Consider the following 72089-nt stretch of genomic DNA (forward strand, 5'->3'; position numbering starts at 1 on the left):
CTAAAACATTGTTCACATCAAGATTAAGGTCAAATTTGGATTTTCTTAGTTTCTAATTGTTAATTCTTGGTTTCTCTTAGTTGTTCCGAGAACTACCTAACAAACTAGTACATTTCTACTAGCTTGTTACTTAGTCCTTTGAGGCCTTGAGTTCGTGTCATCGTTTGCTTGTGTGCTTTTGTCGTTTGAACACGTTGAAACTTCTTGATTCTAGTCCGACGATAATTCTTTGAGTCTTCAAACAAGAATCCACTCTGGACAAGAGCCTACTCATACTTTAAGGATTCACGAGTTACTAGCCAATCTACAATACTTATGGAACTAAAGTGTGAGGTGATCTAAAGAGAGTGAGGTGATTTAAAGAGTATGAGTAAGGAGAGGGATACACTAACTTATTTGTTAATTTTGTAGGTGATACCTTGACAATGGAGGGAACCGCGTCTCAAACCATAGATTCCAATGATATTGAGACTATGAGGGTCACTCTTGAGGCTATGACCCGAACTGTTAAAAGGTTGAATACGGAAGTTTGAGTCATGAGAGGGGATTTGACCATAATAAAGGGAGATGTGTCAGCTATTAGTGGGAGATTAGAACAAGTGGAGAGTCAAAGGAACTTTTGCACTTCTAATCCTCAACATGTTTCTTCAAATGGACATGATAGAACTTCCTCCGCCACCGTTACTCCCGAAACAAGGCATCAAATGCTAAATCCACCACAAGCTCCACTAAATACCGCAAGCCAAACCACTTCTTTCCCTCCAAACTGTGACTCCACTAGACCTATATATTCCCAAACTCCTCAAGTCCCACAAGAGGGACTTGGACGTCAAGTGCCTCCAATAAATCTGAACCCTCCCTTCCAAGATCCACTAAACCAAAGACTACCACCTCTACAAAATCTAATTCCTCCAAATCAAGTTCCAAATGCCCAACACCATCCCATTCATTTTGAGAAATATGGTAGAGAAGAGTATGAAGGGTATGGAGCCTTTGATGATGCTTACTTGATAGAAAAGGAGATAAGAGCGGGTCGTGTAGATCCAAGGAGATACCGAGGGTATGGAGAAAGGGAAAACCGACACCAAGAGAGAGATATGTAGGCATCAACACCATCAAGTTGATCCTACCAATATTTAAAGGTGAAAGTGACCCCGATTCCTACTTAATTTGGTAATCGGCCTGCAATAAAGTTTTCCAAGTTAATGATATGTCAAAAAAAAAGAAGAGTTGTTATGCTTATTTTGAGGGTTATTCTAACACATGGTGGGAGTACGTCAAGCGGATTGGTAATGAATTAGTTGATGGGCAGCCGCCACTTTGGTTTCGGTTGAGATACCTAATGAGACAATGGTACCTACTTGAGAGTGATCGACATGAGTTGCTTGCTAGATTGTACAACTTACGCCAAGGTAATAAAAGTGTGATGGCATATTATAATGAGTTTCAACAACTCATGTTGAAGCTTGATCATCGTGGGGAAAAAATTAGTTATGACATCATCCGGTTCAAGTGTGGGTTGAACAAAGAGATCTCTACTCATTTGATACTTCACAAGTTTGATACCATTTAAGGTATTTTCCAAGCGGCTCTTGAGATTGAAAGGGAACTTAAAGAGAGGTTATCGTTCAAGGCAAGGGGACAATCAACCTCGGGTTGGCCTAGGAACAAGGAGATGGGTCAATCCTCTTTGGGTTGGCCCAAAAACAAGGACCAACCCGCCACTACAAGGGTGCCCGAGCTCAAAGTAGTCTCAAAATTTTCTTCAAGGCAAGAACCTCACAAGTATCCTAATTCTAAAGGGTTCCAATGTTTCAAGTGCCAAGGTTGGGGACATAAATACAATGAATGTCCAAACCGATGCAATGTGATCCTAAGGAAAGGGAGATTGTATTACTTTGGTGAGGAGGTGGGTCTTAAAAAAGAGGAGAATAAGGTCGAGCCTTAAGATGGAGGGGAAATTAAAAATGGGACATGCTAATGATGATGATGATAGTGAAGATGTTTATCCACAAGAAGGGGAGTATGTGGTTCCAAACTTTGTTGTTAGGCGCGTCATGATTAGTAAGGCAATAGATGACCCTAGTCAAAGGGAAAATCTATTCCATACTAAATGGGAGTGTATGCACTTTGGTGATAGATAGTGGTAGTTATGCAAATATGGTTAGTGTTGCCATGGTGAACTTCTTAAAATTGCCAACTACACCTCATAATAGTCCTTACAAGTTGCAATGGTTGAATGAATGTGGTGAATTAAAGGTCATGAGGCAATGTGTGATACGGTTTAAGGTAGGAACTACCATGATGAAGTGCTTTATGACGTAATACCAATGCAAGTGTATCACTTATTGTTAGGTAGACCTTGGAAATATGGTAGGTCTAACAAACACAATGGGAGGTCCAATTGATATACACTTGAGAATGATGGCCGAAAGGTCACACTTCATCCATTTTTGCCTTCACAAGTGAATGAGTTGCACCAAAGGATGAGGGAATTGAAAGAAAAGGGAAAAAAATCTGAAAATAAAGAAAGAAGGGGAACCCATAGGTGGGACAGTAGGGTGTTCGGGGCTGCCTCAACATCAAATGGAAAAGAAAACATGGTGATATTGGTTAGAAAGAAGGAGCTCTTCATGGATCATGATAAGGACACACCCATGCTTCTTTTGTCACATTATTTTAACACTAACCCCACTAATTCTTCTATTTATCCTTTTATTTCTTGTGTATTACAGAATTATGAAGATGTTTTTCCCAAAGAACTTCCATAAGGGCTGCCCCCGCTTCAGGGAATTGAACACTAAATAGATTATGTCGGGATCCCAATTGCCCAACAAACCATCTTATAGAAGTAACCCAATGGATACTAAGAAATTACAACCCCAAGTTGAAGAACTTCTCAACAAAGGTTACATCAAGGAAAGCATGAGTCCATGCTCAGTTCTGGTGTTACTAGTGCCTAATAAAGATGGGACTTGGAGTATGTGTGTGGCCTGCCGGGCCATCAACAAGATTACAATAAAATATTGTCACCTAATCCCTAGGTTAGATGATATTCTTGATGAATTGAGTGGTTCATGTCTATTTTCCAAGATTGATTTGAGGAGCGGCTATCACCAAATAAGAATGCAACCAATGATGAATGGAAAACTGCATTTAAGACCAAATTTGGTCTCTGGATGGTTATGCTATTCAGTCTAACAAAGTCTAACAAATGCTCTGAGTACTTTCATGAGGCTAATGAATCATGTGATGAAGCCTTTCATCGAAAAGTATGTTGTTGTTTACTTTGATGATGTCTTGTTTTATAGTAAGTCCTTAGATGAGCATGCAAAGCATTTACAATGTGTGTTTGATGTCCTCCAAAAGGAGTAGTTGTATGCTAATCTAGAAAAGTGTTCCTTTGGTGTTAATGAATTTGTATTCCTCGGTTTTGTGGTAAGCTCAAGAGGGGTCGAAGTGGATGAATCCAAGATTGACGCTATCAAAAATTGGCCAACTCCTCAAACCGTAGGTGAAGTGAGAAGTTTCCACGGGTTTTCTAGTTTTTATAGATATTTTGTCAAAGGATTTACCACCATTGCCGCCCCCTTAACTGAAGTGATTAAGAAGGACCGACCTTTCAAATGGGGCGATGAGCAAGCTAAGGCCTTTGCGGACTTGAAAGCCATGTTCATCTCGAACCTATTACTTCAATTGCCTAACTTTGACAAAATGTTAGAGGTTGAGTATGATGCTAGCAAAGTTGGCATAGGCGCGATTTTAATAAAAGAATTGAAGCCTATTGCTTACTTTAGCGAAAAGCTCAAAGGAGCAACTCTAAACTACTCCAGGTATGATTTAGAGTTGTATGACTTGATTAGAGCCTTGGCCACTTGGCAAAACTATTTATGGCCTAAGGAATTCGTGATCCGAATGGACCATGAGTCCTTGAAGCATCTTTGGGCACAAGATAAGCTTAATAAATGACATGCCAAGTGGATTGAGTTTCTTGAAACTTTCCCTTATGTTATTTACTACAAAAGTAAGGACAATGTGGTTGTCGATGCTTTGTCTCAAAAACACGTTCTTGTATCTACTTTGTCCTAAAAATTGATGGGTTTTGAGAGCTTAAAGAAAATGTATCCCGAGGACCCTCACTTTGCTCCTATCTTTAGGGAATGTGAAGATTTGGGTAGGGACAAGTGGGATTCAGCTAGGGGTTCAAATCCCCATGCCAAGTTTGATGGTTACTTATTTAAAGGTAGACAATTGTGTGTACCCTTTAGCTCTTAGAGAGAGTTATTTGTGAGGAAAGCACACAATGGCAGTCTAATGGGTCACTTTGGGGTCGAAAAGACCCTCGGGATATTGGAGGAGCAATTCTATTGGCCAAGAATGCACAAGTATGTGGCTAGGATTTACGGCCAATGTGTAGATTCAAAAGGAGCCAAATCTCGGCTCCTACCTCACGGGTTATACACCCCGCTACCCACCCATTTACCTCCTTGGCTTGATACATCTATGGATTTCGTGTTAGGGTTTGCAAGGACTAAGCGAGGTCGGGATAGTATCTTTGTTGTGGTTGATCGGTTTTCTAAGATGTCACACTTTATTCCATGCTCTAAATATGACGATACACCTAATGTGGCCTCTTTGTTTGTTGATAATTTTGTCAAGTTGCATGGTGTTTCGAGGACCATTATGAGTGATAGGGACTCTGAGTTCCTAAGTCACTCTTGGAAGTCCATGTGGGGTAGGCTTGGTACTAAGTTGTTGTTCTCTACTTCTTGCCACCTATAAACCGATGGCCAAATGGAAATAGTAAATAAGACTTTGGGTGCTATGCTATGTTCCATGGTTAAGGGAAAATTGACTTCTTGGGAGGAATACCTACCATTGATTGAGTTTTCCTATAATTATGTCATCCACTCAAGTCGATAATGACTCCCTTTGGGTATGTATACGGTCTCAACCCCCTTACCCCTTTGGATTTAACTCCTTTGCCAAGTGATCTTATGATTAGCCTAGATGGAAGCAAGTGAGCAGATTCTATAAAAATTTTGCATGAGAAGGTGCGGCTTTGACTTGAGGAGAAAAATCAAGAGATTGAAAAGCGGGCCAACAAAGGAAAAAAGAAACTCATTCTTGAACAGGGAGATTGGGTGTGGGTGCACCTTAAAAAGGATCGGTTTCCATCTCAACGAAAGACCAAATTGATGCCAAGGGGTGATGGTCCATTCCAAGTACTTGAAAGAATTAATGATAATGCCTTCAAGATTGACCTTCCCCCGGAATACCAAGTGCACAACACTTTTAACGTGTGTGATCTTTCTCTAGTGGATGAGGTTGAAGATGACCAAATGCTGAATTTGAGGTTAAATTCTTCTCAAGATGGAGAGGATGATACAGGTGTACCAAGCTATCCAGCAAGTTCACAACCATTCACACGTAGCCAAGCTCGAGAGTTACAAAAACACCAAGCTATGTTCATGGAAATGGCCGTGTGTGAGTTGGTACTTGAAACATCCAATGGTTTAAATATTTTAAGTGTGAAGAGGAGCCTTGAAGTGTAATAAACTTACACTCCAAGGCCACCCCTTGGCAAGGGTAGGATGGTCATTGTTCTCTCACTTTCTGATGTAATATAAATAGATAGTATTAGGGTTATTTGGAGTTAGTTCATTCATGATATTTTAAGAAACAAGACTTGTAATATTTTTGAACTTCTCTCTTTCATTGAGAGGTCCAAAATCGAAACTCACAAGTGGAGTAACACTTGGGTTGTATCTTGGCTAGAAACTTAGATCTTGAGGTTCATGAGTTTCTCTTGGTCCAAGTAAAAGTTTGATGTTAACATTCATTAATCTTAGGGTCCTTACATGTAGTTAGGATTCTTAGATTCTTGAATATTGTATGTCAAACTATCTATCCATCTCTCTTGATATCATTGTATTATTATTGAACTTTGAAAACTAGTGAAGCCGTGTGGGGCTCTTTTCGATTCACTAGCATTGTTGAACTTATTGTTCTTGTTGTCAACTTCTTTCTCTTGTTCTAAAAGAAATCTTAGAGACTAGTGAAGACGTGTGTGGCCTATTTCGATTCACTGTCACCTTGTTGTTCATCTTGTTGTTGTTATGATAACTTGATTCTCTTGATACACATTCACTCTTGTATCATGGCTTAAGCATGGGAATAGTTTTAAACGTAGTAGTAGCATGATTTTGATACTAAGACACTAATTAAGGCTTAAATCAGCGAACAACACTATTCAAAACAACAACGATTTCGTGTAAACATAATGTAAAATTTGAAATTCATGAAAGTTCATGAACATAATTCATAAAATATGTAAAGATCGTGATTCTAAACTTGAAAATGGATTCTTGGACTCCATGGGTGAAAAGGGACCATGGATGAATGAACATCTAACATACCTTAAGGTTTTGATCTTGAAAGAGAATTGACTTTTCTTGAACGATCTTGGATTGGGAATTATAGTTTTTTGGTTTTCTTGCAGAAGGGCTTGAATCTTGTTCTTGGGAGATGATCTTGAGAGGAAATCCTAATTTTCTTGTTCTTGAGAGTGGAGAGGAATATGAATGATGATAAACTGATATTTTATTAGTTAATAGGGTTTAATGCTTGATTTAAGTTGTGGGGGTGGGGTTTGAGGGGATAAAAATACAAAAATACCCGTTTATATTAAAAAAAAAAACCAAAATATCCCCAAAGAAACCAAAGAAAATTGCAGAAATCTTTAGTTGACGACCAAGGTTGACGGCCCGTCACTTAGATGACGGATCATCACCAAAGTCATCACTTTCATACCCTTGACTGTCCTAGGCAGACAACTAGAGTTGATGGGTCGTCACTTAGCTGATGGCTCGTCAGCTTAGTCGTCACCTAAGTGACGGTTTATCAGTGAAGTTGTCACTTGGTTGAAAGATAGATACTTCGAAGTAAAATGAGCATAACTTTCTACTCCGATATCGGATTAAGGTGAAACCAAATACATTGGAAAGAAGATTCAAATATCTTTATTTTGGTATATAGTAGGACACCTGAATCGATATATGCTAAGATATACACTCATTTAAAGTTGACCCTTGTTGGGGCATTTGTCAAAACTCTATCGATAGAAAAGTCCTCAACTCGTCTTTGAGTTAGGAGGATATTATGACCTAAATCGATGCAAAAAGTTGTTCCCACATTATATATTTGATAATAATACATGTATATACATAGAATAAATGGGGTTTAAGTCTGTACGCATAGAAACAATGATTTAAATTCTATCTCAAAAATATGGGTTGTTATAGGGGAGAAGTTAGCAACGATGGGGGTGTGGGAGTGTAGGGTAAATGTTGATTATATGTGGGATAGGGTTGCCAATTTTATTAATTAAATATCTAGAGAGACATTGGGTGTCTCGAGGGGACGGCCTGGCCATCATCAAGCGGACTGGTGGTGAAACGGCGAGGTTAAAAAAAAGGTGGAGACTAAAAAGGTGGCATATGCTAAGTTGGTTGAGAGTAAGGATGAAGATAAGAAACAGGAGAACAGAGAGGAGTACAAGTTAGCTAAGAAGGAAGCTAAGTTAGCGATTATGGCAGCTAAGACAACAACTTTTGAGAGCTTGTATAGGGTTTAGAGGAAAGAGGCGGGGATAAAAGGTTATATGGACTTGCTAAGGCTATGGAGTGGACGATTTGTGACCTTAACCAAGTGAAGTTTATCAAGGGGAGGATGGCGAAGTACTGGTGGTGGACGTTCATATTAAGAGAAGGTGGCAGTTGTATTTCTATAGGCTCTTGAATGACGAGGGGGACAAAGACATTATGTTAGGGGAGCTGGAACACTGTGATAGGTATCATGATTTTGGTTATTATAGATGTATAAGGGTGGATGAGGTTTTCGAGGCTTCTTGGAGGGTGCGTAAGGGTAGGGTGACAAGGCCTGATGAGATCCTAGTGGATTTTTGGAAATATTTGGGTAGGCAAGGTTTAAGGTGGTTGATCGAATTGTTTAATGGCATTTTCAGGACTGCAAAGATACCCGAGGGTTGGAGATGGAATACGATGATCCCTCTATACAAGAACAAGGGTGACATTTAGAGTTGCAACAACTACAAGGGCATTAAGTTGTTGAATCACACTATGAAGATTTAGGAGAGAGTGGTTGAGTGGAGGTTGAGAAAGAGCGTGTCTATTTTAGAGAACCAGTTTGGATTTATGCTCGATCGCTCGATGACCGAAGAAATTCATCCTATGCGGATACTAGTGGAGATACACATGGTGTTCATCGATCTGGAGAAGACATACAACAAAGTTCCTAAGGAGGTGCTTTGGAGATGCTTGGAGGCTAGAGGGTACCGGTGGCGTACATTACAGTGATCAAGAACATATATGATGGAGCGAAGACTCGAGTGAGGATGGTGGGAGGGGTTTCAGAGCATTTTCCTATTTTGGCAGGGTTGCGACAGGGATCGACTCTAAACCTATTTCTTTTTGCCTTAGTGATGGATATTTTGACGCGGCATATTCAAGAAGAGGTTCCAAGGTGTATGCTATTTGCAAATGAAGTAGTTTTGATTGGTGAGTCTGGGGAATGGGGTTATTAATGATAAATTAGAGGTTTGGAGACAAACATTAGAGTCAAAAGGGTTTAGGTTGAGCAGGACCAAGATGAAGTACTTGAAATGTAAGTTCAGCGATGTGACACAGGAGGACGAGGTGGTAGTGAAGTTGGTTCAGGTCGCAGTTGTTTGTAGGAAGGATAGTTATCTTGGGTCTATGATTCAAGGAAATGGATATATTGATGAGGACGTCACGCATCGTATTGGGGCGAGGTGGTTGAAATGGAGGCTAGTCTCAGGAGTTTTGTGTGATAAGAAGGTGCCTCCCAAGCTTAAAAGCAAATTCTATAGAGTGGCAGTCCGTACGGGCATGTTGTATAAAATAGAGTGTTGGCCAGTTAAAAACTCATACCCCCACCCACCATTGTCTTCTTCAACACCTCCATTAAAACTCCATTAATGGAGCTTTTTTTTGAAACTCCATTAATGGAGCTTTTTTTTGAAGCTCCATTAAAGCTCTATTTTTGAAACACCATTAAAGCTCCATTGTCTTCTTCAACACCATTCTACTTGAATCATAAAACTCCATTAATAGAGCTTTAATGGAGTTTTATGATTCTTAATAAAAATAGTTAAATAATTATTTCAAAAAAAAAATTAATGGAGGTGTTAAAGAAGACAATGGTATTGAAGAAGACAATGGGGGGAGGTAGGAGGAGGGATAAGGGGAGATGTTGGGTTGGGGGGAGGGGAGATGCTGGACGGGGGGTGAGGGATGGGGGGAGAGGGGGTGGGGTTGGGTTGGGTGATAAATAAAATAAAAAGGAAATTTTTATTAAAAAATATAAATAAAATACGAAATTAAATGTATTTACTCGTGGCAGCATCCAATTGGTGCGTGCATTCACTCTTTTTTTTGTGACTGGGATTTAGCAAAAAAAATGGTGTATTTGCAATGATTTAAGTAAGATTCGTGGGGTAATAGGTCGAAAGTATAGTTTAGTTGTCTTTTTGAAAAAATCAACCAACATCAGGGGGAACTTTATGTATTTTCTCTTGATTTTATAATCGATCTTTTCTGTGGGGTCTTTTCCTTGGTGCGATTTGAGTTGTTTTGGATATTATGGATAAATTTAACAAGTACGCTGTTGTACTAATTGAATGTGTACAAACACTAGAATAGTTTGAAGCATATAAGTTTTAATCAAAGATTTTTCTAATGTCTGGTTGCAAAATAACTTGGTGAACAAAACGTGGTAAATAAAAAACACAAATCAATTATACTAACTTTGCTCTCTTCGTTAAGATGAAATAGATACAAAATAATACAAAATCTGACTTGCAAACCCAACTGTTAAAATTATTTTACAAAACTATATATTACATAACTTTCCATACAAGTGCAATGCACGTGCCAAAAAACTATAATCTTAAATAACATGTACATGAATATATTTTATTCTAATTAAAATCAAAATTTTCTCCAATATAATTCTTCTCCACAACCCAACATGTATATCCAGCCCAAGTGCCCAACTCACCTATTTTCATCCTGACCCGCTTTTCAACTATCTATTCCACCTAAAAACATTCATTAAAACCTTCAAATTTTCTGAATGCTAATGCTAATGCTAATGCGTTTCAGTTCAATGTTTTTATATTCTTAGCTGTATTTATGTCTTTAGAGACTATTCAGTTACCTGCATTTTACTTATTGAATTTGGATCATCTCTTGATCAAGTTGAATTGAACCTCTTTTCTATTTCGATTCATGAAGTCGAGCGGAAATGCTTGCAAGGGCATAGTGTTTGTGACTATTCTCTTACTATTATTAATTTCAATTTCAATATCAATACTATATTATTTTTTCCCCAACATTAACAATGTCGGTCTAATCATCACTCAATAAAACATTGTTATATTTTCTTTTTTGGTAAGTTATGAAACTTTATACATTTCGCATTGCGCAGCAACTATTTTTTATAAATCGGTTGCTGTAAAGAAACTCAACCGAAAATTCATTCAATTTACTAGACTTGGAGAGAATCAATGCATCATCAATGGATTTTATAAATTCAGTTACATAGCGATTTGATTTAGGAGAGTGGGTGAAAGATAAGTAGTGTGCTGAAGTCCACAAAAGGCGCCACCTTTTAGACAAAACTCCAGTTCGTATAACATCTTTCATCTGGCAAGATGAGAGGATGTGAAGGATGAGAGGGTCTGGTAAGGCGCCAAACCAATCTGGTTTGTTATCCATTTTACGACTGTTTTGCGGAGAAATTTTGACTTTTTGAAAGAGAGTCGCCACTTAATTTTGAAAAGAAATTAAGAAACCTTTAGAGAGTTACTTAAAATGATTCGAAACAGGAAAATCATTTTAAATTAGAGATTCGAGTAAGTGGTTCCTATTAACGTTTTAGGAAGGTGTTAGGCACCTAAAACGTCCGCTAACTTGCGGTTATCCGGACTGTTTGAAACGTCTTTGATTAGCTTCTAAAATTTGATTTGTTGAGAAGTGATTTATTTTAGAAATATTTTGAAAGTTTGCAAAGATTAGTTTCTAGCGAACTCATTAGGGGATTTGACTAGGGTCGTAAAAGGCATGCAAAACAAATAATCAAAAGAAAGGGAAAGGGGGGAGAAGTAATGATTTAGGCTTTGAAGCCCAAACTGTTAAACCTGTCCTAATCTAGTTGGGTTTTCAACCCATTTTCCTCTCACCTGTCCTATTCATATGTTTTCGGGCCCTTTAGCATGAGTTTTCACTTCACCTGTATTAAATACAACTTTGCTTTCGAGACCTAAATGAATGAATAAACAAATAAAATAAGCAATAAATAATAAAAACAACACTAATTAAACAAAACAAAATAGTAAATGAGACTTTTGTCTCTTAGCCGCTTCAAATATGGGACTTTAATCCCTTCTGCTTCTTCTACCTCCTTAATACCCGTATACCACACGATGGATACTTGGAAATTCTTTCGGAACCAACTTGGGGTTTTACGGCCCCCATGGCCCGTGATAGATATGCATAGGCAAGGGAGTCCGTATAGGACTCAATCGTATCCACATGCAAAAGAAAAAGCAAAATAATTAATCTACATCCTACAGTTATCATTTAAATGATTACTAAATTATCGTTATAAAAAAAATGCCAAACCAGTCTACTAAAGGCAACTCCTTATCATGCGTCGTGCATAGAAACCAACAACAATAACCACGAAATCTATGTATCCCAAGCACAGAACGTACGCGATCCATACCACTATCTCAAATAGGGGATGAAGAGGAACGGTTCCTAATGAACCTCAGCCCACAAGAGAATAGGCTAACTTAAGGAATTGTAGCAGCAGGGATATCAAGAGCAGGCTATAATAAGGATAAGCGTACTCAGCCCAATCAGAATTTGCATCATGAAATATAAATCTAGTCCGATCTACTGTAAACAATCCCCTAAACTGACTACCAATAGTAAAACAGGTACACCTCATAAGCATGAATAACAGGAAATACTCTTAGCAATTTACATTGACTCTAATCCACAGACTAAGCAAACTATGACTAAGTAAATGGCTTCAAACAAGTTAGAATTAGTATCGCAGACTAAGCAAACTATGACCAACCCGTACTTATTATAATGCAAGCTAAGCAAACCACCACCACTCAAATGAATTTAAACAGGATGCAATTAACATCATATAACACTCTCAAAGCAAGCTTCTAGACATATAAATCATAAACTTCGTTTTCCTACCGAACCTTAATTCGACACAATCACCTTATTTTAAATTAGGGAAAGCGTCACGTTATGCCAGACAAAGACTTCGCGTTACTTAACATGTTTGAAAATATATCTTTTGACTTGCAAATAAGAAATCGATATATGCGAATATAAGCATTATTTAGACCTTTTACCACAGAACTTTGACACAGAGTCAGCTAGATCGCACACAACCACCTGAAACTGTTCAATTGAGATTAAGTCTTGGGACCTTGACACCAAAACCAGCTATAACAACATATCGTTAGCCTGAAATCATTAAGCAAACCCAAAGTTCGAATCATTATTGTGTAAACATCCTTAACAAAACTCTAGTAACCCGAAATCTATTAAACTTGACCAAAGCACTCAGCTTTACTCCAAAAAGATAGCTACCATGACAACCATCAAACCAAATCTATTCAACAGACTCCAAGCAAGAGATTTGATTATGAAAACAGCTTAACAAAATACTAACAGACCGAAACAAAATCAAAGCATGAATCTTTGTCACGAAACCAACTATTCATCTCAAGCAGTAGAGTCGCACAACAAATTTATCAGTAATAGCAAGAATAAGTGACAAATGTTAAATATAAGGCGAAATCAGCAAATATTGCATACAGGCAATCACGACAAAGGTTATCCAAATATAACGAATGCGACCAAATATTGTCTTCTCTAAAGAGAAGAGAATCCTACGGCTTTTTGGTCCTCTACAGCAGACAACTCAGCCTCATTCATTTTAAACAGATAAACTACTTCTATGAAGAAAAGGGGGATGAAGCAGGAAACAACGAAATTAAAAGGGACGAGCGTGCGTTTACCTCTTTCGGAGCGGCGAAATGGCACAACGAGCTATCAGCACAGTTATGACAGCTGGGAGCTTGATGGTATCGACTCGAAAAGCTCCGATCCATCCCAACCTTCCTCGAAAAGAAGAAGATTTTATTCTTAAACAAAAATATACTAGTTTTTTTTTTGCTCAAAATGGCTTTTTCCACCTTCTGAGAGTTGCTTCAAATTGCTCTACCGTTACCCTTTTATAGGAGAAGGGAGGGGTTGCTTTTCGTGCTCCCACCGATGTGGGATAAAGGAAAATCAGGGACCAATTTGGAATTCTTCGGTGGATATTTTGAATTTTGAATTAAGATCAAGATTCTCAAAAATCCAAATTTCTTTTCAATCCAATCAAAAACGTCCACCTCTGTACTTACATGGTACAAAATTGAAATTGTGAGGTGGGAACAACTGTTTTAAGGACACGTCACTAATTTTTGGTTCTTCTAGAACCCAGACAGCTCAATCATTATAAGCAAAGAAAAGGAGATTGGGATTGACGTAGAGAGAGGGAAATCAAAATTGAGTTTCGCCGAGTTGGGTTGTCGGGCATAGAGCTACTCTTGAAAATTGTTGAACTGTTGAGTTCACCGAACTCGGGTCGCCTGCGTTGGGCTTGGATTTGTCTGTATTGGGTTGTCTATGGTTGACGGGTTGGGTTTGGTTCTAGTTGATGGTAGACGTCGGTATAGGGGCATTGGATTTGGGTTGAGAGGAGTTGTTGTTTGTTGATGTTGCTTTTGATGTTATGGCTAGATTTTCCATGGTTGATGTTACTGTTACAAGGAAGAAAATATATTGGGCCGGTTCAGGAAAATTTGGGCTGAAATTGCTTTGTTGTTGGGCCCGCTTGGTTTATTAATTGGGTTAAATATTGGGTTAAATATTGGGTTATTTAATAACCCTAATAAATCTAATTGGGTTATTAAATAACCCTAATTAAACTAATTGAATTATTAAATAACCCTAATTAAACTTAATTATATTATAATAATCATAATTAAATTTAATTAGATTAAAAATAACTCTAATTAAATTTAATCGAATTAAAATAATCTCAATTAAGAAAACGGTGACTTTTGGCATCAAGATTGAATTACAATTTAAATGACTTCTTTAAATTATAACCAAATTGAATATCTATTGGTCAATTGCATTACAATTGGGCCAATTTGATTTCAATTAAGGTCATATTTAATTCGTTTGCTAAATTGAATCACAATCTGGCACAAATCAAGTAACAAATTAACCTTGAGTTTCTTAATTTGATAAGAATCCAACAAATATTCCTCCAAATAAAATATTTTGAGAGTAAAATATATTTAAAATCAAGATTTTATCCCTTCGGATTAACTTTCAAGTTTAATCAATAAAAATCTAATTTTAATGACCACGTTCATTTAAATAACAAAATGTATAATCGTCGATTAAATGATAAAAGTGAATTGAATAAGTAATTTAAACCAGCATTTATTTGAACAAAATAATTGTTGTGATTTTATTTTAAAATTGAAGAAACTCGAAAATAAATTGGATTGTGGAGGGCAAAAATTAGGTGTCAACAATGACGTTTATCGGTGCCTTAGCATTGATATGAACGAGGAGAATCATAAGCAACTTCCACACTTTCACTTTCAGAAGATTCAGAATGAGACGTGATGAAGGAAACAGGAGCGTAGGGTTTAACAAGTAGAGCGACATTTTCAAGATTACCAGCATCATTATATATAATGGATACACCCTCCATTTTTGGCAACTTCACTCACTTTTGTAAGGATGACAATAAATTCATTAAGGATAAAATAAATATCTTAAAGTAAAATTATTACTAAATATAAAAATGTAAGATAAATCCGATACGTTGCACCAACAGGAGGAACAACAATCACCAGTGAATGTTGCAGCGGCGGCGGCTGGGTACTCACTGTAAGTACCCTACTACCAACTCCAGCAGCAGTAGCAACAACTGGAACAACAATTGTTTAATTTTAAAATCAAACATTACACGTGCGATTAAACTAGTTATTAGAAAATTTTTCACTTAATAAAAATTATAAATATTCCTTATTTACATTCTCGCTCCTTAAATCTTCAGCTATATAACTTCTACCCTAAAAATTAGGATATATTTATTGCCCCCTAAATCATGTCAAGGCTAAAAAAGATTTTTTTTTAAAAAAAAAAGTAAACAAAGCATTTACCTTTTTAAAAGCACAACATAATGGGAGGCAACAAACGTTAATAATGACTATTGTTCACTTTCATGAGCTTTCTTCTGCAAAAACCTCTGATTCCCTTGTTTTCCTCTTTCACCTTCTTCAACTCTTTTGGGCCTCACCATAAACTCATTTTTCCTTTATTTTAGACAAATTCAAATTTACAGCGAAAATATAAATTCTGAGCTTTTTTTGTCTGGTAATATGTACAAAATTAGTTTGTACGAATAGTATGTATGAGAGAGAGCACAACACACCATTTCTCACTCTCTATGTTTGAACATAGAAATTATCGCGCATGATGGAGAACACATCAAAAAAATCGACGGAGAATGTAGCGGCTGGAGGTGGGTAAGTGTGAAGTGCCTTAGAAATATTGTTTGAATTTTGTACCCTTCACTAAAAGTTTTTGTTTTAGACAAAATCATGTCTTTTCTATTGTTCCAATATTTAAGAGTTGAAAATTAATTAAATATTTATAGCAAAATCTTTCCTTATTAAAAGTCATCAGAATTAATGTTAATTAATATTTTTTCATTAGTTTAAGAATTTTAAAACTAAAGTTGATTTTAAGAAGATTTAAAAAAATCTAAAAGTAAATATGAAAGCGTTAGAATAAAAAAAAAAAGTCCCAAATTAAAAGTTTTAAATAAGCAATCAATGATTTTTTAAATATTTAACTTTCAAAATAAGAAAAGATTTTAAATATAAAAAAAATCGTACTACAAATATGGTTCACATCTAAGTGTCTCTTTTAGCCTCTAGCAATAAGGAAAAGAGGTACTGCATGAGAAACGCAAAATGATGGTTAATTAAAAAATCAACCACTACACATGCGAGACTCGTGTGATTAAACTAGTTACTAAAAATTCCTTCACTTAATAAAAATTATAAATACCCTTTATTTACATTCCCTCTCCTCAAATCTCCCAATATATAGTTTCTACCCTAAAAATTAGGATATATGTATTGCCCCCTAAATCATGTCAATTTTTTTTAAAAATAAAATATGAAACAAACATTTACCTTTTTAAAAACACAACACAACGGTAGGCAACAAATGTTAATAATAACGATCGTTCACTATCCACAAGGTTTATTCTGCAAAATCTCTGACATCCTTATTTTTCCATTCACCTTCTTCAACCTCTTTGGGCCCACCATAAATCACTTTTTTCTTTTTTTTAAGATAAATTCAAATTTACATCGAGAATTTATAAATCCAAATTTATAGAACACAACGAAACTCCATGAACTTCGTTAATACATTTCGTCGAACAAAAGTGAATCTAACACGTCTAGATGAAAAGGTGTTGTTTCAAAAAGAAAAGTTGTTAAATTCACAACGAGAGACATCTTATTAAAGGTTTAAAATTTTTCGTATCTGAGCATCTTATTAACTAAATGCCTTTTTTTGGGGATATTTAGATGTTAATTAGAAGATCTGCAAAGTAAATTTTTCCTTAAATGTGGTAATTATCGTTGTTTTTCATAATTACAACAAATTAATTATTTCTTAAGATGTTACATCAATCGTGTATCTCTTTTAATATTATGTATCTGAAAAATTAAAATTTTACTAAATCTTGAAAAAAGTTGGGATAGCGTGTAGTTATCGGTAAATTCGTAGGAATTTATGTAAAATAAAACTAAAATTACATAGACTTTTTCTTTTTTTGTACTTTTTAAGCTTAAAGTTAAATGTTTAAAAGCACTTTTTATTTTTATCAAATATCTTCAAAAAAAATTAAAAAATACTTAAAAGCCAAAAGTATTTTAAAAAAGTTTAATTCAAACACTCTCTAAACATCAATTAATAGAGATAATATGATAGGTCACTTTACCAACAATTATTAAGACAATTATTTTCTTAATAATTGTGACAAATTAAAACATAACAAACAAATTCAAAGCAAAAGAGTAAAATACATTACAAATTAACTTTTTTTAATCTGAACATGTTTTTATTCTAATTAAAATTTTCTACAAAATTATTCTTCATTCCAACCCAACATATATTATATGTACACACACCCAACCCAACTCACCCATTTTCACCCGACCCGTCTTCATTGTCATCTTTTCCACCTTAAAACTTCCATTAAACCTCTTTCTATCAAAACTTTCAAATTCTAATGCCTTTCGTTTCAACATTTTATCATATTAGCTGTTATTTTGCCTTTATAGACTATTCGGTCACCAACATTTACGTTATTGTATTTGAATCGTCTCTTTATCGCAGTTGAATTAAACCTGTTTTTGGGTTCAATTCATGATTTTAGCTGTTGAGAAGTTGTCGTTTTCGATCAGCACAAAAAAATGGATGTGGCTGAGGCATTTTTTACTTAAATGATTTCACCGGCTGCCGCTTACAAAGAAACGAGGTTCCATCCGTTATTGAGGATGGTGGATCTCACTCCCCCATTTATTCGCTAATATGTACAAATGTAGTTTGTTACAAATAGTAAGAGTGCACAATAGAATTGGACTACTCTTCTCCATTTCTCACTCTGTGGTTGGGAACATAAAAAGTAGCGCCTACGCAACAATGGAGAATGATTTGAAACGATCGGCTGTGAATGTCGATAATGCACAGGAGGGAGGGGGTTACCCATGCAGGGTCCCTCCCACCATCTCCAACAGAAGCAGCAGGAGGAACAATAATCGGTGGTGAGCATTGCGGTGGTGGGGAACCCAATGTAGGTACCCTATTATCATCTCTTTCAGCAGCAGTCGGTGGTCAATGTTGTGGGGGCGGCGGCGGCAGCTGGGTACCCACTGCAATTACCCTACTACCAACTCCAGCAGCAACAACAGCAACAACTGAAACAACAATCGGTGGGGAGTGTAGAGGCGGCGACAGAAGCTGGGTACCCACTGGAGGTACCCTACAACCAGCTCCTTCAGCAGCAGCAACAGGAACAGCGGTTGGCAGAGAATGCAGTTGCGGCGGCAGCAACGGCTGGGTACCCATTGCAGGTACCCTACTACCAGCTCCTTCAGCAGCAACAACAGGAACAATGGTTGGAAGAGAATGCAGCTGGCGGCGGTGGTGTCTGGGTAACCAATGCAGGTACAAAATAATACCAATATGACTTGTAAATCCAATTGTTAAAGGTAAATGTTACAGGACTGGCATACACATGCAATGTACTTGCCAAAAAACTATTATCTTAAATAATATATACATAAATATATTTTATTCTAATTAAAATCAAAATTTTATCCAATATGATTTTCTACACAACTAACATGTATCTAGCCCAATTCACTTATTTTCATCCCGACATGTTTTTCGGCCATCTTCTCCATAGAAATTATCGTCCTTCGTCTAAAGCATAATGGAAAGTAAATCATAACAATGGGCGGAGAATGCAACGGCAACAGCTAGGTACCCAATGCAGGTACCTTACTACCATCTTCAACAACAGCAACTGGAACAACAAACGGCGGAGAATTCAACAGCGACGGGATACCCGTTGTAGGCACCTTACTGCCAACTCCTCCAGCAGCTAAAGGAATGGAAACAGGAGAATAATATTGAATATGGTATATTAGTAAAGCTAGTATTAGTTACGTTGGCATTATTTCCTATACGTTGTTTAGTTTGATGTACTAGAAATGATGTCTTGTAAAGTTTTTATAGTATTTTTTTACAAAAATACCATCTGCAGTTCTGCACTCTAGTTTTGTAAACCAAAATGTAAGATAAAATAAATATGAAATAATACCAATCTTACTTGTAAATCCATTTGTTAAAATTAAATATTGCATGACTTGCATACACGTTCGATGCACGTGTCGAAAAACTATACTTTTAAATAACATATACATGAATATATTTTATTCTTTTAAAATCAAAATTTTCTCCAATATGATTCTTCTACACAACTCAACATATTATCTTAACCCAAATCACCTATTTTATCCCGACCAGTTTTTCGGTCATATTCTCCTTAAAAATTATTTTCCTTCCTCTAAAGCATAATACAGAACAAATTGCAACAATGGGTGGAGAATGCAGCGGCAACATTTGAGTACCAATGCAGGTACCATACTACCAACTCCTTCAGCAGCAGCAAAAGGAACAGGAAGAACAACGGCAGTTGGAGGTGTTTTGGGCCTTCCAATTCAAGGCGATTAAGGATAGTGATTATATAACTAAGGAGTCGTTTGGTAGAGTGAATTAGAATAATGTTGAATATAGTGTATTAGTAATGCATGTATTAGTAAAGCTGGTATGAGTTATGTTGACATTATTTCCTGTACGTTGTTTAGTTTGATGTATTAGATATGATATGTCTTGTATAGTTTTTATTGTATTTGTTTACAAAAATACCTTCCACACTCTAGTTTTGTAAAACGAAATGTAAGATAAAATATGTACCAAATAATACCAATCTGACTTGTAAGTCCAATTGTTAAAAATTATTATTACATGACTGGCATACACGTGAGATGCACGTGCTGAAAAACTCTACTTTTAAATAACATATACATGAATATATTTTATTCTAATTAAAATCAAAATTTTCTCCAATATGATTCTTCTACACAACTTAACATGTTATCTAGCTCAAATCACCTATTTCACCCCAACCCACTTTTCGTCCATCTTCTCCTTAGAAATTATCGTCCTTCGTCTAAAGCATAACGGAGAACAAATCGCAACAATGGACGGAGAATGCAGCGGCGGCAGTTGAGTACCCAATGCAGGTACCTTACTACCATCTTCAACCGCAACAATAGGAACAACAATTAGAGGAGAATGCAACAGCGACTAGATACCTGATGTAGGTACCTTACTACCAACTCCTTCAGCAACGGCAAAAGGAACAGGAAGAACAACGACAGTTGGAGGCGTTTTGGGCCTTCCAGCTCAAGGCGATTAAGGATAGTGATTATTTAACTAAGGGGTTGTTTGGTAGAGTGAATAAGAATAATGTTGAATATGGTGTATTAGTAATGCATGCATTAGTAAAGCTGGTATGAGTTATGTTGGCATTATTTTCTATACGTTGTTTGGTTTAATTTATTAGATATGATATGCCTTGTATAGCTTTTATAGTATTTGTTTGCAAAAATACCTTCCATAGTCTAGTTTTGTAAAACAAAATGTAAGATAAAACATGTATCAAATAATACCAATCTGACTTGTAAATTCAATTATTAAAAATTAATATTACATGACTGGCATACACGTGCATGCGAAAAAACTATAATCTTAAATAACATATATATAAATATATTTTATTCTAATTAAACTCAAAATTTTCTCCAATGTGATTCTTCTACTCAACTCAACATGTTATCTAGCCAAATCACCTATTTTCATCCAAGAATTCAATTAGCAACAATTAATCTATAAACTCCTGAATATCTTTTTTAAAATTATATTCTCCAAATAATAAAAAGTTGGAAAGTTGAATTATGGTTAAAAATTAATCATGGTAAAGGTTTAACCTATACTTTCCCCTCTCCCCGCAGCTATAAAAGGCCAAACCTGAAAAGATTACTTTTCATTCAGGAAAAGAAAGCCTTTTTTCTTATTTTTGTTATAATCACCTTCATTAATTATTCACGGATTTCGTTATAAAATATTTAATTTCATTAGAAAAACTGAAATCAAATCTAATCATGATTAATAAAATATAACACTAAAATTATCATTATAATTAGGTTTTACTCTGAATAAATCGAACCTCGAGTCAATCTTAAAGAAGAAGAAGTTATCATTCAACACGATCTCACAAAATCTTTTCTCTCCACCTTTAATTGCAAAGAAATGATTATGTAAATTTTAATGTAATTGTCCTTATTAATTAAGTAATTATCCTTGAGTTCTATTATTAAAAAAATAATTTCTTCAAAAAATTAATTGTTGAACAAATCTAATCACAATTATTCTTTTCTTTCTGCCTTCAATTACATCAAAAAAATTTAGCAGATTTTAGTGTGATTGCCTTCGTTAATTAATTATCCACAAGTTTCATTATATAAAAAAAAAAAAAAAATCTTCCAAAAAAACTAAAGAACAAATCTAATCCCAAGTAACAAAACAAAAAACACAAAATTATCATTTAATTGAATTTTATCCCGATAAAACTGAACATCAAATCAATCTCAATAAAAAAGAAGATATCATTTTACACAATCTCATAAAAACCTCTTTTTGTTGCCTTCAATTACATTAAAAATTTTAATTATAGATTTTATTATGATTGTCGTCATTAATTATCCACGGAGAGTCATTATAAAAAGTTTAGTTTCTTCAGAATACATTGAAGATCAAATTTAATCACGACTAATAATAACACGAGAGCTGTCATTTTAATTAGGTTTATCCAGAAAAAGAATAAACATCATATCATTTTGAAAAAAAGGAAAATACATCATCCAACATAGTCGTGTGAATTTTTTTCTTTATCTGCCTTCAATTAAATCAAAAAATGACTTATAAAATTAATTACACAAGCAAATTTATCAAGTTTCATGTAAATATCTCATTTTCATCACTATTGGTTCCATGTTTTTAAAACGGTTAACACAGTCACGTGATTTATTTATTTTTACCTTTAATTACATCAAAAAATGACTTATAGAATTTATTATATTCACACTCGTCTATAATCAAAATATTCCATTATCAAAAAATTGACGCAATATATACATGTAATATGTATACATCAAAATTAATATAATCATAATATATATAAAAAAAAAATTCTAACTTCATCACGTGAAAACACGGAGGGCTCACTCTTCACGTGAATGTCACGTTTATGGTGCTACATTTTAAATCAAACAATGAGAATTTTATTTTTTTTGTTGAGTTGTCAGTTCGAAAATTGAATGAAAAAACAGTATAAAAAGAGAGAAAGGTTACGCACAGAAGGCCACAGAAAAAAAACAAGTCACTAAAATGGCATATTTGCCTCAGTTTCTTTCCCTCGACATCCGCGATGGAGGTTTCGGTGAAGGCGGTTGTGGAGGCATCGGTGGTGAAGGCATTGGCGAAGAAGATGTCGACAATAGAGGTTTCAGTGAAGACTGTAGCGAAAGAGCAACATCGTCATCTTCTGGTGTTGGTGCCCTAGCAAATAAGGATCAGAAGATAGAATCAGCTGAACAGCTAGTGCTTGATCTCAACAATCTTGAATTTCGTAAAAGTGTTCTTTTAGAGCTTTCAGAGGTTTATTCTCACTTTCATAGGTGTATTTTCATATTTTGATTCTATTGTTGCATCGTTTTATTTTTTTTTATCGAATGTGATCTAGATTAATAGAATGTGATTTTGCAAAATGTAATTTAAATTTTACCGATTTACTCCGAAAAAACTAGACATTGATTTATTCTCGAAAATTTTAAAAAGTCACTAAATACAATCTCACAAAATCTTCCTTTTTTATTTTTAATTACATTGGAGGATGACTTGTTTTTATTATGATCGCCTTTATTAATTTTTCATGACGACTACCTCCTCCTCCTCCCCCACCACCTTTGTCAATGCCATCAAAGTCTTTGATACCGATGTCGACTAAGAGAGATTGAAGTAAATTTGTCATTTTTAAGGACCCAGTCGAATGTTTTTTTTTCTTTTTTTCCCTTTTGCTTTCTATGTACTGTTTTTCTCTCCTTTTATACATAGTTTTTATTTCTGAATCGAACAAAATAAAGACCCGCAGTTTGTTTGACTTAGCTTATTTTTCTCCAAAAGTGCTTATTTCTTCTAAAAATGTGTTTATTTTAAAAAGTTAATGTGTTTTGTCAATTTTTGGGGAGAAAATAAGTGATTTTAGGAAGTAGCAGAAACTGTTTTTTATAAGCTAAAAAGGTAGTTTCTTTCTAAAAACACTTATTTGAAAAAAAAAAAATTGAATAAAATACACCTAAAAAAACTTTTAAAAAAATTTGATCGAATATTAATTGCTGTTCAGGCATGTTTTTAAAATTTATTTGTCAAACACAAACTGCTTCTCAAGAAAAACACTTTTTCAATAAGTACTTTTCAAAGTAAGCTAATTTTAAAAGTCTAACCAAACATAGTACGGATTTTACTATTTGATTTTAAACTATGACACTAATTAAAGAAAATGTGACACTCACGTGAAGCTTGAGAAATTTGTTTATGCCATTTGTGTTTCACCATTTTCATCATTAATGGTGCAACACACACATCAAAATTAGTATTATCTCATCATAAATATAAATAATAAATTTTTTAACTTCACCACATAAAAACACAAATGGCATAAGCGAAACTTATCAAGCTTTACGTAAATGTTATATTTTTATCATTGATGGTGCAACACACGTACACCAAAATTAGTGTTGTATAATATAATTATAACTAATAAAATTTTTAACTAAACCACGTAAGAACACAAATGACTTGAGCAAAGTTATCAAACTTCATGTGAATATCACATTTTCAACACTGTGTGGACGCAACACACGTACATCAAAACTAGTATAATATAATTATAATTATAAATAACAGAAAGATACTCAGGTGATTTTTTTCATCCGTCTTCACCTTAATAAATAGAGTTACCAATATATATTACTGGTAAGAGGTGACAGGTATCTTTTGAATTTAATCGAGCTGCATGAAAGCTAGCACATACACCAGTTGACATGTATCTCATGAATTTAATTGAGGTGCGCACAAATTTTCACAGACACCACTTGACATGTATCTCAAGAATTTAATCGATGTATACGGAAGTTGACGCAGAAACACAACTTATTAAAAATTGCAAAAACAACATAAATCCCGACAATTTGAAGCTTAATTAGAGAAAATCTCGTTATTTTGTATAATTCTTGAAAATTTCAATTTTAGATCCGTCGAGATACATAATTAGCTCCTGATACATCCAACGAAGATACTTTTTTTTCTCTGTAAAGATACATAATTAACGCTCGATATATTTTTTTCGATTTTGGGTCTGTCGAGATATATAATTAACTTCCAATATATTCAACGAAAATACATTACTAGTGTATTTTTGTAATTACTTTTTGAGGATGAAAATTTGTATAAATATGATAAATTAAGACGTATGTTTATGTTATTTTTTCTTAAAAGAAAAAATAAAAAAAAATTAATTTGACCACATAAAAATACAAATTAGCTTAACAATAAATCAAAAGAATACAAATTAGCTTAACAAATATTATAACACTACACTTGAATGTCACGTTCATATTGCTACTATATATACGTTTTAATTAATTTAAATAAATCAAACGGTTGGCAATTTTGTCATTTTGTTGCGTTGGCATTCGGAAACTGAATGAAAAAAATACTAGTATGAAAAGAGACAAACTCAGTACATAGAAAGCAAAAGAAAAAAAAAAAAGAGAGGTGAAAATGACAAATTTACCCTCGTCTCTCTCACTCGGCGTCGGCGGCGGAGGCATAGGCGGCGTAGGCAATGGTGGCGGAGGTATCTTAGGCTGTGGCGGAGGTATCGGAGGCGATGTCGGAGGAGGAGGAGGAGGATTGTCGTCGTCTAGTGGTGGTGCCGGAGCTCCGGCGAATAAGGAAAGGAAGCTGCAATCGGCGGAGCAGCTAGTGCTTGATCTAAGATATCCTTAACACCGTGAAAATGCTCTTTTAGAGCTTTCTAAGGTTTAGTATTTTTTCTCCTCAATTTCAGAGGTTTATTTTCGTGTTTTTGTTTTGTGCTGTTTGTATCGTTTTATGCTTTTTATAGACTCATCGTGGCATGATTTTGTATAATTCAATTATGAAATTACGGTAAAGAGTTTAGACCCTAGGGTTTTCGTGTAAATTGAACTGAAAAATTTAGATGGAAAATTCAGCTGAAAAGTTTGGATGGAAAATTGAGCTGAAATATTTAGGTGGAAAATTAAGCTGAAAAGTTTAGATGGAAAAGTGAGATGGAAAATTGAGCTGAAAAATTTAGATGGAAAATTGAGCTGAAAATATTGTTGTATGGTATCATTTTAGTTGTTCTATTGACTCATCGAGGATTATTTTGTATAACTCTTAAAGATTAAGGTGAAGATATGTCTAATTAGGAGTTTAGCCCTAAAACATAGAAGAAACCCGAAGTCCTAAACTCTCAATTATACAGAACTTTACCGTAATTTCAGAATAGAATTGTACAAAATCATGCCCGAGGAATCCATACAAAATTATGTCTAATTAAGAGTTTAGCCCTAAAACATAGAAGAAACCCTAAGTCTTAAACTCTCAATTATACAGAACTTTACCGTAATTTCAGAATTGAATTATACAAAATCATGCCCGAGGAGTCCATAGAGAGAATAAAATGATACAGCAATTCAAACGGAACATGAAAGTAAACCTTTGAAGTGAGAAGAATAAACCTTAGAAAGTTTTAGAAGAGCATTTTCATGAAGATTCTGTTCAACCCCTATATTCCTATTTTGCTGCTCACTTCTCTTCAGCAATGTGCTCATATTTGTGTGTATGTGGATCACCAAATAATTGACGTTTTGGATTGGTTACCATTTTGTTGTTCTGCTAAATAAGTATTTAGATTTACCTAAAAAGATTTATTGCCTTTGTTTTCCTTTTTCAGAAGAGGGAACTTTTCCGGGATTTGGCCCCCTTGTTGTGGAACTCATTTGGTACTATCGCTGCACTCCTACAGGTACTTTGAGAAATGCTTCATTATACTTCTACAGTTAGTCTCATCTCCCTTCTCTCAGATGCTTGCACACTGCACATTTCTTCAGTGATCACAGATGCTTCAGTCCTCACACTACAACAACAACAACAACCACAACAAGCTTCAGTCCTTACACTGCACCATTAAAAGTGAGGAATAAAAGGAAGAATCTGTAAGACCTTTTACAACAAAGCTGTCAAGGAAACATCTTAATGACCTTTTGATTGGGTTATTGAGTAATTCATATGATTAAAATTGAAAAATGTATCATAGAGTCCTATATTGTTTCGCTTAACATCTTGTAGTGTCTTGGGATGATATGTTTGTGAAATTTCTGGTTGGGGAATGAGTGGGAGCTAGTCCCATGTTGGCCCATGGGTGCGTCCCTGGTTGTAATTTGTACTCAACTCATAGCAAGGTTGATTTTCCAATAATGGGAACTAGACAGTGCATGTCATTTTCTTTGTGTATGTATATGTACAAACTGTTTTAAAATCTAATTTCAATTTAACTGTTTTTATACCTTGACCAACTTAGATGATAAACAGAAGCTACAATATTGAGGTGGTTGTATGCTTTATCAGTGCATATATTATTGGTTCAGTTAAAATAACTCTTTCTACCATGATGGGATTCTGGACTTATATTCTCTCAGCTAGTTCATTCATATTTCTTGAACTTTTATTGTGGACAATTTCTGTCCAACTACTTTGTTTCTTCTTTTTTAACTTAATAGTGTGGAAGTTACTAGCTGTTTCTATAAGTTTGTAAATGTTAAATTTACTTGTTTCCAGGAGATAGTTTCTATCTACCCTGTTTTGTGCCGCCAAACCTAACTCCTGCGCAATCCAATAGAGTTTGTAATGCACTAGCACTTCTTCAGGTATATTAACTTCTTTTCCTTGTGGACTTTTTCTCAATGATTCTTGATGCTTGTCTCTATTATTCTTTCTTGTTGGTGATCTTAAAGTAATGTGTTATTGTCATTATATAATTTCTTTTATAATGATTAAATGCCGGGGGTCTATCGGAAACAACCTCTCTACTTCTTTAGAGGTAGCGGTATGGACTGCGTACACTCTACCCTCCCCAGACCCCACGATGTGGGAATATACTGGTTTTGTTATTGTTGTTGTTGTATAATGATTAAATTGCCAACATTAGGTGTAGAAAATTGGATATGTTTGGGTTTGCGTTATATGTATCAGGAGAGGTGGAGGGTGAATGCAACTGACTGGAAGGTGTTCAAAATTTTTCTTTCTCGGTGTATAAAAATAACTGTTTGCAGTGAAGTAGTGTTGAATTTTCTTTCTGTCTTGGAGCATGGCAAGTATCACTTCCAAATATCTGTTGCTAGCATAGTACAAGTACTTTAAGATGTAATTGTATTCCCATTATGCCTCTGTTAATTAGATTTTTTATTGGTCAAGGTCAAATCTTCTATCCTACCTGTTGAAATAGTTTTTCATTGCTTTCTATTTTATAGTGCGTAGCCTCTCATCCTGACACTAGAATGTTGTTCCTCAACGGTAACGATTCTCTTCCTCTTTTTTTAAAGCTCTCTTATCTCTTTGTCAATGGTCATAAGCTTGGCTTTTTTTAAATACAAAAAAAAGCCTTTTCTAACTCTGCTTTTAGGTGGAATGTCGTTGCAAAGCTAAAAAATTGTTGACTATGGTGATTTGTATTTGCTTGTGGATGCAAGTTCTTTTCCATAACAATGGCAGGGACATAAAAAATCTCAACGCTCCTCATACATTTCTTATGCCACCGGCACTTGCTTGGTGTTTTTCACTTATTTTTTTTTTTTCAAAATAAAGACCTTTCCTTGACAGTCGCTGATGTCCATAAAGAGGAAGAAATGAAGATTACGTGTTTGTGGCCTAAGGTTCTTTGAAGCGCTGGCCGGTGCAACAACACAAACATGTAGTCTTAGATACCTACCCCAGCCCCATATTATTTTCATGTATAATGCTTTGTAAGCTTCACAAACTTATAAGTACATCTTAAAAAAGAAAACAAATAAATGGACTTCGTAATCATGATGTGTTCTCGAGATCTAGATAGACTTTTATGTGATGATAATTGAAATTATGATCCATCATAGTTGTGATATTTATTCTCTCTCTTGAATAAATCCTTCTGATAGTTTTCTACTTTGCAGCACATATTCCTTTGTATCTGTACCCTTTTCTTAATACAACAAGCAAGTCAAGACCTTTTGAATATTTGAGGCTTACAAGCTTAGGTGTCATTGGCGCCCTCGTGAAGGTAATAAGTCTACTGTATTTCATGCGTCTCGTTTTCTACTTCCATTGTTAGTATAAAGATTTCGTTCATGATCATATCCTCCGGGAATGACCAACTATGAAAAAGAAACCATGATTAAATATAATTTCAGGAGCTAAACATGATATTAATGGTATTTTTAACCTAAACCATTTTTTTTCTAAAGCTTACGGTACTTTGTTTCTTTTGGGTATCTTTGCACAGGTAGATGACACTGAAGTTATCAGTTTTCTTCTTACGACAGAGATCATTCCTCTGTGCTTGCGCACAATGGAGATGGGGAGTGAACTTTCAAAAACAGTTAGTGCTTCCCGAAGCCAGTTTCCAATTACATCCTCCTACTTCATTGGATTTTCATGCATCTAAATTATCATTTTGACAGGTTGCAACTTTCATTGTGCAAAAAATTATTCTTGATGATGTGGGTCTGGATTACATCTGTACCACGGCGGAAAGGTTTTTTCCAGTAGCCCGAGTTTTAGGGACTATGGTTGGTGCACTTGCCGAACATCAAGGTTGCTGAAACACATAATTAGGTGCTATCTCCGTCTGTCGGATAATCCAAGGTTTGTTTTTGCGTATGTGTGATATATCGCGATCCTCTTTGGGCTTTCTCATTTCTGTGAGGCTAAAGGCGACGTGCATGGCTTATTGCAGGGCATGTGATGCGCTGAGAACTTGTCTTCCCGATATGCTTAGAGATACCACCTTCAGCAGTTATCTTCGTGTAAGTAATTCTCGGCAAACATAAGTAGCATTCCTTTTCCGGCATTAGACCCTTCTTGTTTTTTCTGACTACACGTGGGTTTTTCGCGTGTGTTATCAGGAGGATACAACAACGAGAAGGTGGCTGCAACAGTTGCTTCATAACGTTAGCGGGAATCGGGTTGCTCTACAGGCTGGAGGATTTGATCATTTGCTTGTGAAGTTAATTCATACAACTAGCACTTGAATTAGAAACTTCATAGGATCTTTTGTTGGTGTATTTAAGGCACATACTTAGGAATGCATTTCTGTGCATATGTTATGTGAATTATGTGAATTTTTATGAATATTAATATCTGTTATTGAACGGATTCATAATAGTTTCTATAATAAAGTTTGTAAATCACTATAAATAATATACTTTTTACAAATGGCACTTGCAACCCCATTTTATAGTTTTCCATAATGAGCAGTGACAACCGATCTAGTGATTAATAAAATAAGATAAATCATAAGAGTTTATGTAAAAATTTAATAAAATAAGATAAATCATCAGAGTATATGTAAAAATTTTAGTGAAAGCAAAAAATATTAGGCAATTTTATTTTATTTACCTAAAATTTGATGGATAAAATCACCTACTATATCATAACCGAAGTTTTAATGGGTAAAGTTATACACAATTATTCATTTTCATTACTCATATCAATGAGATTTCATATACTTTCCCCGTAATGAAAGGCAAAACTAATAATTCATTGGTGGGATAGAGCGATCGCTTCACGAAAGCCTAAAAATGAAATCCAATAAATTCAAATCTTATAAATTCGTATTTAGTCGAATCTCAATGTGAATTTCAAACATTGATCAAGAAATTTTAAAAATAGTCAGTTTTTTCTCAAATATCACTATTACTATTAAAAAAGAAAAAATATACACGAGAGATGTAAAAAAAGAAATAAAAGTTATGTAAAATCTAATTCTTTTGAAGCTAATTACAAGCTAATTTCTTTCTATTCAATTTTTTTTTCAAAATTACTATTTTTTTTTTTGGTTTATTACATATACATTGTTATAAAATAATAAAAAAATAAGAAGAAGAGTAGAGAGAATAGAGAGAGAGTGATTCTTATTTCTTCTCTTGAGAGATGAGAGATCATAAGATTGTCAATACAATGAACAAAACCCCTCTATTTATAGGAGAAATTTACTCCTAGTTTGAGAAAGACGGATGCTTCAAATCCTAATAGATATCAAAGTAGATCTTGATAGACATTCACTATAATGTAAATATATTTATAACAGTCTCCCTTGAATGTCTAATTGGTAGATAATGTGCCTAGTTAAAATCTTACTAGAAAAAACCCAGTAGCAAAAAAAATCTAGTGAAGAAAAAAGAGTACACATCTCTAATGATACGCATTTCTGCTGCCTCATTAAAAACCTTACAAGGGAAATCCAGTGGGACAAAACCTCGTAAGGAAAAAAGAGTACATCGTGTATTAACTCCCCCTAATGAGAACATCCTTGACCTTTGCATCTCGATCTTGTGCAACATCTTCTTGAAAGTTGCAATTGGAGAAGATTTGGTGAATAAATCAGTCACATTGTCAGTTGAACGAATTTGTTGCACGTTAATATCATCATTCTTTTGTAGCTCATGTATGTAGTAAATCTTTGGCAAAATGTGCTTCGTTCTATCTCCATTTATGAATCCTCTCTTAAGATGTACTATGTATGCTGAATTATCTCTATATAAAACTGTGGGTAGATTGTCATATTTCACACCACATTTTTCTCGAATGAGATGTATCATGAACCTCAATCATACACATTCTCGGCTTGCTTCATGAATAGCTATTATCTCAGCATAATTCGATGAAGTGGCTATGATAGACTGCTTTGTATATCTCCACGATATGGCAGTACCACCACATATGAACACATAGCCTATTTGAGACTGAGCTTTATGCGGGTCAGATAAGTACCCAACATCAGCATGACCAATCAGATCGTGACTGCAATCTTTAGAATAAAACAAGATCATGTGTTTTATACCATTTTGATGTCTCATAGTAGAAGCAGAAATATACCTTGCTAACAAATTGACTGAAAAAGCTATAGGCCTTTTAGTATTTGCAAGGTACATGAGTGCATCAATTGCACTAAGATATAGTACTTCATAACCAATCCAATTCGATATATTTTGAATTTCAGCAAATAATCTATTGCTTTGAAAATCTCCAAGAGTTCCAATGATGTTCAAGCAATAAGCTTATACAATATAAGGATTATAAATAAGTTTCCCAAAAACTTTTATATGCTTCAACCATTTTGAATCCTTAAAAGTTTTCACATAAGTTTTGTCAAGTGACAATATTCAACAGTTCATGAGTGACATCTTCAAGTGTCTGGATTGCAAATCAAATAAGTTTTATGCTTACCAAGATGCATACTTTCATGTCACGTGATAAATGTTTCTACGTCAGCATGCTTAAATAAACATAGAATTCAGATCCTCGTAATCTTTCACAATATTGCACCAATATTGTGTCAAAGATATTGATGATATATCATTTCGTATCGGTTCACAATGCGACATAACATTTTGAGATCTCATCACTTCATTATTTTCAGTTACATGAACCTCTCATAAGGTTTCATGAAGTGTTATGTCGTAGGCTCTTCAAGAGCTCATTGCCTTCTTATTATAATTATTTGCTCCTTATTTTTCAAGGACTATTTCATTTGGAATCGATCAGTCTACCACACTTCACGCATGCATAGACTTTGTCCTTTAGGAACACAAAATAAGAGCACTTGCGCTTAATATGAGATGCTTTCAACATTTGACTTGAATTATCTTTTGGATGAGGATATGGTGGTAATTCCTAACTTATTTCATAGCGCTTATAATCTTCCCCTTATGTTAGGAAAACTAACATACATCCTCTACTTTTTTGAGGAATCCATCGTTGTGCATTATGGTATATTTATTAATCGTATACCGCACATTAAAATTATTAGATGAAATAATTGGTTCCCGACCTTGAACCAATTGAGAGGGAAGAAATAATCATAATTTATTGGTCTAATGCATACAAATGCTATTGCAATATATCATGTTTCAGACCAATACATTAAGTTTTGTTCTCATTAACAATGATTTAGATATTTATCGAAGACATTTAATGCTAAAGCATCATCATCAAGATGAATTATCTTATTACACAATCTGAAAATTATGCTCAATTTATATTGAACAAGTAACTTTATGAATGTCAAACGTAGGTTGACCATGAATGTACATGTGATCATCTTATTGATGCATATTTTTAACATATCACATGATAGGTGAACGGGCCCATATTCACCTTTTATACTTTTCAGATTTAAAGGATTCAATCCCAAAACTAGTTGGTCCAACCAACTTATCATGAGAACAAGCGACATAAAAAATTCTTGAAGAATCTTGTATTTCTTCAATATATGTCTAATACTCAATATGCACATCTTTGAGATGTCATAACCGTTCATGTCAATTTATGAACTTATTTATAGTAGTAAACTCCAAGTCTACATGACGTGTCTTTTTACTTTAGTAAATTTCATATTTACTATGACATGAATAAATTTTTGAATTTACTACTTTAAAGTAGATTTCAGAATAACTCTTCTCAATTATTCATCCTCTTACGGAGGTGAGTTGTGATACCATCACAATCAAGTGCACGTTTGCATTAATAAGTTTCTCATTCCCCATAGGAATAGAATATAATCGTGCCTTAAGCATATTAAATTCTGATAGTTTATAACCTCTTTCATGATATTGCTACTTAAGGAGCAAATCGAGGCATACATATGATCTGGAGAATTTTTCTCCATCATATCTTATGATCATAATACACGTGCAAAAATATCATTACTTTTGATGATCATTATCATATTGTCCCTCCACGCGTATATTTGTGCATTCAATCACTTGCCTTCTTTCAGATATATTATGCACTGCTACCACATACACCTCAAGAATGAAGTAAGTTGTCATATTTCAAACTTATCATATATTGATACCACATTCACTTCATGGAATGGAGCATATTCAATGGGTCGAATTTCATGACTTTTCATTAAACACTCATTATTTTGCCTTAGCCATCATAATATCATCAATATGGTGTATTGAGATTCAAACTGAACATCTTATCCATATAAAGACGTCTTAGGCATGAATCGATGGGACTTGAACCCAACATATTATCATCCTTTTTGATAATATTATTTTTGAGGAATAAATTTAAAATATAAATGGTTCCAAACCAATTATTTTTCCTCAAATTCAATAATAATTATATTAATAGTAGCAAAAGAAAGATAACATGTAGAATTACTAACCTTGAAATTCAGATTTATAATCTCACCTTGTTTGGCAGAGTGTTTGGCAGAGTCTCGTGCTGATAACGTGTTATAAAAAATAAAGAATAAGAAGAGTAGAGAGAATAGCGAGAGTGATTCTTATTTTTTCTCTTGAGGATGAGAGATCATAAGATTGTCAATACAATGAACAAAACCCCTCTATTTATAGGAGAAATTTATTCCTAGTCTGAGTAAAAAAGAATGCTTCAAATCCTAATAGATCTTGATAGATACATACACTATAACATAAATCCATTTATAACATTTTTTTCAACTATTATTATTACTTAATTTTGCACGTATATATATGCATTCGTATAAAATTATGTGATATATTTAGAAAATGATGTATCCAAACTTTTTTATTAGAATCAAGGATTATGATGTAACGTAATTTTTCCAAAAAATATAAATTCAGGAAAGTGACAATTATATCAGCCATTTGCTTTTTTTCCCGGGAAAGCACTGCCGAATTTTCACATTCAAATTCAAAAAAAAAAAAAAAAACTTCAAAAATTCATACAATTGCCGGAAAATTGCTCGACGAAGACCGACGCAATTAGGTTTCCGCCGTCGCCGGTGGTAGAAATTATCAACGCGGCCACATCAATAAAGGCAATAAAAGAACTATTGAAGTAAATATCAATTTAACTAGACGAAGCTTCTAGAATGTCACTGCGTAAAAATTAACTAAGTTGCTTCCACTCTTAAAAAATTGTGAGTATAATTCTTGTCACGATCCGGCCCGAGGCCCTGGCCGCGACAGGCATCCCGAACCACACAGGCCCGAGATACCCCTGTCTCTACCCAACCCACTAGTGATATTGTCCGCTCTGGGCCTAGGCCCGCACGACTTTAAAATGCGTCACTAGAGAGTAAGGCTTTCTCACTTATATACCCAGCATCCCTCCTGTGTTTTGCCGATATGGGACTCCTTCCTAAGTTGGGGTGTCACATACACCCCCCTTACGGACTCGGCGTCCTCGCTGAGGTTTGCCCCACCGAATGAGATTTGCCTAGATTCAGGATTGAGGTTTTCCCCGCCTTATCGGAATTTGCCTACACTCAGTTTGAACTCTGGCCCACATCGATAGGGATGACACAGAAGTGGCTCTGATACTATTCTGTCACGACCCGGCCTGAGGCCTTGGCTGCGACGGGCATCCCGAACCACACAGGTCTGAGATACCCCTGTCTCTGCCCAACCCACTAGTGATATTGTCTGCTCTGGGCCTAGGCCCACACAGCTTTAAAATACGTCACTAGGGAGTAAGGCTTTCTCACTTATATACCCAGCATCCCTCCTGTGTTTTGCCGATGTGGGACTGCTTCCTAAGTTGGGGTGTCATAATTCTGTTCCTTCGTTGATCTTCTCCATGAATTGTGAGCTATTAAAGTATCAATTTAACAATATAAAGCTTCTAGAATGTCACTGCAGAAAAAGTAACTAAGTTGCTCGGACTCTTCAAAAATTGTGAGTATAATTTTGTTCATTCCTTGATCTTCTCCATGATACGAGTATCAATTTAACAATATGAAGCTTCTAGAATGTCACTGTGGAAAAATTAACTAAGTTGCTCGGACTCTTCAAAATTGTGAGTATAATTTTGTTCATTCCTTGATCTTCTCCATGATTCGAGAGCTATTAAAGTATCAATTTAACAACATGAAGCTTCTGGAATGTCACTGCGGAAAAAGTAACTAAGTTGCTCAGACTCTTAAAAAATTGTGAGTATAGTTTTGTTTATTCCTTGATCTTCTTCAAGATTTGGGAGCTATTAAAGTATCAATTTAAGAAAAACGAAGCTTCTAGAATGTCAGTGCAGAAAAATTAACTAAGTTGCTCGAACTCTTCAAAATTGTGAGTATAATTTTGTTCATTCCTCGATCTTCTCCATGATTCGAGAGCTATTAAAGTATCAATTTAAGAATACGAAGCTTCTAGAATGTCAGTGCGGAAAAATTGACTAAGTTGCTTCGATTCTTCAAATTGTGAGTATTATTTTTTTTAGTTCCTTGATCTTCTCCATAATTCGAGTGCTATTAAAGTATCAATTTAAGAAAACGAAGCTTCTAGAATGTCAGTGCAGAAAAAATAACTAAGTTGCTCGGACTCTTAAAAAATGTGAGTATAATTTAGTTGGTTACTTGTTCTTCTCCATGATTTGAGAGCTATTAAAGTATCAATTTAAGAATAGGAAGCTTCTAGAAGAAGATCTTACTCGTTTGAAGTAAGTGCAGAAAAATTAACTAAGTTCCTCGAACTCTTTAAAATTGTGAGTATAATTTTGTTCATTCCTTGATCTTCTCCATGATTCGAGAGCTATTAAAGTATCAATTTAAGAATACAAAGCTTCTAGAAGAAGCTTTTACTCGTTTGATGTCAGTGCAGAAAAATTAACTAAGTTGCTCCGACTCTTCAAAATTATGAGTATTATTTTGTTCGTTTCTTGGTCTTCTCCATGATTCGAAGGCGGTTAGTAGCATATTTCTCGAAGGGCGACATCAATAAAGGCAACAGATATAATATCCAACTTATTATTTCTTTTTAATGAAGTTTAATTGATAATTATAACCAATTATTAATATTGATTAAGGAATTAAAAGGGACAAGTCAAAAGACTTCTTCAGTTTCAAGTTTATAACATTATAAGTGTACTACTAGGACTATATATTATTTCCTTTATCCTTGGAAGAAATCAGCAGGCAGCATAGGAGGAAAAAAAATAGGTTGGGGAATATAAAGGTGGGATTAAAGCTTCTTAGTTTTTAAGGTATGAAATTTTTTCCATTGTTCTTTAGCATGGAATTAAAATATACGTACAACAGTGTTGTTTTGTTCATGAAATTAGTGCAACAAGCTAGAATAGAAATAACTAGGACATGTTGGCTTCCTGAAAATTTGAGGTGGAGTACTTACATAATGGAGGTTATGACATCTGGAATGATATAGAATCATGAACAGTTAAATCTAACTAGTGATGGCTGTTACTTTCTCGAATAGTCACGTCCTTTGATGAAAACAAAATTTCTTATTCTTGCAAGTGCTAATTTTGTTGTGTTGCTGAAAGTTTCGACCATTTAAAGACTTTTAAGAGGACATAACTTTATGGTGAAAATGTTTGTGAAATGAACCTTTGTTTGAGAATTTTTTTTCTTTTCCTCATCGTTGGTTTCATGTTGGACAGTTGTATTAGAAAATTATTGTTAAAACAATAGGTACGGTGTGAGATGCTAAGTTCTAGCTGTAAGTTTAAAAGTTAAGGATATTGAAGCTTTGCTGAAATAGCATAATTGATATTGTTATTTAAAATTTTGTTTAGATTGATCTCGTTGGTCGTTGTTTGGTTGATGTCCTACATATTGCAAGTTGGGGAAATTGTCGTTAGTGAGGTAAGTGAGACTTTAAGGTTTGATGCTTTCTTTTCAAATTTGCTTTATAAAAATTATATTTGTCTACCTAGTCCATCCGTTGGAACAAGCGTGCGACTTGGTAGAATAGGTAGTATTGATTATTTGTGGATATGTATTTGTAAAATTTTGTGAAAGTTGTTTAGTGATAATATGTGAGGTGATGTAGTAGTGTTGAATATATTTTTCGTCGCTGCCATTATAGTCTCTAGGGGCATACATAGCTGCCTAATATGTTAGGGGCATTACTTATGCTGTCGTAATATGTTAGGGGCATTACTTATGCTGCCGTAATATGTTAGGGGCTTGTACATGCTGCCGTAGTAGACTTTTTGGGGCATTATATATACTGCCGTGGACTGTTTAGGGTGCTAGGCCGATCACCTTCATTGCCGTTTATGACAAGTCGTGAGAGGGGATTGAGTGGAGATATAGAGTGATATTTTTGAACTTCCTTTTGGATCTTATTGAGATTACCTTATGAGATACATTATGTACATATTATGTAATACCCCGTAAAATTTTCACGACGTTTAAGCCTTCTGACTACGTTGAAGGAAATCTTATGCCTTGAAATTCTATTAAGCATTTCCAAAACTTAGTTTATTTTTGAGTCCTTAACTTCGGGGAAAGGTCATAGAATATCCTGGGTGAGATTCGGAAATTTTTGGAGTAGCGTAAGGGCACGTTTGGTATGTCAAACCAGTGGCAAAAGGCGCTGGTCAGGTGCCCAATTTTCAGTATTTCAGTGTCAACTTGTAACAATCATAACTTCTTGTATCTAATGAACTGGGAGAGCTACTACATATCAAATGAAATCTCTTTGAGTCTTCTTTCCAATGCAATTGGTTTCATTCAATTTGAATAGCTGAGCAAATGATATGGCCAATTTACGCCAGCATATCAAACCTGTCAACTGAGGGACAGCTGTGACTTTGTTTGTTTCCTTAGGGGTATTTTAGTCTTTCCTACCCCTATATATATATATCCATAAACACGGAATTAATGGTCATTTAGACCAAAATCTGATCCTTATTCTCCAAATTCTCAAGAACAACTTCCCTTAGCCCCAAAACAAAAATCAAGATCCCTCAAAATTCAACCGTAGAAATTCAAAAATAATTTAAGAGTTGGGATCCCCATTACAAGAGCTACAAGGAGCGCCTATCAATTTTGCAAATAGAGTTTCCTATTCAAAAGTTCATTAATACTCATAAATTTGAGGTATGTGGGTGTTGAACAAGAATAATCCTTCCGTTCTTGTGCCCAAAACTTAATTTTTATTACAAGATATGTTTTTGATTTTATATGGTATTTATGAAATTAAAGTTGAATATATTTATACCAAGATACTATTTATGAGATTATGGGATTATGAGTTATTTAAGTTGTGATTTTCATGACCTTGTATTTATTATGTCTTGAATTAAAGTTTATTTCATGAGTTATATCCTTTACTTATGAATTTGTATTGTTGAATGATTTCAAGAATAATAGTGGGTTGAGTTGATATTGAGAATTGTTATGAGTTTTGAATCTTGAATTTGAGTCTAAAGATTTGGTATTGAGATTTTTAAGTCTATGTTCTTGGAAAAAAAATGAACTATTGTATTTATGTCAAGAATGGGTTCGATTTTGATAAAGATATGATTTTGAGAAGATTTGAGTCAAGAATGATATTGTGATTTTGAGTTGAAAATAGGAATCCACAATTTATTTTGATTCAATTATGAGAAATATGATTTGGTCTTCATTATAGACCCTTGAGATTATTTTGAGGTGGATTTCCTAAATGGGACTGAGCTTGAGTATGGGAGTAGTATTTAGCACCGAGCGGAAGGTGTGGGTGAGCGTACCCTACTTCTCCAAAACTATGTGCCACTGTAGGGTTGAGATTTGTGGGCCTAAGGCCGAGTTGGTGATCACTGAGTTGAGGTTATACTCCCTGGCAAGAGTATGACGCTCCTTCCAAACGTGGGGTTTCTTCTTAGGAGGACAAAACGTTGGATTCCATGGTAAGCTCACATGGTTTATGTCGGTTAAAAGAAACTTTCGAAGTTGTCCCTTACTCTGAATTAAGTTGAAAGTATGAGATTTGAAAATATTGTTTACGGATTTCCTTAGCCTTTGAGTTTTGAGAATAGAAGAAGAAGTTCAGATTTTGAGCTAAAGATTTATGATATATGTTCATTATTCATGATTTAAAATTCTTATATTTCAGCTTTATTCCAGCTTTGTGAGTCATTATGATCCGCGTGCATGATTTTATATAAATTTACGATGTTGTTTACTTAATTGCATACACCCCTATATACTCAGTACATTCCCAAAATGCTGACCCACATATCCGTATGTGGGCTACATTTTCTTATGATGTAGGTTCAGGTACTCAGTCCCAGCAGCGTCAATGATTTCTGAGCGCTTTTATCTACACTCCTGCAGTGGTGAGTCCTCACGGTTCAAGGACCATATTTCCAGATGTTTTGTAACATCAGTTGTTGTATTTATCTTATTCTATTTGAGTATGAGTCTGTTGGGGTCTGTCCCAGTGGCTTCCTATTCTTGAGTTGTAGAGGTTTTTCAGACTAGACTGTGATTTGTATTTCTAGATTACTCTGTATCTTGAGACTTGGACATTATATTTACAACATGGATTGATGAGAGTGAAACTTAGATTATTTGATTTTAATTCTTAAATTAAGTATAAAGTATGGTTGTAGGATCAAAGGGTTAGCTTGGGATCTACGTATATCCCTAAGCACCGTGTGACGTCTCGGGGTGAGATTTTGGGGCGTTACAAACTTGTTATCAGAGCCTAAGATATAAAGAGAGTCCTAGAGAGTCTGATAAGCCGCGTTGCATAGAGTCTTGATCATCGGTGTGTAGCGCGCCACATCTATGAGCAAGAGGCTACGAGACGTTTTAGGAAAAAGTCATATCTTTGTTTCATAACATGTCGTGCTTACTGTTGTCTCTCTCTGCTAATAACTTATGCTCTCTTATGACAGAATATGCCTCGTCGCCGAGCCAGTATCCGTAGAATCAATGACCAGCCACCTCAACCTGAAAACCCTCCGAACGAAAATGTGTCGCATGCTGAGTTCCGGGAAGCTTTTCAGGCATTAGCCCATGCAGTCACTGTTAATGCTCAGGTTAGTCATTAGGCTGCAGTTCCGCCCCCACAAGGAAGTGATTCGGCTGCAGCTAGACTTCGTGACTTTATGAGGATGAATCCGCCTGAGTTCTATGGGTCTAAAGAAGGTGAGGACCCACAGTTATTTTTGGAGGAGGTAAGAAAGATCATACGGGTAATGCATATTTCTGAGGAAGAAGGCGTTGAGCTGGCTTCTTACAGGTTGAAAGACATTGCGTATGACTGGGTAGTTGGTTGGAGGAAGGGTAGAGGGGGAGATGACATTCTCGTTACTTGGCATATATTCCAAGATGCATTCTTGGATAAGTTCTTTCCGTTGGAGCTGAGGGAAGCAAAAATTAAGGAGTTCATGAACCTAAGGCAGGGCTCTATGACGGTTAAGGAGTACGGCCTGAAGTTCAATCAGCTAGCCAAATATGTTCCTAATTTGATGTCCGACACTTGCACTATTATGAATAAATTCTTGACAGGTGTTTCTGGCCTTATTGTGAAAGAATGCATGATTGCTATGTTGAACAGGGAATTGGATCTGTCCAGGTTGATGATTTATGCACAACAGATAGAGACGGATAAACTAAGGGAAAAAGATCGAGTGAGGGGTAACAAAAGAGCTAGATCTGAGCAGAATGAATACAGCCAGGCTAGGTCCCACGGAGGGAATCATCCGCAGTTTTTGAGTCGTCCACCTTTACCTACTTTTTCTTCAGCCAGTACCCCCACACCAAGAGACAGGCAGGTTCAGGAGAACAGGCCTGCTATGTCTAGATCCTATAACAGTGTCAGTCATAGACCTCGTAGTCCTCCATGTGCTAAGTGTGGTAGAGATCATCCTTGTGAGTGCTTTGCTGATCAGAGGGGTTGTTTTGGTTGTGGCAAGATAGGCCACAGACTTTGAGATTGCTCGTATGCTAGGCAGGGGAATCGTGATGCTCGACCTCAGACTTAGGATACTAGTGCACCAGCTCCAGTAGCTCGTCCAGCTCCTCCTCAGGGCGCTTCTTCTAGCACTGGTGGCGGTTAGCGCCAGAACAGATTTTATGCTCTACCATCCCGCCAGGAGCAGGAGGATTCTCTAGATGTTGTTACTGGTATGCTTTGTGTTTTCCACTTTGATGTTTATGTATTGCTGGACCCTGGGTCAAGTTTTTCCTATGTGACACCATTGGTTGTTGTCAAATTTGAAGTGAGTCCTGAAAAGATTTCTAAGCCTTTCCTTGTTTCCACTTCAGTAGGGGAGTCTGTTGTTGCTAGACAAGTGTATAAAAAGTGTCCTGTTACTGTTCTTCACACAGTCATACTTGCTGATTTGATAGAGTTGGACATGGTGGATTTTGATGTTATTCTGGGTATGGATTGGCTTCATTCTTGTTACACATCTATTGACTATCGTACCTGCGTAGTCAAGTTTCAATTTCCAGATGAGCCAGTTTTCGAGTGGTCCAGAAATTCTATGTCTCCTAAGAGTCATTTTATCTCCTATCTCAAAGCCAGAAAATTGATATCCAAAGGTTGTATCTATCACCTGGTTAGAGTTAAAGACACTGAGTTCGAAGCTCAGACACTTCAGTCAGTTAGCATAGTTAATGAGTTTCCTGATGTCTTTTCGAAAGATCTTCTAGGGTTGCCTCCCGATAGAGAGATAGAGTTAGGGATTGACCTTTTTACCGATATAAAACCTATTTCTATTCCTCCATATCGTATGGCTCCTGCAGAACTTAAGGAGTTGAAAGAACAACTTAAAGATCTTTTAGATAAAGGTTTTATAAGGCCCAGTATTTCTCCTTGGGGTGCACCTGTTCTATTCGTGCGAAAGAAAGATGGTTCTTTGCGTATATATATCGACTTTCGTCAGCTTAATAAGGTCACCATCACGAACAAATATCCTCTTCCTAGAATTGATGATTTGTTTGACCAGTCATAGGGTGCGAGTTATTTCTCAAAGATAGACCTCAGATCCGGCTATCATCAACTTAAAGTGAGAGAATGTGATATTCCAAAGATAGCCTTCCGAACCTGTTATGGTTACTTTGAGTTTCTTGTCATGTCCTTTGGGTTAACCAATGCTCCCACAGCCTTTATGGACCTCATGAATCGAGTGTTCAAATAGTACCTTGATATATTTGTCATTATATTCATAGACGATATTCTTGTGTATTCCCGAAGTGAGAATGATCATGCCAATCATCTTAGAATTGTCCTACAAACCCTTAAAGATCATCAGTTATTCGCTAAATTTAGCAAATATGAGTTTTGGTTAAGGTCGATTGCTTTTTTGGGTCATATTGTTTCTGACGAAGGCATTCGAGTTGACCCCCAAAAGACAGAAGCTTTAAAGAATTGGCCTAGAACTACCTCCCCATCTGACATTAGGAGTTTTTGGGTCTAGCTGGTTATTACCGTCGTTTTGTCGAAGTTTTCTCTTCTATTGCATCTCCTATGACCCGGTTGACCCAAAAGAAAGTTAAGTTCCAGTGGACAGATACTTGTGAGAAGAATTTTCAGGAGTTAAAGACTCGACTCACTTCAGCTCTCGTGTTAGCTTTGCCTGATGGTACTGATGGTTTTGTTGTGTATTGTCATGCCTCTAGAGTTGGTTTGGCTTTTGTGTTGACGCAGCGAGGTAAAGTTATAGCCTATGCCTCTAGACAGTTGAAACCTCATGAAAAGAGTTACCTACCCATGATCTTGAATTAGCTGTTGTTGTTTTTACTTTGAAAATCTGGAGACATTATTTGTATGGTGCTCATGTTGATATGTTTACTGATCACAAAATCTTGCAATATGTGTTTACTCAGATGGAGTTGAACCTTAGGTAGAGAAGATGGTTAGAATTGTTAAAAGACTATGATATGAGTGTGTTGTATCACCCGGGTAAGGTAAATGTTGTAGCAGATGCTCTTAGCAGGTTGTCTATAGGTAGTGTATCTCATGTGGAGAATGATAAGAAAGAATTAGCTCATGATGTGCATCGTTTGGCTAGATTGGGTGTTAGGTTGCTTGATTCCGCTGAAGGGAGTATGTTACTACAGAGTAGTTCCGAGTCCTCTTTAGTCTCGGAGGTGAAGAAAAAGCAAGACTTAGATACTAGTTTGGTCAGATTGAAGGAGTCAGTCAAGGACCAAAAGATTGAGGTTTTCTACCAAGGGGGAGATGGGGTGTTGAGATTGCAGGGTAGGTTATGTGTACCTGATGTTGATGATTTGAGGCAGAGAGTTATGGCTGAAGCGCATGACACGCGATATTCTATTCATCCAGGTGCTACCAAGATGTACCGCGACTTGCGGGAAATCTATTGGTGAAGGGGTATAAAGAAGGATATAGCAGCATTTGTAGCAAAGTGTGCGACTTGCCAAAAGGTTAAGGTAGAGCACCAAAGACCTAGTGGTAAAATAAAAGAGTTTAGCATTCCTACTTGGAAATGGGAAGGGGTGAATATGGATTTTGTGACTGGTTTACCTCCTTCGCGTCGTCATCATGATTCTATTTGGGTTGTTGTAGATCGATTGACTAAGTCAGCGCATTTTATACCTGTGCATACATCTTATACAGCTAAGGATTATGCTAGATTGTATATTCGTGAGTTAGTCAGATTGCATGGAGTTCCCTTGTCCATCATTTCAGATAAGGGTACTGAGTTCACTTCACAGTTTTAGAGATCTTTTCAGAAGGGTCTTGGTACCCAAGTTCATTTGAGTTCTGCATTTCATCCACAAAATGACGGCTAGGCTGAGAGGACTATTCAAACTTTGGAGGACACGTTGAGTGCTTGTGCACTTGATTTCAAAGGTAGTTGGGATGAACATTTGCCTTTGATTGAGTTTGCTTATAACAATAGTTTCCATGCTAGCAATCAGATGGCACTATTTGAGGCTTTATATGGTAAAAGATGTAGATCACCCATAGGTTGGTTCGAGGTGGGTGAAGCTGTTGTGACTGGACATGATGTAGTATTCAAAGCCATGGAGAAGGTAAGATTGGTTAGAGAAAAATTAAAGGAGGCTCAGAGTCGCCAGAAGTCTTATGCAGATGTGAGAAGAAGAGACCTTGAGTTCGAGATTAGTGACTTAGTGTATCTGAAGATTTCACCAATGAAGGGAGTGAAGAGGTTTGGGAAGAAGGGGAAGCTTAGTCCCCGGTATATTAGTCCTTATAGAGTTTTGAGTCGTGTTGGGAAAGTAGCCTATGAGATTGAGCTACCTGCAGAATTTTTAGCTATCCATCCGTTCTTCCATGTATCTATGCTTAGGAAGTGTATTAGTGATGCTGTTGTTGTAGATCCTTAGGAGAATCCTAATGTCCATGACAATATTTCGTATGATGAGGTTCCATTTGAGATTCTAGACTATCAGATCCGTCAACTAAGGAACAAAGAAGTTCCCTTGGTCAAAGTTTTATGGCGTAGTCAGTCAGTTGAGGGAGATACTTGGGAAGCAAAAGCAGACATGTGAACCAAATACCCGCACCTCTTCTCCAAGCAAGCTGAAGGTACTACTCTTTCATAATTCAGTCCTTTCATATTCATGATTCAGCTGTTTATTCATTCTCATCAAGAGTTCATGTATTCTTTGAAGTATTCATGAGTTTAGAGTGAAGTTGAGCCAATTAAGTAAGTTCTCTGAGTTGCGTATTCTCGGTTTCTCTATATTCTTAGCCTGCTGAGAGACATTTGAGGACGAATGTTCCCAAGGGGGAGATATTGTAATACTCCGTAAAATTTTCACGACGTTTAAGCCTTCTGAGTGAGTTGAAGGAAATCTTATGCCTTGAAATTCTACTAAGCATTTCCAAAACTTAGTTTATTTTTGAGTCCTTAACTTCGGGGAAAGGTCATAGTATATCTTGGGTGAGATTCAGAATTTTTGGAGTAGCGTAAGGGCACGTTTGGTATGTCAAACCAGTGGCAAAAGGTGCTGGTCAGGTGCCCAGTTTTCAGCATTTCAGTGTCAACTTGTAATAATCATAACTTTTTGTATATAATAAACTGGGAGAGCTGCTAGATATCAAATGAAATCTCTTTGAGTCTTCTTTCCAATTCAATTGGTTTCATCCAATTTGAACATCTGAGTAAAAAGATATGGCCAATTTACGCCAGCATATCAAACCTGTCAACTGAGGGACAGCTGTGACTTTGTTTGTTTCCTTAGGGGTATTTTAGTCTTTCCTACCCCTATATATATATATATCCATAAACACGGAATTAATGGTCATTTAGACCAAAATCTGATCCTTATTCTCCAAATTCACAAGAACAACTTCCCTTAGCCCCAAAACAAAAATCAAGATCCCTCAAAATTCAACCGTAGAAATTCAAAAATAATTTAAGAGTTGGGATCCCCATTACAAGAGCTACAAGGAGCGCCTATCAATTTTGCAAATAGAGTTTCCTATTCAAAAGTTCATTAATACTCATAAATTTGAGGTATGTGGGTGTTGAACAAGAATAATCCTTCCGTTCTTGTGCCCAAAACTTAATTTTTATTACAAGATATGTTTTTGATTTTATATGGTATTTATGAAATTAAAGTTGAATATATTTATACCAAGATACTATTTATGAGATTATGGGATTATGAGTTATTTAAGTTGTGATTTTCATGACCTTGTATTTATTATGTCTTGAATTAAAAGTTTATATCATGAGTTATATCCTTTACTTATGAATTTGTATTGTTGAATGATTTCAAGAATAATAGTGGGTTGAGTTGATATTGCGAATTGTTATGAGTTTTGAATCTTGAATTTGAGTCTAAAGATTTGGTGTTGAGATTTTTAAGTCTATGTTCTTGGAAAAAAAAATTGAACTATTGTATTTATGTCAAGAATGGGTTTGATTTTGATAAAGATATGATTTTGAGAAGATTTGAGTCAAGAATGATATTGTGATTTTGAGTTGAAAATAGGAATCCACAATTTATTTTGATTCAATTATGAGAAATATGATTTGGTCTTCATTATAGACGCTTGAGATTATTTTGAGGTGGATTTCCTAAATGAGTCTAAACTTGAGTACGGGAGTAGTATTTAGCATCGAGCGGGAGGTGTGGGTGAGCGTACCCTACTTTCCTAAAACTACGTGCCACCGTAGGATTGAGATTTGTGGGCCTAAGGCCGAGTTGGTGATCACTGAGTTGAGGTTATACTCCCTGGCAAGAGTATGACGCTCCTTCCCAATGTGGGGTTTCTTCCTTAGGAGGACAAAACGTTGGACTCCATGATAAGCTCATATTTTTTATGTCGGTTAAAAGAAACTCCCGAAGTTGTCCCTTACTCTGAATTAAGTTGAAAGTATGAGATTTGAAAGTATTGTTTACGGATTTCCTTAACCTTTGAGTTTTGAGAAGAAAAGAAGAAGTTTATATTTTGAGCTAAGTATGATGACTCACGAGATTTATGATATATGTTCATTATTCATGATTTAAAATTCTTATATTTCAGCTTTATTCCAGCTTTGTGAGTCATTATGATCCGCATGCATGATTTTATATAAACTTACGATGTTGTTTACTTAATTGCATACACCCCATATACTCAGTACATTCCCAAAGTGCTGATCCACATATCCGTATGTGGGCTACATTTTCTTATGATGTAGGCTCAGGTGCTCAGTTCCAGCAGCGTCAGTGATTTCTGAGCACTTTTATCTACACTCCTGCAGTGGTGAGTCCTCATGGTTCGTGGACCAGATTTCCAGATGTTCTGTAACATCAGTTGTTGTATTTATCTTATTCTATTTGAGTATGATTCAGTTGGGGTCTGTCCCAGTGGCTTCCTATTCTTGAGTTGTAGAGGTTTGTCAGACTAGACTGTTATTTGTATTTCTCGATTTCTCTGTATCTTGAGACTTGGACATTATATTTACAGCGTGGATTGATGAGAGTGAAACTTAGATTATTTGATTTTAATTCTTAAATTAAGTATAAAGTATGGTTGTAGGCTCAAAGGGTTAGCTTGGGATCTACGTGTATCCCTAAGCACCGTGTGAACTCTCGGGGTGAGATTTTGGGGCGTTACGTATTATTTCTGTATTTTGTTGTGCCTTGTATTTTTAACACTTGTTCCAGGGGTATTAAAGTAGCGGATCGAGGATCTTACTGGGTTATATTTATATAGCTCACTCTTTCCTCGCAGATATGGTTGCGGAGAGAGATACTTGTGGCTGACAGTCTTTTCGTATGGATTATGTTGCTAAGGTGAGCCTTCACATTGTTCGTGGAGGCAGTCATCCAACTTTAGTATTTTAGATTATAATTCTTATGTTGGGTTTGCATGCCCAAAAGTTGAACTCATATAACTCTGTTTAGATGCTCTATAGTTTTAGTGTGGGATTTGAGGCTAGAGAGCTATTATTTAAGTATTGCTGTTTTCATAAATCATATTACGGTAACCGGGTGGATGAATACTTTGCGTTTAATACTATTTTCACGCACTTGAAGTTGCACATGTCTTTATCTCAGTGTTTGTAGATATTGTGAATGTATAGAAAATTAGTTCTCCCGGCAAGTGGTGTTATCAGGAGCCAGTCACGCCTAGAGATTATTTTGGGACGTGACAAAATTGGTATCATAGCGTAGGCTTTAGGTCCCGGGTTATGGATTAGTGTTTAGTAGATTCTTGTTCATGGGTATGTAGGAGCCCATACTTATGAACTTGAGGCTACGGAACAACTAGGAAGTTTCCCCCTTTTATTCATTATTTGTGCGTTGAGTTGAATTAAGTCTAACCCTTAAATATTGTTTCGCAGATGGTTAAGAGACTTGGTTATCCCTCCGCTAGTCGATCTAATGCACCTGCTGGACGTGATGCTGGACAAGATCCTACTCGTGGTGGTGGTCGATTTAGGTCTCATCCAACTAGGCCTCGAACTTGGATGCAAATTGGTGCTCAGACTGGAGTTGGGAATGGGGACCAGCCCCAAGTTGTGGCTTCTCAGCAAGCGCAGAATCAGGTTGATCGAGATACTCCAGCTGCAGTGCCAGTTGCTGCACTTACTGATACTTTGCCTGCAGACGTAGTGGTAAGAATGTTGAATGTACTTGAGGCATTGGTGCCTAATTAGGGTCGAACTCTAGCTCCTTAGGTTACTTCACAGACGCAAGCACAAGTTCTGTTGAATGTTGCAACCTCTCAGGAACCTCTACCTGTTGATCATTCGATTACAGCTGTAGGGCAACCCAAGGATCTAAAGAATTTCATGGATCTTAAGCCACCGGAGTTTGATGCTACACCATCTTCTACTGAGCCTCAAAAGTTTTTAGATCGCTGCGAGAAGATACTGACTACTTTAGGACTGATTGAGACTCGTGGTATAGATTTTACTACTTTTCTATTCTCAGGATCTCCCAAGGCTTGGTTGACTTCCATTTTAAGGGGCAGACAAGCAGGGCTACCACCAATTACTTGGTCAGAGTTTTCAGCTATGTTCTTGGACAGATTTATTCCCTTGAGGAAACAAAATGACATGAGATGCCAATTTAATGAGTTACGATAGGGATCTATGACAGTCACTGAGTACGAAGCTAAGTTTACTGAGTTGTCCAGGTATGTTCCATCTTTAGTTACAGATCAGAGGGAGAAAGTAAGATGATTTATGGATGGACTTGAGGCTCGCTATCGTGGTCCAATGATACGTGATATGTGTAATGGATCCTATCTTGAGGTGTTTGACACTGCTTTTCGTTCTGAGTCCTATTATGAGATGGAAATGATTAATCGAGAAAACAAAAAGGCACGTAACTCAGGTGGGTTTAGTGGTGCTCCGCCTGGGAGCAAGAGTGGTTTTGATCGTGGACAGTCCAGGCCTACACAGTCAGAGTCAGTGGGCCAATCTTCAAGGAATAGTTATCTAGCTAGACAGGGATAGTAGCAACAGGTACAGAGGAATGGTAGCGGTTTCTTTCAGTTTGGGCAACATTCGAAATGCTCTAATTATGGTAGGAATCATAGTGGATGTTATTTTGGAATTGGCGGTCCTTGTTGTACTTGTGGTGAAAGAGGGCAAATTGCTAAGTTTTGTCCTAAGGGAAATTCTGGTTCTAGTTAAACTACTGCACATACACAGAGAGATATTGCAAGTACTCATGCTCATACCCAGCCACTAGGAACACTCCACAGAGTGCTTGTGGACAGGGTCGGCAGGGTACTTAGGGTTCTCAAACAGTAGGTGGACCACCAAGATTCTTTGCTATGGCCAGACAGGATATCGAGGCATCTAATGCAATGGTCACAGGTATTATCACTGTAAACTCTCATGAGGCTTATTCTCTTATTGATCTCGGTTCTACATATTCGTATGTGTCCCCATCTTTTGTTATATTCTTATAGAGAAGGATTGAGACTCTTGTTGAGCCATATTTTATTACGATGGCCTTATCAGTGGATAAAGTTTATAGAGGTTGTGTGATATCTATTCAGGGTAAGGACACCATATTTGATCTACTTGTGTTGCCAATAACTGATTTTGATGTGATTATGGGTATGAATTGGTTGGCGTCATGTTACACATTGATTAATTGTTATGCTAAACTTACATGTTTTGATATTCATGGAGAACCACCTTTAGTGTGGAAAGGTATAACCCCTGTGACTCAAGGGAAGATAATATCCTATGTAAAAGCCCGCCGAATGATTAACCATGGTTGTTTGGGTGTTATCGCTACTGTTCATGACACTAGAGCAGAGGAAGTTTCTATAAATAATGTTCCCATTGTTCGGGAGTAAATTGATGTGTTTCCAGATGATTTTCCCGGTTTACCTCCAATGAGAGAAATTGAGTTCAACATTGATTTGGTGCCACAGACTCAACCTATCTCTATTCCACCTTACCGTATGGCTCCTGCTGAGTTGAGGGAATTGAAGGTTCAACTTCAGGAATTACTTGATAAGGGATTCATTAGGCCTAATGTGTCACCTTGGGGTGCACCTGTGTTATTTGTGAAAAAGAAAGATGGCACGCTGAGAATGTGCATTGACAATAGGCAGTTAAATAAGGTGACAATCAAGAATAACTATCCCTTTCCTCGAATTGATGATTTATTCGCACTTTTCTTAGATTGACTTGAGATCGGGTTATCATCAGCTGAGAGTCAAGGCCAAAGATTTCACTAACATGGCTTTTCGGACCAGGTATGGACATTTTGAATTTTTAGTGATGTCTTTTGGACTGACTAATGCACCTGCAGCATTTATGGACCTCATGAACACAGTATTCAAGCCGTATTTAGATGAATTTGTTATTGTGTTCATTGATGACATTTTGGTTTACTCTCGGAGTGAGGTGGAACATGAACAACACTTGAGAGTTGTGCTGCAGACACTTAGAGACATAAGCTTTATGCCAAGTTCTTAAAGTGTGAGTTTTGGTTGGGCACGGTTTCCTTTTTGGGGCATGTGGTGTCAAGAGATGGGATCCATGTTGATCCAAAGAAGATTGAAACAGTCCGAGATTGGCCTCGACCTAGTACTATTACAGAGATACATAGCTTCTTGGGTTTAGCTAATTATTATAGGAGGTTTGTAGAGGGTTTCTCAAAGGTAGTTACTTCATTGACATGCTTAACTCAAAAGGGTATCGTTTTTCAATGGTTGGATAAATATGAAGAAAGTTTTCAGAAATTAAAGACGACATTGATTTTGGCTTCAATTTTGACCTTACCTATGACAGAGGGTGGTTTCACTATTTATTATGATGCATCTCGAATTGGGTTGGGTTGTGTTTTAATGCAGAATAGTAAAGTGGTGGCATATGCTTCTCGACAGCTAAAGGTCCATGAGAAAAATTATTCGACTCACGACTTGGAATTGGCCGCAGTTGTATTTGCACTCAAGATCTGGCGTCATTATCTTTATGGTAAGCCGTGTGAAATCTATACTGATCACAAGAGTCTGCATTACTTATTCAAGCAAAGAGATCTGAATTTGAGATGACGGTAGTTAGAGTTACTTAAAGATTATGATCCCACTATCTTGTATCATCCTGGGAAGGCGAATGTAGTAGCAGACACTTTGAGTAGGAAGTCTATGGGCATCTTGACCCTATTTGTTGTCGAAAAGAAACCTTTGTTTATGGATATTCAGTCTTTAGCCAATCATGGAGTTCGAATTGATCAGTCAGTGCCTGGAAAGCTACTTGCGGTTATGGTGGTTTAGTCGTCCTTAGTTGGGCAAGTTAAGACTTGTCAATATGATGATCCCTACCTTGTTGAGATTTGAGATCGAGTACAGAATGGCGGTGTTAAGTCTTTCACTATTGATGATGAAGGTGTGCTACGTCATCATGGAAGATTGTATGTTCCTGTTGTGGGTGATATGAGGCAACTAATTCTTGATGAGGATTATAGCTCGCGATATTCTATCCACCCTGGTGCTATGAAAATGTATCAAGACTTACGTGGATTGTACTGGTGGAAAGGTATGAAAGTTGATATTTTGAAACATGTGATTAGTTGTTTAAATTGTCAGCAGCTTAAATATGAACATCAAAAACCTAGCGGAGTGATGCAAAATTAATTATTTTGGAGTGGAAGTGGGTAAGGATTACTATGGATTTCGTTGTTGGGTTGCCAAATACATTAAGGAAGCACGACTCAGTCTGGGTGATAGTGGATAGACTTACAAAATCTGCCCATTTCATACCAGTTTGGGTTACTTATAGCTCGAAGCAGTTAGTGGAGATTTATCTTTGGGAGATAGTTCAGCTTTATGGTGTACCTATCTCAATCATATCTGATTGAGGTGCGCAGTTCACTACTGAGTTCTGGATATCCTTTCAGAAATCATTGGGTTCGCAAGTTTAGTTGAGTATAGCTTTTCATCCGCAGACTGACGGGGAGTCTGAACGGGTTATTCAGATCTTGGAGGACATGCTTAGAGCTTGCGCTATTGACTTTTGGTGGCCATTGGGATGATCAGTTGCCTTTAGCAGAGTTTGCTTATAATAATAGCTACCAGTCGAGCATCCAAATGGCACCATATGAGGCTCTATATGGTCGCAAGTGTCGTTCACCAGTTGGCTAGTTTGATCCCAGCGAAGCACAGTTATTGGGTCCAGATTTAGTTCAGCAAGCATTGGAGAAGGTTGCAGTGATACGAGACCGACTTAAAACGTCACAAAGCAGGTAGAAGTCTTATGCAGATAAGGGGTTTTGTGATTTGGAGTTTGAAAAAGGGGGAAAAGTTTTTCTGAAAGTTTCTCCCATGAAAGGAGTTATGAGATTTGGTCGGAAAGGTTAGCTAAGTCCTAGATACATTGGTCCTTATGAGATTTTGGACAAAATTGGATTGGTGGAATATAGGCTTGCTTTACCTCCGAGATTGTCTGCAGTTCATCCTATGTTTCACGTGTCTATGCTTAAACAGTATGTTCGTGATGATAGCCATAAGATTCAGCCAGAGGATGTAGAGTTTGATTAGAATCTGACTTATGAGGAATGCCGATAGCTATTCTTGATAGGTAAGTGCGACAGTTGAGGTCGAAAAAGATAGCTTCAGTTAAGGTATTATGGTGTAATCATCCAACCGAAGAAGCTACTTGGGAGTCCGAGGAGGAGATGCGAGTTAGATATCCTCACTTATTTGACATTTCAGATATGATTCTAGACCCGTTCGAAGATGAACGTTATTTTAAGTGGGGGAGAATGTAATATCCAGCTTATTATTTCTTTTTAATTAAGGGTTAATTGATAACTATAACCAATTATTAATATTAATTAAGGAATTAAAAGGGGCAAGTCAAAAGACTTCTTCAGTTTCAGGTTTATAACATTATAAGTATACTACTAGGGCTATATATTGTTTCCTGTATCCTTGGAAGAGATCAGCAGGCAGCATAGGAGGAAAAAAAAATAGGTTGGGGAACATAAAGGTGGGATTAAAGCTTCTCAGTTATTAAGGTATGAAATTTTTTCCATTGTTTTTTAGCATGGAATTAAAATATACGTACAACAGTGTTGTGTTGTTCATGAAATTAGTGCAGCAAGCTAGAATAGAAATAACTAGGACATGTTGGCTTCCTGAAAATTTGAGGTGGAGTACTTATATAATGGAGGTTATGACATCTGGAATGATAGAGAATCATGAACAGTTAAATCTAACTAGTGATGGTTGTTACTTTCTCGAATAGTCACATCCTTTGATGAAAACAAAATTTCTTATTCTTGCAAGTGTTGATTTTGTTGTGTTGCTGAAAGTTTCGACCCTTTAAAGACTTTTAAGAGGACATAACTTTATGGTGGAAATGTTTGTGAAATGAACCTTTGTTTGAGAATTTTTTTTCTTTTCCTCATCGTTGGTGTCATGTTGGACAGTTGTATTGGAAAATTATCGTTAAATCAATAGGTACGGTGTGAGATGCCAAGGTCTAGCTGTAAGTTTAAAAGTTAAGGATATTGAAGCTTGGTCGAAGTAGCATAATTGATATTGTTATTTAAACTTTTGTTTAGATTGATCTCGTTGGTCGTTGTTTGGTTAATGTCTTACATATTGCAAGTTGGGGAAATTATCGTTAGAGGGAAATTTTCGTCGCTGCGGTTATAGTCTCTAGAGGGATACATAGCTGCCCTAATATGTTAGGGGCATTACTTATGCTGCTGTACTATGTTAGGGGCTTGTACATGCTGTTGTAGTAGACTTTTTGGGACATTATATAAGCTGCCATGGACTTGTCGAGTTGCTAGGCCGATCACCTTCACTGCCGTTTATGACAAGTCGTGAGAGGGGATTGAGTGGAGATATAGAGTAACATTTTTGAACTTCCTTTTGGATTTTATTGAGATACATTATGTACATATTATTTGTGTATTTTGTTGTGCCTTATATTTTTAACACTTGTTCTAGGAGTATTAAAGTAGCGGGTCGAGGACCTTACTGGGTTATATTTATATAGCTCACTCCTTCCTTGCATGCTTGCAGATACGGTTGCGGAGAGAGAGACTTGTGGCTGACAGTCTTTACGTGTGGATTATGTTGCGAAGGTAAGCCTTCGCATTGTTCGTGGAGGCAGTCATCCAACTTTAGTTATTTTAGATTATAATTCTTATGTTGGGTTTGCATGCCCAAAAGTTGAACTCAAATAACTCTGTTTAGATGCTCCATGATTTTGGTATGGGATTTGAGGCTAGAGAGTTATTATTTAAGTATTGTTGTTTTCATAAATCGTATTACGGTAACCGGGTGGATGAATACTTTGTGTTTAATAATTATTTCACGCACTTGAAGTTGCACATGTCTTTATCTCAGTGTTTGTAGATATTGTGAATGTATAGAAAATTAGTTCTCCCGGCAAGTGGTGTTATTGGGAGCCAGTCATGCCTAGGGATTATTTTGGGACGTGACAATAGAAGAGCTATTTGAAGTATCAATTTAACTACTCGAAGCTTCTATAATGTCAGTGTGAAAAAATTAGCTAAGTTGTTTGGGCTCTTCAAAATTGTGAGTATAATTTTGTTCGTTCCTTCATCTTCTCCATGATTAGGGAGCTATTAAAGTACTATCAATTTAAGAATACAAAGCTCTTACTCGTTTGATGTCAGTGCAGAAAATTAACTAACTTGCTCGGATGCTTCAAAATTGTGAGTATAATTTTGTTCGTTCCTTGATCTTCTTTTTGATTCGAGGGCGTTAATAGTGTATTTCTCGAACTGCGACATCAATAAAGGCAATAGAAAAGGTATTAAAATATCAATTTAAGTATACGAAGCTTCTAGAAAAAGCTCTTACTCGTTTGATGTCAGTGCGGAGAAATTAACCAAGTTGCTCGGACTGTTAAAAAGTGTGAGTGTAGTTTTGTTCATTCCTTGATCTTCTCCATGATTCAAGGGTTGTTAGTAGTGTATTTCTCAAACTGCTACATCAATAAAGGCAAATGGAAGAGCTATTGAAATATCAATTTAAGAATACGAAACTTCTAGAAGAAGCTCTTACTCACTCTTCCTGCGCTAGTTCATCTTCTAGAATATACCAGCGGCCGCGTTCACCGGCATGGTAGTATCTTGTACCTGACCAGTGACTCACTTTTTCTAAGTAATGAGGAAAAGGACCGACAACGCTCTTGGTGTAGCAATTTTTAGTTTTTTGCAATATTTTGATATTAATTAAATATTCAAATGCTATAAAAAGTACTATAAGTTGCAAATCTTTTATATTAATATGGTGAACAGATATATCTTAAAATGTGATCAAAGTTCATATAGTTTAACTCTTGGAAGTGAATAGTGGCAAGTATTCTGGGACCAAGGGGTGGGGTGGGGTGGGGGTGGGGGTGGGGGTGGGGTGGAGGGTGTATCTATCAAGAAAAGAGGTGTTTATTAAGCGTCGAATAGAGAGTGTATAGAAGCAAACATTTAAAGAAAAAGGAAAATTCACCTATTGATGGCACTGGTCAGATATTGACCTGTGCCTCGTGTATTAATGTTCAGAAATTGGGAAAATGCATAAATAATCCCTTGAGAATAGGGTGTAAAGGATTGTCCGTAAAGTTAAAGCGTTTAATAGGCTTTTCCGGATAAGTTTAAGGGGGTAATTTGTGTATTATACATGAAGTCAGGGGGATGAAAATTTACCTTATTGATAACATAAAAGAAGGTAGACATGCCTTCCCTTTTTACACTTTAAGGTCTTTAAAAATGTGTATTTATATCTAGATGAATGCTCAAAGTACAATTTGGCAATCTAAGTTGTGGAATGTGGAGGGCTCCTCCATGTTAAAGAGTAACTTCCTTTATAACAGTAAACAAAATAGAAAATATGAACTTGGGAGAACTCCCAATTATTATATGGATTGATCATATAAGCAAGTTTCGAAAAATTACGAAATGAATTAATCTAAAAAGTTCTTTGGTTTGGCTTGTCTAGTTCTGAAATCCGACAATTGCATCTTATCCTATATGTATGCCCCTTTTGCTTCATTCTGTAAGTCTTCAAAGTTTTAAGGTCGTGTTTGTTTCAGATAGTGAAGATTCCAGTTAGCCATTGCATATGACACTTCATTTGCCTTAGGTAACAGTTTGTCATCGCGTATTTCCTAGCACAAGATCGTCAACAGATTACAATAGTTTTTTAGAGAAATTATGATAGAGGAGACTTTGAATTTGTGTGTAGGTGAAGGAATTCGTGACAACAGTGCAACAGGAGGGGATGGTGGACTGATGAAAGCGCCAAAGGTTCTTGCAGACATTATGGGGTTGGTAATGGGTCTGTATATTTGGATTGCGCTTTTGATGTGAATGCTTTCTGGGTGGTCAGTTTCTTTCTTACTATTTAAGTATGTGTTGGCCATGGATCTTATAAGAACTCAATTTTGTTTTCCGTTCTGGATTGAGATTACTAGTGTATTAATCAACTACAACTCAATCCCAAAAGTTAGGTTGGGTATATGAATTCTCTTACTTATTTCTCTAGATTTCTATTATAACTTGAAAATAATTATGCAGAATTAAAGAGTTGAGTTTCGCCGGCTTATTGGCTATTAGTAAGTGTATATAATTTACAGCCTTAGTGCTAGCATACAAGGGGCTTTAATTGTTATTTATCGAACCCATTTTCATGCAAAGCTAGTTATCCTAGCAAACCTTTCATCAAATTGTCTCAAGCCATACACCTGTTTCATGTTTTAGTGACTTTTGCTGCAAGCAAAGTGGTATCTGAGTAGTCATTATGTATGCTTTTTAATTTTCGGAGGTAAAACTTCTTTCCTCTAGAAACGTGTTGTGTGTTATTCACCAATCGCAGTTGGATGTACTGGGGCGAGGAGAGGCAGATGTAGGCCGAGGAAGTATTGGGAAGAGGTGATTAGATAGGATTTGACTCATCTTCAGCTTATCGAGACATGACTTTAGATAGGAGGATATGGAGGTCGCATATAAGGATTGAAGGTTGGTAGTTAGTGTATGTTGTCTTAGTATTAGTCTATTCTTGTAGAGTTTGTAGTCTTTAGCTTAGTGATAGTCTAGAGCGCCATGTCTGATGTCTATCGTATGATTAGCTACTCATGTAGTCTTTGGATTTTGGTCCATGTGATCATTTGTTATTTACTATATTTAAGTGGTCGCACCTTATTAGATGTTATAAATTCTTTGTATATATTCTCCACATTGCTCTCATATTAGTTGTCATGTTTTTCTTCACTGCCATTTTTCCTTTCAATTAGTACTTCGATTTGCTTCTCTTGAGTCGAGGGTCTTTCGAAAACTGTCTCTCTACTTTCAAGAGGTAGAGGTAAGTTCTACGCACACACTATCCTCCCCAGACCCCACTTTGAGGGAATTCACTGGGTATGTTGTATTAAATCACTACTTAATATGAAACGAACGAAACGGAGCTAGTAATGAAATGCTTGAACCACAGTTAAAATTCAAAATGCAACAAGTATGTTTAGGAAATAAATGGTAGTAGTACTTAGCACTTCCGGTCTATGTAGTAGGGATTAATTGTCTAATAGTATTTTGCTTGAAAACTTCTTGATGAAGATTAAACAATAACAAATTATGTGGGGTTAGGGTGGGGTGGGGGGTCATGAGGGTGGATCAAAAACAACAAATTTTGTAGGGGTGGGAGGTTGAAGTAAAAACGACGAAGTTGCACACAACTAGAGGTAACAGATGAAAATTTAGTTGGATTTTGTTTTTTTTCCTTCACACTTTCAGTGAAGGGTTGAGATTGGTTGACACATGTCAATGTGAATGAAACTCTTTTTGCCCAAATTTGACCATTTTCCTTTCTCAGTAACGGAGTGAACAATTGGGTGGTTATGGGTCTTTGGCCGTTTCGGGTTGGTGATATAAGGACAAGTGCCATTTATGTTTGTTAGATTAGAATTTTTTTTCTTTTTATGAAATAATTAATTTTGAGCGGTGGGTTGTAGTCTTTGGGGATACAAAATATAAAAGGAGGAAAAGAAAGTAAAGTGAGCGATAGGAAGGCATACGATTAAGGTAAAAATGGAAAAAAACTTACCTCAATCTCTCTCAGTTGGCGGCAGCGGCGGAGGCGGAGGAGCGTCATCGTCGTCTCATGGTGGTGGAGCAGTGTTTAATATGGATCGCCAAATGCAAGTTGTTGAACAGCTCGTTCTCAATCTTCGGTACCCCGTTCGTCATGAACATGCTCTTCTTGAACTTTCTAAGGTTTATTCTTCTCATTTCAATGGTTTACTTTCATGTTTCGCTTAAACTGTTGATTGAGACTTTAATTTCACTTCAGTTAAATGATAGAGCATGTTTTTTGAATAATTTGATTCTGGATTGCGGTTGAAGCTTCTTTTTAATTGAGAGTTTAGGAGTTAGGGTTTCTCTTACCTCTTAGGCCTCAAGTTTAAGAATAATTTTTGAATAATTTGATTCCACAGATTCTAGGTTTTGATGAGAATTGTTATTGGATTTTGCTGAAAATTAAGATGAAAAATGACACTGACGACTTACTGCCTTTGTTTTCCTTTTCCAGAAGAGGGAACTTTTCCATGATTTGTCCCCCTTGTTGTGTAACTCATTTGGTACTTCCGTTGTACTCCTACAGGTACTTTGAGAAATGTTTCATATAATTCTAGAGTTTATCTCATATGTCATCTCACTGATGCTTGCACTTGGCTGCCCTTTATCCTTTTAATCTCATCTCCTATATGCACACGAATGCTCAAGTACCACTCGACACTGTAATTCCAGCATTTCTTCAGTGATTACAGATGCTTCACACTGCACCATTGAAAGTGAAGAATATGAGGAAGCATTGAATGACCTTCATAACAAAGATGTCTAGGAAACATCTTAATGATCTTTTGATTGGAATTACAGTTCTAGTTCTTTTAAAAAAACATTTGTAGAGTCTTAGGATGATAAAAGAGTTATGTGGAATTTCTGGCTTTGGCTAGTCCCACATTTGTCCATGGGGTGCGTCCTTGTTGTAATTTGTAGTCGGCTCATAGCAAGGTTGATTGTTTAATAATGGAAACTAGACAATGTATGTCATTTTCATTGTATATGTTGGGTTGCTTTATAACATAAATGGAATAAAATGATTTGGAACAAAATTTGGAAATAAATATACAGAGAAAGTCTCAAAATGGAATCCCGATGTGCTTTTCCATATTTGTTGGTTGTAGATGTAGATGGAATAGATGATGGAGCCAAAATCCCAATTCGAGGAGACAGTAATCCAAAAATGAAAAAAGAATAATCACCACTAGGAGGAGAAACTATTCTATTTTTTAAATTTAATCTCAGTTTAATGTTTTTTAAATTTGATTTGCTTCTTTTCCATAGAAATTACATGGACACAAAAATCTCAGCACTCCACATAGTTACATCTCTTATTCCGCAGGCACTTTGCTCGGTGAATTTCACTTAATAAAACTCTTATTTACTTGTCAAAATGAATTCTGCAGTCACAAGTCAAAGATTATGATCCAATTAGTATCAAGTTAATGTCAGTTTGCATTCGTTTGATAAATCTTTGGAGGATAATTGGAATTTGATTTACATATGAAGACATTATACTTGGATTTATCTTATCGATTACTTGTGATATTTGGTTTCCCTTGAATAAATCCTTCTGACAACTTTCTTCTTTGCAGCAAGTATTCCTTCTTATCTGTACCCTTTTCTTGTTACAACAAGCAAGTCCAGACCTTTTGAATATTTGAGGCTTGCTAGCTTAGGTGTCATTGGCGCCCTCATGAAGGTAATAAGTCTACTGTAATTTCATGAGTCTCTTTTTCTACTATCATCGTTCATATAAAGACTGCATTCATGATCATATCTACTGGGAATGACCAAGTATGAAATGAAAACCTTGGTTAGTTTTAGTTTCAGGAGCTAAAGATAGCTATTTTTGGCATTCTTAACCTACCATAGTAAATTGTTTTTCTGAAGCCACTTTGTTTCTTTTGATTTTCTCTCCGCAGGCAGATGACACTGAAGTTATCCGTGCTCTTCTTTCACCAGAGATAATTCCGAGTTGCTTGCGCTCAATGGACATTGGATGTGAACTATCCAAAACAGTTAGTGCTTCCCCAAAGCCAGTTTCCAGTTACATCCGCCCTTGACTTACATAAATTTTCATGCATTTAATTTGTTCATGCTGACAGGTTACAACTTTCATTCTGCAAAAAATCCTTCTAGATGATGCTGGTTTGGATTACATATGTACCAGAGGGGTAAAGTTTTTTTATGTAGCCCAAGCATTAGGGAATATGGTTGGTGAACTTGTTGAACAACCTTCAGCTAGATTGCTGAAATACATAATAAGGTGCTATCTTCGTCTGTCAGATAATCAAAGGTTAGTTTTCTGTTTATCACCATCCTGGTTTTCCTTTCAGCATGCTTATGCACGATGTATTACAATCCTCTTTGGGCTTTCTATTTCTGTAAGGCTAAAGATGATGTGCATGGCTTATGGCAGGGCATGTGATGAACTGGGAACTTGTCTTCCCCATATACTTAGAGATACCACCTTCAACAGTTGTCTTTGTGTACGTAATACTTGGCAATATAAGTAGCACCCCCCCACCCCCCACCCCCTCCTCCACCCTCCTGTGCTTCTCCGTTAGTGATCAGGAAGCATTCATTTTCTGGCCCCACACTTACTTTTGCTGACCATGAGTTGTTTTCTCGTGTTATCAGGAGGATCCAGTGACGAGGATGTGGCTGAAGGAATTGCTTCAAAAAGTCAATGGGAATCAGGTTGTTGTACAGGCTGGAGAATCGGTGAACCCAATTCATTCAACTAGGATATAAGTTAGGAACTTTTGGAGTATTTGGAGTGCATACTGTACTCATGGGAGGTGGGTATTGTTGGTGTTTATTTAATGTGTATGTTACGCATTTCTGTACTCATAGGAGTTTGTTTGTGTTGGAGTACTTAAGGTCTGTTTGGAATGTGCTACTACTGTGCTCATATGTTTATTTATGCAGAGCATTATGTGAATTGTTGTTGGGGCCTATTAAATCTAGATTCGCGTGGGGAGTCAACTTAATCCCGTGGGTCAAACGACCTGTTGTTATTAATAGAGAAGGAGAGCCCTTCTAGTGTTTAAGGACGTGATTTAGTGATAAATCATAAGATTTTGTGTTTATCAAGAAGTACTTGGTGATTTTATGCTATTTATCTAAATTTTGATTTGATAAATTTATCTAGAGTGAGTAATCCATGTTCTTTAAGGTAAAAGAAAGAAAATCATGAAAAGATCATAATTTAAAAATTTTGATGGGCAAAGTTAGTGATTACTGTACGGGTGAAAGGATGGACACCTTTCTATATAAGCTTGTATTTTTCTCCATGCATTGTTTTTGTCCCATTCTTGATAAAAGTATATATTTTTATTAACATCATTCAAATTTTGTATAACTTGGCATGATTTGATTTGAACAATCTATAATCTTTGATACTATTGTTATTTTATATGCATCGAGAGCAACATTAGTGGTATTAAATATATATTTTTTGCAATAAGAGTTTGTATGTATCGAATGGAACAACGTATTTGTTGGTGTGATGATTTGAATTTGTTCGATTTTAATCACATATTTTATGTTAAAGCTCTTCGAAATTAAAAATAATAATTTAATTCTGCCATAATAGAAGTATTCTTCTCTCTTCCAACGGTTTACTTTCTCATACAGCTGATTTCTGACACAACTCAGCTCTTCCACAATACAATTACTCGACGATGACAGGTTTCGGAGTAAGAAAGTTCTACAATAACTTGGCATGATTTGATTTGAGCAGTCTATAATCTTTGATACTATTGTTATTTTACATGAATCGAAATCTTTCATAGCTGGACATGATTTAATTTGAGCAATATTAGTGATATTTAATAATTTTTCTTTTTTGAAATAAGAGTTTGTTTGTACCGAATGGAAGAATGAATCTATTGGTGTGATGATCTTAATCATATGTTTCATGTTAAAGCCCTTAGAAATTAAAAAAATGAATTTAGTTCCGCCATAATACAAGTACTATGCCCCAAATGAAAAATGAAAAAAAAAAAAAAAAGAAGAAGAAATTGTTGGCTCAATCACCATTTTTTTAACATAAAAAAATTACCCCCTCCATTTAAAGAAAATGACGTACTTTTTCTTTTTATCCATTTCAAAAAGAATGATTCTTTTTCGTTTTTGACAATACTTCAATTCCAATTTATCACGTGACATGTTTAAGGCCATAAGATTAAAGGATATTTTAGTACATAACTTTTAATTTAAAGCTACAATATTCAACATGACATGTTTAAGATCACAAAATTAAAGGATATTTTAGTACATACCTAAACGATTCAAGTTCTTTTATTTTCTTAAATTCCCTGTCGAAGCCTCTGCAGCTGATGCCCATTTATAGAGATTGAGGTAAGTTTGTCATTATTAAGGCTTTAATAATGACAAACTTACCTCAATCTCTATAAATCAGCTGCAGAGGCTTCGGTTCCATCGGAGTAGGTGTAGGAGCACCGTCTTGTTCGTCTCCAGCTTATAATGCAATTGGCTGAACAAGTTGTGTTTGATCTAAGCAACCCTAATCTTTATGAAAACTCTCTTCTAGAACTTTTGAAGGTGTATTCTTCTCGCTTCCAACGGTTTACTTTATGATACAACTCAGTTTCCCCGGGGAATTGTTCGATGATGATAGGTTTTGGAGTAAGAAAGTTCTACAATAGCGTTTTCACGAAGATCAGGGTTATTAAGGTCAAGCACAAGCTGTTTAACCGATGTCGACCGAGAGAGATTGAGATAAGTTTGTCATTATTAAGGACTTAATAATGACAAACTTACATTAATCTCTCAACTGCAGAGGCTGCGGTTGCATTGGACTTGGAGTCGGGACGCTGCTCCTCTTCTGACGGCATCAAAACGTCCGCATTGATGTCGACTGATAGAGATTGAGGTAAGTTTATCATTGTTAAGGACTTAATAATGACAAACTTACATTAATCTTTTTGAGTTGGTATCAGCTGCGGGGGCTTCGGTTGCATTGGACTAGGAGTAGGAGCAGCGTAAGGATCGCAAAATGCAATCTGTTGGACAGTTTGTGTTTGATCTAAGCAATCCTAATCTTCATGAAAACACTCTTCTAGAACTTTTGAAGGTTTATATTTTTCACTTCAGCGGTTTACATAAATGTTTCGTTTTGTTTTTTACTGGTGTTTTGTTTTCTTATTTTGATGGAGTATGGACTCCTCGGGCATGAGTTTGTATAATTCAATTCTGGATTGCGATGAAGTTTCTGTATAATTAACAATGCAGGACTTAAGATTTATCTTACGTGTTAGGGATAAAGTAGAAGACTGCAAATACTAGGTTTTGATGAGTATCACTTGAGAGAGTTGAATTGTTATTGGATTCACAGAAAATTAAGATGAAAAAAGACGTTGACGACTTATTGCCTTTGGTTTCCTTTTCCAGAAGAGGGAACTTTTCTAGGATTTGGCAAATCCACCTAATGATGGCATTGGTCAGAATACCTCTGTCCCTTTTTTTTTTTGGTAATGAAATATTGACCTCTGCCTTGTGTATTGATGTTCGAAAATTAGGAAAATACATAAATACTCCCTTGACAATACTTTTCTGGATAAGTTTAGGAGTGTAATTTGTGTATTTCCCCTTCAAATATTAATTACATGAAGGAAGGGAAATGGCTATTTACCTTGTGATATCATAAAAGAAAGGGTACACATCCCTTCTTTTTTTACACTTTAAATGTAAATATAACTAGATGAATCTCAATTTCCAGTTTGACCTTTTAAGTTGTGGAGGACTCCTCCATGTTAGAGAGTAGACAGATTTATAAAAATAATCTAAGTAGAAAATACGATCTTGGGAGAACTTCTCCCGTTTACTATATGGATTGCTGATATAAGCAAGTTTCCAAAAATTATGAAATGAATTAATCTAAAAAGTCCTTTGATTTTGCTTGTTTAGTTCTGAAATACGGCACGTTGCATCCTATCCAATATGTATGCCCATTTTGCTTCCTACTGTAAGTCTTCAAACTTTAAAGGCTGTACTTGTTTTGGAAAGTGAAGATTCCAGTTAGCCATTGCATACAACACTTCATTTGCCTTTGGTAACAGTCTCTCATTGCACATTCCTTGGCACAAGATCGTCAAACTGATTACATAGTTCCTTTGTGGACATGTAATAGAGGAGATTTTGAATTTTTGCATAGGTGAAGTAATTCGTGATAACAGTGCAACAGGAGGAGAGATGAGTTCTATGGAGGACAAATAAAATCGCCAAAGGTTCTTGCAGACATTGTGGAGTCCACAATGGGTGCTGTATATTTGGATTGTGTCTTTGATGTGAATGTTTTCGGGGTGGTCAGTTTTTTTCTTACTATTTAAGTATCTGCTGGCTGTGGATTTTATAAAAAACTCTATTTTGTTTTCCCTTTCTAGATTAAGATTACCAATGTATGAAGCAACTATGCCTCAATCCCATCTAGTTAGGTTGGTTATATGAATTCTCTATATTTATTTCTCTTGATTTCTATTATAACTTGAAAATAATTATGCGGGATTAAAAAGTTGAGTCTCGCTGGCTTATTGGCTATCAGTAAGTGTATATAATTTTCAACCTCTGTGCTAGTAAACACGGGGCTTCAATTGTTACTCATCGAACCCATTTTCATGCAAAGCTAGTTATCCTAGTAAACTTTGCATTAAATTTACGCAAGCAATTACCATGTATTAGTGACTTTGCTGCAAGCGGTGTGGTGTCTGAGTAATCATTATGTATGCTTGTTAGTTGTTAGAGGTAAATTTTTTTACCTCTAGAAATGTGTTGTGTGTTATTCTCCAATAGCAGAGGCCAAGGAAAGTCGAGGAAATATTGGGAAGAGTTGATTAGACAGGATATGATACATGTTCAGCTTATCAAGACATGACCTTAGATAGGAGGGAATGGAACTCGCGGATAAGGGTCGAAGGTTGGTAGGTAGTCCTATGTTGTCTTAGCATTAGTCTATTCTTGTAGAGTTTGTAGTCTTTTGATGGGTTGTCTAGAGCACCATATCTTAATGTTTATTGTAGGATTAGCCTGCTCATGTATTCTTTGGCTTTGTGTCTATGTAATCATTTGATATTTACTATATTTAAGTGGTCACACCTTGTTAGATGTTACAGGTTCTTTGTATATATTCTCCACATTGCTCTCATATTAGTTGCCACTGCCATTTTTCCTTTCAATTACTACGTCGATTTGCTTCTCTTGAGCTGAGGGTCCTTCAGGAACAGTCTCTCTTCCTTCAAGAGGTAGAGGTAAGTTCTGTGCACACTCTATCCTTACCAGGCTCCACCTTGTGGGAATTCACTGGGTCTATTTTTGTATTAGATCATCACTTAATATGAAACGAATGGAGGTAGTAATGAAATGCTTGAAAAGGCTTGAACCACAATTAAAATTCAAAATGTAATAATTATGTTTAAGAAATAAATGGTAGTACTTACCACTTGCGGTCTATGTAGTAGGGATTAATTGTCTAACAGTATTTTGCTTGAAATCCATATGCAACAATTGAGTTTTTTGGTTTGTATTCGTCTTGATGGAGATTAAAAAATAACAAATTATGTGGGATAGGGGGTTTATGACGGCGGGTCGAAAACAACAAATTTTGTTGGGGTGAGGAGTTGAAGTAAAAACGACAAAGTTGCACACAACCATAGGTAACGGATGAAAGTTTGAGTTGGATTTCATTTATTTTCTTCACACTTTCAGTAAAGGGTCGAGATTAGTTAGCACATGTCAATGTGAATGAAACTCTTTTTGCCCAAATTTGACCATTTTCATTTCTCAGTGACGGAGTGAACAATTGGGGGGTGGTTACCCTTTTTTTGGCCATTTTGGTTGGTGACGCAAGAACTAGTACCATTAATGTTTGTTGGATTATAATTTTTTTCTTTTTTCTTAAATTATTAATTTTGAGATTGCTAGGCAGGACGGGTTGTAGTCTTTGGGTGTAGAAACTATAAAAGGGGGAAAAAAGTAAAGTGAGCGATAGGAAGGAATCCGATTGAGGTAAAAATGGTAAAAAAACTTAACTCAATCTCTTTCAATTGGCATCGGCGGTGGCGGCAGCAGAGCATCATCGTCGTCTCCTTGTGTCGGAGCTCCAACTGATATGTATCGCCAAATGCAAGTTGCCGAACAGCTGGTTCTTGATCTTTGTTACCCCACTTATCGTGAAAACGCTCTTCTAGAACTTTCTAAGGTTTATTCTCATCATTTCAATGGTTTACTTTCACGTTTCGCTTAAATTGTCGATTGAGACTTTAATTTCACCTCAGTTAAATGATAGAGCATGATTTTTGAATAATTTGATTCCGGATTGCGGTTGAAGTTTCCTTTCAATTGAGAGTTTAGGAGTTAGGGTTTCTCTTAACTCTTAGGCCTCAAGTTTAAGAATAATTTTTAAATAATTTGATTCCGCAGATTCTAGGTCTTGATGACTATCACTTCAGAGTATTGACTTGTTATTTGATTTCTCTGAAAATTAAGATGAAAAATGACGTTGACAACTTACTGCCTTTGTTTTACTTTTCCAGAAGAGGGAACTTTCCATGATTTAGCCGCCTTGTTGTGGAACTCATTTGGTACTTCTGTTGTTCTCCTACAGGTATTTTTGAGAAATGTTTAATAATAATTCTAGAGTTAATCTCATCTGTCATCTCTCTGATGCTTGCACTTGGCTGCCCTTTATCCTTTTAATCTCATCTCCCATATGCACATGAATGCTAAAGTACCACTTGATACTGTAATCCCAGCATTTCTTCAGTGATTACAGATGCTTCACACTGCACCATTGAAAGTGAAGAATATAAGGAAGCATTGAATGACCTTTACAACAAAGCTGTCTAGGAACCTTTTGATTGTGGTTACAGATGTATTCAAATGGTTAAAATTGAAAAAATCTTGTAGATTCCTAGTTCTTTTAAACATCTCTTAGAGTCTTAGGACGATAAAAGAGGATTGTGAAATTTGTGGCTGTGGAGGGAGTGGGATCTAGTCCCACATTGGCTAGGCGTGACCCTTGTTGTAATTTGTAGTCAGCTCATAGCAAGGTTGTTTGTCTAATAATGTAAGCTAGACGTATGTCATTTTCATTGTATATGTTGGGTTGCTTTATGATTGGCTGGAAAAAAGGGAATAAAATGATTTGGAGTAAAATTTGGAAATAAATATACAGGGAAAGTCACAAAATGGAATCCCTGTGTGCTTTTCTGTATTTATTGGATGTAGATGAAACAGGTGATGAAGCCAAAAATCCACTTCAAGGATACATGAACCCCAACAAATTACTACTAGGAGGAGAAACTATTTTGCCATTTAAGTGTAATATTAATTTAACTGTTTTTGTACCTTGGCCAAACTTAGATGGTAAAAAGAAGCTACTATATGTAGGTGGTTGTATGCTTTAGCAGAACCAGTATTATTGGTTCAGTTCAAATTAACTCTTTCTACCATGATGAGCTTCTCAACTAATTTATTAGTATTTCTTGAACTTCTATTGTAGACATTTTCTGTCCAACTATTTGATTCTTATCTCTTAGACTTATAGCGTGGAAGTTACTAGCTATTTCGATAAGTCTGTAAATGTTAATATGCATGTTTACAGGAGATAATTTCTATATATCTTTTTCTGTTGCCGCCAAACCTGACTCCTGCACAACCAAATAGAGTTTGTAACGTACTAGCACTTCTTCAGGTATATAAACTTCTCCTTGTTGACTTTTTCTCAGTGATTATTGATACTGTTTCTGTTATTCATTCTTCTTTGTGATCTTTAAAGTAATGAGTTATTGTCGTTATGTGATTTCTTTATAATGATTAAATGTTCAGTATTAGGCGTAGAAAATTAGATATGCTTGGGGTTGTGTTATATGCATCAACAAGGTGGTGCTCAAATTTTTAATTTTTTCTTCCTTGAAAAAAATGCCTGTTAGTAGTGAAGTAGTTTTAAGTTTAATTTCTTCACTGGCGCATGGTCAGTATCACTTCCAAATAATATCTATTGTTATCCAAATAATATCTATTGTTATCATAGTATTAGTGCTTTATGATTTAATTATGTTCACACTAAGCTTCTGTTATTTAGGTTTTTTGCTGGTCAAATCTTCTATCCTTCCTATTGAAATAGTTTCTCATTTCTTTCTATTTTGCAGTGTGTAACATCTCATTCTGACACCAAAATGTTGCTCCTCAATGGTAAAGATTCTCTTCCTTTTTTGTTAAAGTTCTCTTATCTGTTTGTAAAGGCAATAACCTTGGTCTTTCTGATACACAAAAAAAGCCTTTGCTGACTGCTTTTAGGTAGAATATTGTTGGATAGCTAGAAAATTGTTGTTTATGTTAATTTGCTCGGACACAGAAATATCAGCACGCCGCATAGTTACATATCTTATACCACAGGCACTAGCGTAGTGCTTTTCACTTGATAAAATTCCTACTTGTCAAAAAGAATCCTACAAACACAACTCAAAGAATAAGATCCAAACAGTATCAAAATAATGCCACTCTGCATTCGTTTGATAAATCTTTGGTGGAGAACTGGAATTTGATTTACATAAGAAGACATTATACTTGGATTTTACTTTTTTCTTTGAAACTGGTAATGTTGTATTTCTCAGCGTTAAGGATATGCTTGAGTCCTTCAAAAAGGAGAAAACAGGAAGTAGGAGGAAGCTACTTATAGAGATCCTAAAAAATCTACTGGTTCTAATTCATCTATTTCTATCTTTTTACACCAATAATAAAAGGATACAATACAATTTCAGTTAACTTTATGAATGGAATTGGACCTATCTTCAAAACTTTTGCTATTTCTCTCTTTCCATACGTTCCACCATATGCTGTGTGGGATGATTTTCCACCATCTCCTATGGATCTTGCTCCCTCCTCTTCGAATCCAGCAACTCAGCTGATCTGCAGTATGCTCGGGCATGGTCCATTTTGTGTCTGTGAGGGTAAGAATTAAAGCTCATAACTGTGCAGTAAATTTACAATACCAAAAGAGGTCACTATTTGTCTCTTCTGTTTCACCACAAGGGTGTATTGTATTTCTGCCAGAGGCTGTTTCCAAGAGTGAGTTTTCCTCCTAATGTCAAATATTGAGCCTTCCATCTTGTCAATCTCTTCTCTGCCTTCTCTATTATGCTATCACATATCACTGCATCTGTATGTTTATAGCCAAGAAGTGGTATACCCAAGTGAACTGTAGGCAAATGATCCACATTACAACCAAGTATGTCTCCGAAACCCTGGATGTTGAGTACCTTCTTGATTGGGAACAAAGGTTTCAAAAAACAATAGTAGCAATCTGATGTAATTTATCTGTTCCTCAATAGGTTCACAAAAATTAATTGTATCATCTGCGTAAAGTAGATGATATATTTCCTTGGTTTGCACTATAGCACCTCCTATCGGAAAGCCTCTAATCCAGTTGTTTAGAATTGTTCTCATCATGCTATCAAAAACTTCCACAGACAAAACAAAAAGTAATGGAGATAGAAGATTTCCCTTTCTGACCCCTCCCACATGGGAAAGACCCAATTGGTTCACCATTCACCAGAATAGAATACCTGATAGTATTGATGCAAGATCTAATCCATCCCATCCATTTTTTACTATAAGATTTGTCTGAGTATTTTCAGCCGGAATTTCCAGTTAACATGGCCATAGGCCTTTTCACTGTCCAATTTACACGACTCCAGGCTCATCTCCTCCTTTCATTCTAGAATCCACACACACACGCTAGCAATAAGTGCAGCATCCATAATTTGCCTCCCTTTTATGAAACCCATTTGGTTCTTGTTAACCAACCTATCTATCACCCTTTTCAATCTTGGATTTATCTTATCCATTACTTATAGAAGAAAAGAAAATTATAGTACTAGGATTTTGTTTTCCTTGGAATTCACAACTGTCAAGTAATTAAGACCGTCCATCCTTTGCAGTCACTGATGTCCATAAAGAGGAAGAAATGAAGATTACATGTTTGTGGCCTTAGGTTCATTGAAGAGCTGGCCGGTGAAAGAACACAAGCATGTAGTCTTAAATAACTACTCCAGCCCCGCATTATTCATGTAAAATGCTATGTGTAACCTTCAAAAACTTAGTACATCTGAAAAAAAAAGAATCAAATAAATGGACTTCATAATCATGTGTTCTCTAGATCTAGATAGACTTTTTTGTGATGATAACTGTAATTGTGATCCGTCATGGTTGTGATATTTGGTTTTCCCAGAATAAATCCTTCTGAAAGTTTTTTACTTTGCAGCAAAAATTCCTTTCTATTTCTACCCTTTTCTTGATACAACAAGCGAGTCTAGACCATTTGAGTATTTGAGGCTTACAAGCTTAGGTGTCATTGGTGCTCTCGTGAAGGTAATAAGTCTACTGTATTTCTATTTCTACTTTCATTGTTAGTATAAAGATTTCATTCATGATCATATCTACGGGGAATGGCATGAGAAGGAACCCATGATCAGTTATAATTTCAAGAGCTGAAGATGCTATTTATGGTATTCCAACCTACTTAATCAATTGTTATCTAAAGCTTTAAGGTTCTTTGTTTCTTTTGATTTTCTTTGCGCAGGCAGATGACACTCAAGTTATCAAGATTCTTCTTCCAACACGGATAATTCAGCGGTGCTTGCGCGCGATGCAGATAGGAAGTGAACTGTCAAAAACAGTAAGTGTTTCCCCAATGCCAGTTTCCGGTAATCCTCCCTTGGCTTAAATAGATTTATGCATCTAATTAATTCATGCTGACAGGTTGCAACTTTCATTCTGCGAAGATGCCTTCTAGATGATGTAAGTTTGAGGTACATCTGTACCACACCAGAATTGGTTTTTGCGGTAGTCCGAGTTTTAGGGAATATGGTTGGCGCACTTGCTGCACAACCTTCATCTAGTCTGCTGAAACACATAATTAGGTGCTATCTTCGTTTGTCTGATAATCCAAGGTTAGTTTTCTGCTATGTTGCTCAGACTCTTCAAAAATATTGATTGGTGCGTGCGGATCCTCAAAAATTAATGCACTTTTGGAGGATCCGACACTGGTGGGGCAACATTTTTGGAGAGTCCGAGCAACATATGTTTTCTGTATATCACCAGCCTGGATTATACTTTCAGCTTTCGTATGTGTGATATATCACAATCCTCTTTGGGTTTCTCTCATTTCTGTGAGGCTAAAGGCTATGTGCATGGCTTATGGCAGGGCATTTGATGTAGTGAGAATTCTTCTTCCTGATATTCTTAGAGTTACCACCTTCAGCAGTCGTCTTAGTGTATGCAATACTTTGCAATATAAGTAGCTCAACCCCTTCCCTCCCCCCCTCCCGCACCCCCACAAACCTAACACCCGGGGGCTGCTCCGTTAGTGATCATGAAGCAGTCCTTTTCTGGCATTAGACCCTTGTTTTCTTTCTGACCATGGGTGGTTTCGCGTTATGTTATGTTATCAGGAGGATCGAGTGACGAAGAAGTGGCTGCAGCAATTGCTTCACAACGTTGATGGGAATCGGAAGATTTGATTGTGATTCTAGTGAACTGAATTCATAAAACTAGGACTTAAATTAGGATCTTTTGTTGGATTAGTTAAGGTGCATATTTTTAGTGCATTTCTGTACTGTACTTAGGATCTTTTGTTGGAGTATTTAAGGTGCATCTTTGGAATGCATTTCTGTACTTAAATTAGGATCTTTTGTTGTTGTATTTAAGGGAGTGAAGCCTTGGAGTAAAGAGTAAATTAGTTGTCATGTGACCTGGAGGTCACGAGTTCAAGCAGTGGAAACAGCTTCTTGCAGAAATGCAAGGTAAGGCTGCGCACAATAAAACCTAGTGGTTCGGCCTTTCCCTAGAGTAACGAGTAAAGTAGTTGTCATGTGATGTGGAGGTCACGTGTTCAAGCAGTGGAAAACAACCTCTTGTAGAAATGTAAGGTAAGGTTGCATACAATAAACCCATGTGGTTCGGCCTTCTCCGGAGCGTTAGTGCACCGGGCTGCCACTCTTTTCTGTTGAATTTATGGTGCATATTTAGGAATGCACTTCTGTCTTCATATTAGTGTATTATGTGGATTGTTATGA

General features: G+C 36.1%; 3 protein-coding genes, 2 long non-coding RNA genes and 1 pseudogene across 10 annotated transcripts; all 6 read left to right on the plus strand.

Annotated features, from left to right (window-relative positions):
• The first annotated feature begins 17301 nt into the window (after positions 1-17301).
• LOC107866015 lies at positions 17302-19053 on the plus strand. Its single transcript, XM_016712197.2, has 2 exons — positions 17302-18455; positions 18697-19053. The coding sequence occupies exons 1-2, from the start codon at positions 17962-17964 to the stop codon at positions 18722-18724; spliced, it is 522 nt and encodes a 173-aa protein (XP_016567683.2). The 5' UTR covers positions 17302-17961; the 3' UTR covers positions 18725-19053.
• A 5581-nt stretch (positions 19054-24634) lies between these two features.
• LOC107862722 lies at positions 24635-29479 on the plus strand (annotated as a pseudogene).
• Positions 29480-45243: 15764 nt separating this feature from the next.
• Positions 45244-46910, plus strand: LOC124897134. The gene is made up of 2 exons (XR_007053749.1): positions 45244-45443; positions 46617-46910. It is a non-coding gene; the product is annotated as an uncharacterized LOC124897134 (long non-coding RNA).
• Positions 46911-53926: 7016 nt separating this feature from the next.
• On the plus strand, positions 53927-57431 carry LOC124897135. Its single transcript, XR_007053750.1, has 3 exons — positions 53927-53991; positions 55965-56014; positions 56117-57431. It is a non-coding gene; the product is annotated as an uncharacterized LOC124897135 (long non-coding RNA).
• Positions 57432-57556: 125 nt separating this feature from the next.
• On the plus strand, positions 57557-61110 carry LOC107862723 (CCR4-NOT transcription complex subunit 9-like). Its single transcript, XM_016708361.2, has 7 exons — positions 57557-58140; positions 58457-58528; positions 59583-59689; positions 59913-60008; positions 60096-60286; positions 60410-60479; positions 60631-61110. The coding sequence occupies exons 3-7, from the start codon at positions 59684-59686 to the stop codon at positions 60742-60744; spliced, it is 477 nt and encodes a 158-aa protein (XP_016563847.1). The 5' UTR covers positions 57557-58140; positions 58457-58528; positions 59583-59683; the 3' UTR covers positions 60745-61110.
• Positions 61111-62128: 1018 nt separating this feature from the next.
• On the plus strand, positions 62129-71742 carry LOC107864918 (CCR4-NOT transcription complex subunit 9-like). 6 transcript variants are annotated; one of them, XM_047409634.1, is made up of 7 exons: positions 62129-66211; positions 66546-66616; positions 67616-67705; positions 68163-68205; positions 70277-70383; positions 70595-70690; positions 70774-71742. In XM_047409634.1, the coding sequence occupies exons 4-7, from the start codon at positions 68190-68192 to the stop codon at positions 71005-71007; spliced, it is 453 nt and encodes a 150-aa protein (XP_047265590.1). In that variant the 5' UTR covers positions 62129-66211; positions 66546-66616; positions 67616-67705; positions 68163-68189; the 3' UTR covers positions 71008-71742. The 6 variants fall into 6 exon arrangements, 5 of the variants coding, with proteins under 5 accessions (XP_047265590.1, XP_047265591.1, XP_047265588.1 ...); XM_047409635.1 differs by having other exon boundaries at positions 62129-65261; XR_007053748.1 differs by lacking the exon at positions 62129-66211 and having other exon boundaries at positions 66218-66616; positions 70774-71288; positions 71466-71579.
• Positions 71743-72089: the final 347 nt, after the last annotated feature.

The sequence above is a fragment of the Capsicum annuum genome, chromosome 3 (genome assembly GCF_002878395.1).
Source record: "Capsicum annuum cultivar UCD-10X-F1 chromosome 3, UCD10Xv1.1, whole genome shotgun sequence".
Lineage (NCBI taxonomy): Eukaryota > Viridiplantae > Streptophyta > Magnoliopsida > Solanales > Solanaceae > Capsicum > Capsicum annuum.

Coding starts and splice junctions, on each gene's coding strand:
- LOC107866015 (XM_016712197.2), top strand. CDS start 17,962: ATGTCGATAATGCACAGGAGGGAGGGGGTTACCCATGCAGGGTCCCTC. Junction 18,456..18,696: donor TGTCTGGGTAACCAATGCAG/GTACAAAATAAT, acceptor TCTTCTCCATAG/AAATTATCGTCCTTCGTCTA.
- LOC107862723 (XM_016708361.2), top strand. Junction 60,009..60,095: donor GATGTGAACTATCCAAAACA/GTTAGTGCTTCC, acceptor TCATGCTGACAG/GTTACAACTTTCATTCTGCA. Junction 60,287..60,409: donor CGTCTGTCAGATAATCAAAG/GTTAGTTTTCTG, acceptor GGCTTATGGCAG/GGCATGTGATGAACTGGGAA.
- LOC107864918 (XM_047409631.1), top strand. CDS start 66,506: ATGACGTTGACAACTTACTGCCTTTGTTTTACTTTTCCAGAAGAGGGA. Junction 67,706..68,162: donor ACGTACTAGCACTTCTTCAG/GTATATAAACTT, acceptor TCTATTTTGCAG/TGTGTAACATCTCATTCTGA. Junction 68,206..70,276: donor CAAAATGTTGCTCCTCAATG/GTAAAGATTCTC, acceptor TTTACTTTGCAG/CAAAAATTCCTTTCTATTTC.